Raw genomic sequence first — 72,089 nt, 5'->3', positions numbered from 1 at the left:
TAACAGAATTCATTCGATCAAGTCTCACATCGATCTAATGCCTAAAAGAGGAGCCACATAGCTATTCAAATTTTACTACACACGTAAGAAAGTCCAAGCATAATAAATCCAACTAGGCTAGACACATCTCACATTACACAGGGAAACCTATTTCGTACAAGTACTTTCATTGAATCCCTAAAGGAAACAAATAAAATTGAAACAAAACAATAGAAACTCAAAAGCTATAGAATACACTATATTTAAGGAGCTTGAACTACTTCAGCAGTACTTTTCAGCGAACGCACAGTGTTTTTCTCTCACAACAAATCAGCATAAGCCAAATTTCACCGAAATGAGGCCTTATTTGTTTCGCTAAAATTTGGCTTATGCTAATGCTTATGCTGATTTGATGTGAGAGGAAAACACTATGCATTCACTGAAAAGTATTGCTAAAGCTAGAATACAATATATTTTAGGATGGAGGGAGTAATTCACTCTCGCATGTAAAGAGTGAACTAGTAGTTTCTTATTCCAAGTCCCCATGCGAACAACTCAAATTTGCAGCAAAACCTACAGTCTTGGCTACAATACATAGCCCTTTGTTCCCATCCGTTTGCATCGCCGCAAGCACCGCTTGCACATGACAGATCACTGCACACCTGTGCTAGCAGCGACAGCAACAACTTGCCCTAGGCCCACCTCATTTTGCTGATCACCTCGGTGGCTACCTCGTGGTGGCACAGCACACACCCCTTGTTGTATAGCCACCTACTCATTAGTCCTCCACCGCCGCCTATGATTCTTCCTCTCCCTCGACCCATCTCATGTAGCGCCTCATAGTGTCATCGTTGCGGGCATTGCCATTGTGCCTATAGAGCAATATGGCAACTAGATAGGTCGCCAGATTGTGCCTGCCATCGGCGGCATGGGCAAGATCATCGAGGCATTGTCAGGGCCTGTGGGTTTCCTCAAATACCATTGGTATCCTGGTGAGGAAGCAAGCCACTAGATTGCCAAGTTGGGTCAGGCTAGAAAGGAGGGTGTAGTAGTTGCTGACATCATCCCACCCCAACCCATGGCTACACTAGTCTAGTGCCACATGCTGACCGATGGCATGGTTACAGCAGATACGGCGCATGGACGAGTAGGTTGCTCATAGGCTGTGGAGGTCATCCATGGGCCGATCTGAGGTCACAGCGAGGTGGATAGAAATCTCAATGGCCAGCTCATCAGGGAGCACCAGCAAATGCAACATGGGGTGTTGCCTCGCCAAAATGATTGTTGGGATCGATGTCGCACGATGTGGAGCGCGAGGAGGCCAACCGAGGGCTCACGCAGTGGCGTGGATGGAGCTATGGCATGTACGTGGATGGAGCTACAGTGTGTGGACGGCAGCGTGACGGAGCGTTGGAGAGGTGGTGCAGCGTGATCGACTTACATTGATTGAGGAGGAGGCAGGGGAGGCGGCCGAGTAGGGGTTCTAGTAGGAGTTTTAAATACCCTCTGTGAACTGGCATGGGAATTCTAATGATGACACGATTTAGATTATTGGGTGGGCGAACAAGACGGACAGATTATCAGAAAATGCAGAGTTTTCTAGATCTCTTTCTGATCTACACGATTCTTTCTGTTCACATTTTTTACTACACAAGTAAGAAAGTCCGCCTATTGTACATCTTATCTCATAGGACAATATATAGTGTCATTTGTACATTTGAAAGTTGTAGCAAATTGAGTGCATTTGTTCATACTGCCTCCATGCCGGTTTGTTAGGCGTACCGGATGAAATTTCAAATACTAAGGAATGGAGGAAGACTATGAAATTGCATTAATTAAAAATATCACGTCCAAGCATCTATTGGACCTGTCTCCCTAGCTTCCATGCATGTATGCATGCAGCCTTTAATTGAAATGAACCAGAGATGAGCTCGGCTGCCATCGGGAGTTAATTGCAGCATTGTTTCTAGGATACGCCTAATAATACGGACTTTTTCTAAAACCTATGGGTGCCTAATAAAGCGGCAGCATCAACCATAGCCCAAGGAGTGCAGTTGATCAAAACCTATGAAACCATGTAGCCATCTCTAGCTAGTTGCTGCCCCTTGGCTGGTACGAGCCTATGACTGCTTGGATTGGAGTGCACTATATACTTTGCTGGATGACAGAATGTTCGACCATCTAAAATGTTCACTACTCGGATACTAGTAATGATGAACCTCGTGTGGTCATGCCACAAGCCTGTTCTAGCCCAGGCATCCCTATGTGTACAAAGCCTGGCCTCACTCCCATTGTATAGCCATCTCTAGCTAGCTGATTGCCTGACTGCCACTCGACTATTGTGAGTCCTCTTCACAGCCGCATCAGGCTTTCAAGTCTCAAGTGTGTCATGGTGGTCAAAAGCTCTTCTTCTAAGATGCACTTCTTGTGTCCAGCTTTCATGCGCATTCACTTCACTCTCAGCAACCGCGCAAGGTCTATATGGGAGGAGCATCCCCCATCCCTCAAAGATTCTAAATTTTATTTGTTTCTTTAGGAATTCAATGAATGTATTCATACAAAATAGATTTCCTCGTATAACGTGAGATGTGTCCAGCCCAATCTGATTTACAATGCTCAGACTTTCTTGTGTGAGATATAAAATTTGAATAGCTATGTGGCTCCTCCGTTAGGCATTACATCGATGTGAGACTTGATCGGATGAATTTTGTTATGCACGTTTACCATAACTATAGATCAGAAAGAGAACCAGAAAGAAACCTGTAGGCCAAACCAACCAACAGCGGCTAGAAACCAACTACCAAATGACCAAAGGACCTAATCGACACCATGCTCAATAGAGTTTAACCCACCTAATTAATACAAAGTTCAACAATATAGTAAACACAAACATGCAAATAAAACTTCACAAATAAAAACCTCTATACATTTGAACACATCCGACATAAAATGCAAGGAAAGATACATAAGGAAGAGTAACAACATAAGGAAAGAGTAACAACATGTACTCCCTCCGTACTCCCAACATAAGGAAGATACATCAAATGCAATGTGAAATACATCAAATGCAACCTGAGATACATCAAATGGAACTTTATTTACTCCTCTACTCATAGTCGGTATCACTATCCTCATCCTCCTCGTTGGAATCAGCATCGTCATCATCCTTGTTAGTCGTGATGCGGTTGGCCACCTGCTCAGCATTGGCACGAACTAGGTTGTGCCAGTGCTTCTCGATGTTGTGGGCGGTGTTGATTCCCTGCGTCATGACGCTAGTGTCAAAGCCATCTATCTAGCTCTGATAGCAATAGAGGATGTACTCCACATTGTCCGCATGATTCTTGTTCTGGTAGGCAGGCTGCTCAGCATCGGCGAGTTGGTGAAAAATGAAGACATAACTGTTCACCTTTTCCTCCCAAGGCTAGTTGAGGATGCCTAGACCGGTGTTTTGTAGCACATGCCTAATCTTCAAGAAAGCCTTACTCATGATGTCAATGGCCCAATCATCTCTATCTCCAAAGGGATCCACCGGAGCTTAATCTTGATTCACCACGGGCACGGTGTCATCTTCCTTCACCATAGGCATGATGTCATCCTCCTTCACCAGGGGCATGGCATCATCCCCCTCCCATGCATGCTTTACAGAAGGCTCGCCCTTCACCATGGTGGTGGCTAAGAGTGAAGTATGTTTGGAGAAGGCAACCGCACGTTCCTGGTGATTTTAGATCTGTAGTGGGAATGGGAGGGCTCAGAGAAGGAAGGAAAATAAGCAGAGTTGTGGAAGAGATCGTGGCGGTAAATATATCACTACTACAGAGGAGCTATTGGTGTTTTTTTATTTTTTGGGAACAAAGTGGAGCCATTGGTGCTGAAATGTTACTGCATAAGCAAGAAAGTTCGACCTCTATAGGTTTGAACACGTCTAACACACTGCACAGACCTTAGCTTGCATTACAAACAAGTTAAAGTTGCTGCAAAATAATGACAACATCCATCCAAGACAATCAAACAACATTGATCCACTTAAACATGTCGTGACAGAGATATACATCATGGAACTTTATTTACTCCTCTACTAATGACTCCAACTCCAAGAACAAGGGAACATAGGGAAGATAGTAAGCTCTGCAGATGTTTTGTGGTAGGACATCCCTTTTGAAACATGCACTGTAACATGTAGGGATGACATGAACTTTTCTATTGTCCATGTTATATGCGACGATGTCATTTTCGTCCCCAACCCCAACAAAGAGAAGCAAATTCCATTTTGGGTGAACCCTTGTGTACTATTGATCAACATCCAAGTAACCAAATTCAATGTTAGTCTCCAAAAGAATGTCTAGAATGCTGACAGTATGCTTCAATGACCATTTATTAGTACCATAGTCTTCAAGGATCTAGATGTTAAGTTTGGGCATATCACAACCATGAACATTACATACACACAAGTGGCCCTAAGCTTGATGGATGGAACCTTCAAAACCACGTGGGCAAGGAATTTTCCTCCATGTCTATTGGGGTTGTAACCCCAAGGTGTCTTAAGGCACTGATTAGTTAGCAGGCAGCATGCCCTACAATGCAATAGTCAACAAAGGGCCCAAATGACCAAGGCTAAGCAGGAGCCGAGTAGAGCAGGCCAGGTGCTAAAGATGGGGTCAGCCCTAACCCCTTCCACCCGCCTTAGTCACACGATGCTCGAAAGATGCATGACCTCTCCCCATCACGACCCCCGAAAGGGATGGGGGAGGTTGAGCATAGCTAGGCACACCTTCTCTAAGAAGACCAAGCATGCCACACTGACCCTTCAAGGACCGAGTGGACAACAGTCACCTTGGTCGAGTCAGACATCCTCCCTATGCTATGTCGCACCGACATGACAACACCGTACCATGGTGGCAACAGGTATGATACCTGTAACACCCTAGTGTTAAGCATTGCATTTGGCAGTTGCATTTTATGAGAACAAGCATCATCCAAGCATTTATGAGCATGAGCATATGGAATTTCATCTTATTCTTTACATATTATCACATGTGATGTTGATTATATACATGCATATGCTTGTGATCATGTGTGACCAATGCAAGAGATGGTTGTGAGGTCACAAAAACACCTTAGACATGTCTAGGATGGTAAATGGAATAATGTTTGTATTCATGACATGGGCCAATTTTGCTTCTAAGTCCTAGTTACTCAAAATGTCATTTTTCATGATCCTACTTTGACCAAAATTGAACTATAGCATAGAGTGTTTGCATGGCAGTGCACCCTTAATAAAAGTTGTAGCTTATCTTATGTGGAACAAACTTTATTTAAGGGTCATGAGATCATTCAGTGCCTAACGTGGTCAAAAAGGGCTCATAATAATCAACAAAATGTTGTTTCTAGACTTAGAAATTTTGCTAAGTCCAAAATGCTGATTTCAGTTTCAAGTGCACCAATTTGGAGCTTTGTAACTTGCTAACCATGATGAATTAGATGTTAATCCCTAAAGCAAAGTTGTCAATCTCACATAGCTCTACAACTTTTACTAATACCATTTTCACTAATTCACCATAGATTAGGAGTTACATGGTCACAAAGTTGCTCCGTTAGACATGCACATCGGGCTTTGATGGCCGCGAACGCGCGTGATGTCAGTGGCCAACCATGCTAGGCCGTGGACGCCATGTGGTGGTCATATGATGGCGATGACTAGGCTGGTCGGGCCAGTGTGCGGACAAGAGTGTTGTGCCCCTGCTGCTTGCTCCCACTCGCTTTCACTCACCTCGCTTCGCTCTCTCTCCCTCTCGTCGCGGTGAAGCCGAGGGCCATGGCCACCGTGAGCTTCGTCGAGCTCGCACGTAGCCCTCACCACTCCATTTCCAAATTGCCCATGCCAATAGATCCACCTTGCTCCTCTCTACCACCTTGACCTAGTAGAGCCGCCGTTCGACCCAAGGTAAAGGCCTACGGTCGTTTCCGCCACTGCGACATCACCGAAGCGCCACAGCGCTCTTGGCTCGCTGTGGCTAGGTCGCTCCACTACATCTCCCATCTTCCTATCTTCTAGTTTGTAGTTGCCTTAGGTCACTGCTACTTAGGCCAGAGCTAGGGTAGATGCTACCGTACCATCACACGGGAATGCACCGCTACTCCCGCTGTGCCTGCCATGGCCGTGAGCTTGAGCTTGCTGTGGCCAGTAGCCCCTAGGTCTATCTATTCACCGCTCGAAGATGTTTATGCCTGGCCATGAACCCTAGCTCCTACTGTGAAGATGGAGACCCACCTCTCACCGCTGGTCAGCCTGAATGGAGAGCCCCACCGTGTGCGCTGAGCGTCGCCGTGCCGCCATGCACACGGTTAGGCTCCCCCACTGCTCCACCATGGCCAGATCTTGCTCTAGAATTGTGCTAGGTCACCATAGAGGTAGGGCTGTCCTCGTCAAAGCCTATTGTGGCTAGAGACGGCCGAAGCGCCACTGCATGACAATCGCTATCCGCCATGCTCACCGGTGAGCTTGCTCCACTGAGCCACCGACCCAACATGGGGTACCCCTAGGTGTGGGTTAACGAGAGCAACAGATGGTGCACTGGGTTTCACTGGAGACCTCACTGTCAGTGAGCTTTCGCCAGTCAAAGCGACGTCCTCTACTCCTGTGTTGCTGACGGGTGGGACCCATTGACCTGTGGGCCCTCGCTACAAGTCATAATGGGTGCACCTAGCAGCTAAGCTCGATTTGAAATTTGATTTTCTTTATTTATTATTCTAGATTTTGTAGCAAACTTCAAAAAATTCATATCTAGGGCTAGGAGTGTCCAAATTGAGTGATCCAAATTTTGTTTGATTCCTTATGAAGTGTAATATTTGATAAAAATATGAAACCTACTATTTGGGATATTTTTTTGGGGGCAATTAAATTGAGCCAGATAAGTGCTTTTAAATATGTTTCCATCTTGTAAAATGCATATCTTGAGCTAGGGAAGTGCACAGCTTGTCATTCCAATTTTACTAGTCTTGCGTTGACATGCTCTAGCTAGAAAAATGCCAAACCTATAGTAGTTATATTGGAATATGGTCTGCCTATTTAACTTTGATTAATTGCTATTTTCTAGTGAAAATAAATGGGGTAAAAATACATAACTTATGATCACACAAATTTTTACACAGTGTTATTGTGCTAGGATGAAAGTAAGAAAAATATGAAATCTGTTGTTTGACACTTTTCACTACGCTAAACTATTTTTGCTAAAATAAGCCTATGCAACTTGTCATTTTTGTAGAGATGGGTATACTTATCCAAATGACATGAAATTTGTACAGTAGACTTTTGGGGTCATATGTAGGCTATTGCAATTTTCTAAGAATTTATTGTGCACTTTTGATATATGTTCCTTATTTCACCTTAGTATCAAAATAAATTAATAAAGGTAGTTAAATAATTTATTTGGGCTTGACCATTATGTATTCTAAAGTGTATATGATGTGTATGAACTATTGGTACCTTTGATTGTGCCCAGATTTGATTGCTTATATGTAGTAAAATATTAATTGCTCCATTTTGCATGGGTAAAGTGATATTTGATGTGAATCTTATCAATAACAATGTTGTAGATAACTTATTTATCTTGCTTGTGTCAAATTTTCAAGGCAATAGGCTAAATGGTTTGAGAGTTATAGCTATTGGAAGTTGGTCTCCAAAAATGCTTATTCTCTAGAATTTCTAGATAGATCTAGGAAATTGCTTTCTTTAACCTTGATAGACATTGAATCATCTTGAGATGACTAAGAAAGTTGTAGGAAGTTTTATAAGCTTTCTAGAAAGTATAAGATCATAGTATTTGGTTTGGTAGAACTCCAGATATGGCCAAAATAAGTAGCTGATGTTTACAGTCTAGAAAATGACTAAGTCAAATTGTAATTGTTTGTCTTATGTGATGCTTTGTGTAGATGCTTTGGCTAATTGAGATTAGTTGTTAGCTATAGGTTCTAAGCCTCTTATTGATGATGAGTAGCTTTACCTTAGGTTACTAGAACTTGGTGAGTGTATGTTTCTTGTACTATCAAAGAGATATGCACCTACTCAGTAAACATCGACTAGAAGAAAGTTATACATCCACTTGGTCAACGAATGTTAAACTTGTCATACATCTTGTGGATAACCATGCTCATGTACATACACTTCATCAGGTCATCTCATCTCTTATGCATTCATGATACTCATTTGTGCATATGCATGCAATAGGTCCCCCGGATGGAGTGATGCTACTCGAGTTTGAACCCGAGCGTCAGGAGGAGGAGCAGGCAGCCTAGGAGCAAGTTTAGGTGGAAGGAGTAGTCAACATGGAAGACATTCCTGAGTGTCCTGATCACCAACCTTCCTCATTTCTGAAAGGAAAGCCATAGAGCATTCTAAGCCTCCTATGTTTTCTAAATATCAACTTGAGTCCTTTTATGTTGATGCATTAAGTACTAAGGGTTGATTGGAACCACTTGTTGCATATACTTTCCTTGTCCATACAAATATATCTTGAATCTGATGTAGGTCTAGGATGGAATATATGCTTAGCCATGCTTAGTCTGGTAGAAGTCGGGTGATTTCCTGTCACCTTCAAGATATAGGTACATATCTGGTCACGGTTGGCTATAATTGCTATCATTGAAATAACCATGTGTTGATGAATAAAAGGAGACCAGGTGGGATTGTGATAGAGAAGCAACAAGACATGGAGGCCTTGGTGCCTATTTATCCCCATCTGTGTCGGTTAAGGACCGATTCATTATACGTCCTCATACCATATTGAACGCATGCCTAGCACTTTGTTGGATGGATAAGCCATTCCGACCACGAAGCCGAGTAGCTCAACTCAATCTGGGGCCCAGTAAGTGAAAGTGCGCAGACTAAAGGAAGTAAGGGTGTGCGGGGAGCCAGTGGTGTGAGTCCAAGGGCAGGTCAGGCCTAAACTTTCTGGTAGACTAGTAGTATCCATGAGGGTGTGGCGCTGATCGGACCCATGACTATACCTAAGTTGTACCAAAGGTAACCTGACACAACCTCGATTAGGGAAGTATGGGTTTGTGTTAGGAATAACTCCCTAGCTAGATGGAATCGATTCGAGTCACCGTCTATCCTAGATAGTGAGAACTTGACTGAGCAGCGGTAACATATCACTAATTGATGGAACTTGATGGTTATGATGATGCTCAAATTAACACTCTGGATATGGTTACTAATGCTTGTTAGCTTAATCAAGTGATTGCTCTAGTACAGGTGCTAATCTAGAGATGCTTAATTGAATAGGTATTCAATTTGATGCTAAAGATATTAAATCTCCAAGTTATGTTACTTATGCTTTTATGCAAAATGTTGTCAAGCTAACTCCACCGATAAAGCCTTGCATACTCCTTGGTGTCGTATTATTTATGGTTTACGACAGGTAAGTCTAGTTGAGTACATTCTCATACTCAGGGTTTATTCCCTCTTCTTGCAGATGATATGATGTATCATGGGTACTATAAGAACTGCCTTCATCTTGCCATGGATGAGGACTAAACCATGGGGCATGGTACTCCAAAGTTATCCTCTCTGTTATGCTTTTGCTGGAAATGACCATGGTACTGGCATGTATTTGAACTAAGTGTGATGTTGATGTCAAACTACTTTGCTTCCACTATTTGAACTTGGTTTGTAATAACTATGTGAACTCCGATGTATGTGAGATACTTGTAAACCATTTGTGAACTATGATGTAACATGTGACTTGTTATGTTGAATCATGTATGATCTTGGCTTCTATGTTGGTTTGTTTGAGATCCTTCATGATTTCATTGGACTACTGGGTTTATATGGGCTCAAGTGTGATAGTTTGATCGCTTCGGTGATTGCTATTGTACTTGTGCTCTTATAAATTGGACGGTTCTATAACAATACCCACCATCCGAATATGGACTGACTGGACGCTTATATGATCCCACCCACTATGTGATGGGATCCATGACAATGGGCTCGACGAAAAGGCCATCTAGACTAGAAGAGTGCCCTAACCCCAACGATTAGGGCCATGGTCCTCGGCCCACAAAGCGACCAAGCGATCGACGACCTAGGGTAGCTACCTACTTTGGGTATGATGCCCTTGGGAACTAGGAGATGATGACAAAGGCCACGATGGACACCGTGTTGAACAGGATAGCTAATGAACCACCATCGAGGCTATAGTGCTACCATGGCCAGCACGGTAGCGCCACGTCACATCCTGCTACAACATGGCTAGAAGACCATGATGATAGCCATGACCAAACATGCACTAGAAGATGGCGTAGCCTGCAAGCCAAGTGAGCTAGGCCCTCCCTTAGGCTCTCGACCCTTCGATTGGGAGAACCTCCTCTTTGTACAAGCCCTAGCCCCAAACTCTATATAAGGGTAGCCAGGGCACCCATCTCGGGGGTCAATTCACAACCTCTACCATTCCATTTATTCACCATTGTAGTAGGGCTCCTAGAGCTTCTCTTCGGGTAGCCCTTCATCTAGCATAGGTCCTTCCATCTCTTCCACCTTTCTTGCACCCCCATTATAAGAACTTTAGAGCATTCAAGCAAGGAACACACACTAGATCATCTCTGAGACTAGACGTAGGGCTCTGGCCTAAACTAGTATAAATCCTTGTGTATATTGGATGCTACCATCATCTTTGTAGAGCAGCGCGGCAATCATATAAGTTTACTAATCTGGTTTATAAAACACCAATAGTTGGCCCACTAGGTTGGGGACAGTCATGCACTCTTATTTGTTCAGATGGAAGCGATGGCTCCTCGCACTGTCGATGAACTCATGGGTGGAATGGCCCATGGCGGCCACATTTGTCGCAAAACTATGAGTTCATCAGAATCAAAGGGCTAGCACCCGTGATCGCCTATGGCTACAACCCAAATATCTACCATAGAGATCTAGGACATGTAGCCCACAGCGGACACACTCTCAGAACTACCTCTAGTGGCAGCATCCTAGAGTTCACCTACCCAGAGGGGCCAATACCCTCGCTCATCGCTGGCCACAACTAGGTGTCCTATTTGGGAAACCAGAGGTGCATGGCTCGCAACAAACTCGCCCAGGGAATGACCTCAACCAGCCACATCCTTTTGGGAAACCACGTGATTAACCACACCGAACGGCTGACACCCGCATCCGCCCTCAATTGCGACCTAGACCTCCATCCCATAGGTCTAGATCCCATGGTCCATGGTGGACACACTATCAGAACTATCCCTGGGGGCTGTATCCTGGAGTGCACCAACATGAGGGTACCAGTGCCCTCTCTCATTACTGGCCATGGCCGAGACCTCCACCTAGGAAACCAGATGACCATGGCTCATGGCAATCTCACCCAAGGAATGGTCGTGGTGGCCGCATCCTTTTTGGGAACCACGAGATCGCCCAAACCGATGGGACAACTCCCGTCATCCGCCCATATCCTGTCTAGACTCGCCACATGGAAAAACTAGACCCAACAACAGAATCACACCTCGAGCAGCATCACCACCAACAAAACACAATGAACTAAGGCACGCATGAATGACTAAACAACCCACCACCATGCAGTGTCGTTGTTAGTGGTCACGTGGCTAACCAGCATTATGCCACATAAGGTCAAGCCTGGGACCAAGATCTAATGCTACATAGCGGGCAAGCCATATGACACGACTTCATCAACTGCCACCTATTGCACAGAGGCATGTGCATCCAAGGAAGCAGACTCCCTAAGCGTGTCGTGTGCCGTGACGAGTGAACCAAACCATGCTGCCTTCGAAGCCAACCCCCGCAGTAATGGGTCACAATAGCACCCTTTTAGGAGCTGCAACGACACATGGAGCCAAAGACACGGTGACAGTGACGTTGTCCCACTAGGAGGACTCAGGCACTAGTATGCACGAGCCCTCCCAGCCGACGGCTATAATGAGCCAGACATGAAGAGGCCATCCTCGGGGGATCACGGGCCCATCAAAGATGTCGAGCCGGTAAGGAATGGGCCAAGGCTTCCTGAGGGGTTGATCCTTATCAGCTATGACCGCTCAGAGCGGTGGAGAAGCGACCTCATCGGTTTGCAGCCTAGGTGAAAGCTCTAGTTTAGATTTGGTGAATTGATGAAACCCTAAGTGCTAACCTAGTTTATCAAAGTGATTATGAGTTAGGTAGCACTACTCCAAGTGGTGAAGCAAATGAAGATCATGACATGATGATGCTGATGCCATGGTGATAATCAAGTGCTTGGACTTGGAAAAGAAGAAAGTGAAAAACAAAAAGCTCAAGACAAAGTTGAAATTGATAGGAGCTTTTTGGTTTAAGTGATCGAGCACTTAGCGAGTGTGATCACATTTAGGGTTGATAGCCATACTATTAAGAGGGGTGAAACTCATATCAAAATGCATTATCAAAGTGCCACTAGATGCTCTAACTCATTGCATATGCAATTAGGATCTAGTGGAAAGCTAACACCCTTGAAAATGTTTGTGAAAATATGCCAACACACATGCACAAGGTGATACACTTGGTGGATGGCACATTTGATCAAGGGTGGTGAAGTTTCAGGTCCAAAGGAACTATTTCATATTAACCAAACTCTACCTTGGGTAGTGACCGGATTCTAACCCCGCGTTCGGTCAATGGCGTGCAGTGAAGGCCACCCTCGGTCCCTTGATTGGATGCTGAAGTCAAAGAGGGACTGGATGAATAGGGGGTGCGTCCGGTCACTTAGTGATGTATGCTGACGCAAGCAACAAAGAGAGGCTTAGTTGACTGGATGCTAGCCTAAGTCCGGTCATGAGCCACCAGACGCGTCTGGTCACGATAAAATGTCTCTGGTACCTTACTGGAAATGACCGGACTCTAGTGATGGAGTGTCCAATCACTTTAAGCAGTGCGTCCGGTCATAACTTAAGTGCACTGATGACCATTGAGATTGAGCGATCAGCATTTGAAGTCAGTAACACATGGCATAAATCTAAGGACCAAACAATGGGTCCTACATTTGGTCAACCTGACCAGTGTGTCCGGTCAGCCCTTGTTTCGCTAGATAGAGGAACCAATAGATCTATTCATGGGGGCTCTCTATTTAAGCCCCATGGCTAGCTCAAGCTCAAAAAAAACTTGTGAGCTTAGCCAAAGCCCTCCCACTCATCTCCATCATTGATTCATCATCTTTGTGAGATTGGGAGTGAATCCAAGTGCATTGCTTGAGTGTTTGCATCTAGAGGCACTTGGTGTTCATGTTTCGCTATGGCATTCACTTGTTACTCTTGGTAGTTGCCATAGCCTAGATGGCTTGGAGCAGCGAGGATCATTGAACGAAGGTTGGTGATTGTCTCTGGCTCTGATTGTGGTGATTGTGAGGGGTTCTTGACCTTTCCCTAGATGAGAGCCAAAAGGTACTCTAGTAAATTGCTCATGGCTTGTGTGATCCTCATCTTGTGTTGGTTGTGCGGCACCCTATTGAGGGTTTAGCATGTGATGCCAAGTAGCACATGAACCTCCAAGTGAGTGAATCGCCACAACAAGGACTAGCTTGCCGACAAGCAAGTGAACCTCAGTAAAAAATCATTATGTCATCATTTGATTCTGAGGTGATTGGTCTTCATTGGTATTCATTCTTGTGATTGATTGGTTCACTCCTCGACTCGATGGTATAACCATCTTGCTCTCTCTCTCTTTACATTACCACAAACTAGTTGTCAAGCTCTTTAGTGTAGCTAGTCATGAGAGCTTGTTAGTTTGGTTAGTGTGGCGCTTTAGTTAGCCTTTGAGAGCACACTAACTTAGTGTAGTGACATAGCCATTGTGTGGATAGAGACTATAGATACTTAAATTGTGGTAGGTGGCTTGCATTTTTAGTAGGCTAGCTCAACACTCGCTTCGCATCATATTTGTCTAACCGGTTTGCTAAGTGTTGTTGTAGAAATTTTAAATAGACTATTCACCCCCCTCTAGCCATTAGGACCTTTCACCATTGACCATGATAGCTCTAGCGCAATCAAGCGTTCGGGGGCTTGTAGCGCCTCGAGAAGCAACTCCGCCATGAACAAATGCTCTACAGCTCAATGTGCCCTGAGCTATGACAACTAGATCATTGATGGCTTCTGACACATCTATCAGTAACATTATCTCTAGCGCTAGCCGCTCTACCCAAACATGTCCACTTACACGTATAGGCACACCCTTAACTCCATAACACCATGACCGACCCATGGAGCGAGCTACAGAATGGTGTGCCCACACACCTCACCTTGAAAATGCTTAGGTTCCCAAGCAACCCAATCTAACTCGCGCTAGCAGCTAGACACAGCCCGCTTGTGGAGGCCATGCATGAGAACGTGTATGTGTGCTCCACGACATAGCACTGCTTGTCACCATCCCAGCGACCCCTTCCCAAGCGCCTTGCAACCGCTCCTAGTTCCATGACGAGCCGGTGACCCATGTATCAACCTCATGATCAGGCTGCCTCGGTAGACCCAATGGGCCAGCTCCTAGGTGAGGCTAGGCACCTACGCACAAGCCTGAGAGGAAATGAGAAACCCATTTATTCAAGTCTAGAGGAGCGAAGGGAAAGAGAACTAATGTTGACCTCTTGCTTTCTTCTTGCATCATGCTAGATCTAATACCACCCCCTGCCACTCTACTGCTTCAATGGACCGTGCATATTTTTAGCCCCATGGACCAGCCCCTAGGGTAAAAAACACATCCACAAGCATAGGACCACGGGGGGAGAAGCACATTCCATCTCGAATGGAAAGCGAGCAAAAAACAATAGCATGACAAGAAAATACGCCAATCACACACTATGTGCAAAGAGCCCGACCACCATCTATCATCAAACGAGGGACCTGCTTCAAGCCTCTCCACGCATACCCACTGTAGAACGGCAAATTGTTTCCCAACCTCTCAACCACAATGAGATGCCTCCCAGACCAAGCCTCCTAGACTAGCTCTAGGGCAAAGTCAGACACTCATATGGATGGGAAGCAAAAGAAAGCAGAGCGCCGCTCTGCCCAAGCAAGCGGAACGAGGAAAATTGAAGCCTACGCCCTCTGCTCATTTTTTCCTCTTCAATCAAAATGGATCGATGACCTGACCCCGATGCCTGGACCATAGCATTGGGCCACATAACATTTAGCTTTGCGGGCTTGCCCCTAGACTAGAACATGCACCCACACAAGGCTAAGGGAGAAGGAGCACATTCCAACCTAAATAAGAGTAACACAGGCAGCAACGTGATAAGATGGGATCACACACTAGTGACACTACATGCAGGAGAAACAAGCTCCACAACAACCAAGCAGCCCTTAGCACACATGACATTCGAGAAAGTCGACCCACCCAAGCCAGAAGCAAATAGTTGTTTGCGGCCAACCCCGCACGTTCAGGAGAAGAAGACCAAGCGAACAACCTTGGTAAGAACAAATCCCAAATGATGAGCTCAATGAGGACTGAGTCAACAAGAGTGACTCACCTATGGAGCATTTGCACTTGCTCGAACGACCGTGGTGGCCGCATCATCCAGTCAAATGAGACCATCGGGAACCCCTCGAGGATCCAATTAGCACAGCCTGCACAACCCACTTAGAAACTCCAAGCGCCCTGGCGCACGCTCGAACAACATAGCAAGGCCACTTCACCTGGGTCTGCGGCAACCGCTCTTCTAGAGGGAAGCCTAGTGGGGAATAATTGATATGCTGCCTCTCTCGATTGCGGCAGAGTACGCCGTGGTGTACAAACATGAACCACAATAGCCCGGCAACAACTCAACAATGAGCCTAACCGAGCAAAGCGACTCGCGAGAACCAACAACATAGAGCCTAAAAATATACCCACATGAAAGCAAGAAGGAGAAGATGTCCGCGCAACTCAAAGAGGGATGAAGCAAAGTGCGACACTACCAAGTCTAACCTACAGACACTCGGATCGCAAAAATGGGGTCACACCGGGCTGGAGCCCATGGGTCAACCCTTGGGTAGGGTTATGTGGCCGCAATGTTTGAGTGACCAGACCAACAACAGTCATGGCTAGTCGATAGCACATAGAAGAATCAAACCCTTGAGACACAAGCTAGAAGAAATGTCTTTAATAAAGAATTCTTCAAGAACCCTAGGCACACCCTAGGGTGATCATCCATCACCACGGAGGATCTCCTCCACATCCATGGTAGTGATAATGGCATCCTTAGCAGCGGTGAAGTCATTGACCCATGTCGTCTGCTCCTCCCTCTAGGCGTGCTCCGAGAACCTAGGCATCACCTGGCGAAGATTCACCCTAGTCCATAGCTACATGGCGGTAAGGGCAACATCGGCCCCTACTGGATTCCTGCTACCACTGCCTGCTCGTGATCCTCCATAAGGAGAGCCTCTTATAGATAGGCCTCCCCTGCCTCATGGTAGGAAGCTACCAGCTGCTCCTCTAGCACTAGCAACAAAACAATAAGAGGGTCAACAACCGTGGAAGCCAACAAGAAACCATCAAGAGGAAGAGCTACACTCATCCACAATCTAGGCCTAGGCGTCAGCAACCACTACCTATGTAGTAGTAGCATCCCTCTCTAAGGCCTCGAGAGCTACCTCAATGATGCCAAGGTAGCCCTCCAACCAGTTGACCTCACGGGTGAAGTCAAGGCAGCGCTCGTGGGCCCACTCCACTACATGGTGGACCTCATGAAACACAAATCGATGGAACAAAGAAGCTAATGACAATGAGGATAGTGAGTTCGACCCCACATCCAATGGGGTCACACCGCCAGCAGCACCGGCAGCCCCTCTTGACACGGCAGGGAATGCGGCCCTAGAAGCAACACAATCTACCCTGGTAAAATCCTGACCTCTAAACATCAACCTCAAACTCACCCATGCCCTTGTAGAAAGACTCAAAGACGTCGAGGCAGCCTGCTACCCAACGATGACTCCTTCCAAAAGTGCTTACCGTGACCCATACCGATGACCCTAGAGGCTAGAATCATGGACATGTGAAGGGAAGATGAGCGGGCAATAGGGTAGGCGACCCGAGATGAATACCTCACCAGTCATACCGCCCGGTAGATTTATAGCCACCATAGGTTCGTGAAGTACTCGTGAGTCTGATCACATTTATTAACCGCTTTCTCGCAGCATGAGGGAGGCAGTTAGATGAAAGGCCAAGCGATGGACACCAACATGGTAGCATATCCTGAGTAAGCCTCATATCTTTCATTATCTTTCAATTCATGTGCCCACATTTTATGGTGCACAACCATTTACAAGAGGGCCCCACCAAGATGCAACATGGCTAGGGGAGGTCGACAACCCTCAAGTTCACATGCTAAGTGACCCTCCGCATCCATGCCCTGTGTCATGCTTATAAAACCTTCTCTTGGGCCAGGCCTTAGAAGGGCTCGAGGCCACAAAAGGGATAGGGGTAGGGAGGAGATGGGCCCCCATGGCTCTAATCGGTGGTACAAAGCCACATGACCATCTCTCCCAATGTTCGAGTCATCTGCTTTGAAGTCTCCTAGGTTAACCCCCTCTAGGGGAGGCATCTTGCCCTCTGGCCGCTACAGAGGCGGCTGGGGACCAACGGAATTGATGGCCGATGATTTATGGGACATCTCACATGAGGCACAGCCAAACTCCACATCAATGGGGGAGGATATCTGGCCTCACTTGAATTACCCAAAGACCCCGACAAGGCACACCGCTCCGACCGCGTGGTTATTGTGGACATGCCTCTCCCCGTGTGGGGTGAAACCAAACCCACCTTCAACAAGGCAACACAACCTCTCGGGGTCGGCAAGGACATTAGGGAAAAACCAGAGTTGGGTCCCCATGACCCTAAAAGAAGTTAGGGCCAAGCCATGACTAACTCCTCCCTCCTAGGTCATAGGCCTAAGGCCCACTTCGGAGACTCAAAAACTGTTAGGGGTCCATGACCTCTATGGGAGAGATCAACAAAGCAAGAGGCCAAGGCAACATGCAATGCACAGCCCAAAGCGTGATCATGGCTCGGTGACACAACATAATAGAAGGTCCAAGACCTATGAGCTAGGGCATGATCACAAAAAATCCTCATGATCGAGCTCAAGAGAGGTCAGGGAAATGACTCCTTGAAAAATTCTGAAAAGAACACCCTTCCCATTCGATGACTTTGCACAAACAGCGCAACCACAAGCCCGTGCCCTAACGAGCACTTGTACTAGCGCTTTCATGATCACTTCATGATCACAAAATAGCTCGAGGGCTACTGTCAGGGTTGCAACCCCAGGGTGTCTCAAGGCACCGACTAGTTAGCAGGCCATGCAGCCTACAACACAATAGTTAGCAAGGGCCCAAATGACCGAGGCCAAGCAGAAACAAGCAGAGTAGGCTAGGTGCTAAAGATGGGGTTAGCCCTGACCCCTTAGTCACATGGCACTCGAAATAAGCATGACCTCTCCCCATGATGACCCCTAGAAGGGATGGGGGAGGTTGAGCTTAGCTAGGAACGCCTGCTTTGACAAGAGCAAGCATGCCGCACTGACCCCTCAAGGACCAAGGGGGCAACAGTCACCTTAGCCCAGTTAGACAAACTCCATGTGCCATGCCGCACTGATGAGACAACACCACACCATAGTGGCAATAGGTATGATACCCACCATCCAAATACGGACCAACTAGACGCTTGTATGATTCCACCCACTATAGGATGGGGATCCACGACAAGGGGCTCGATGAAAAGGCCATCCAGACCAGCAAAGTGCCCTAACCCTAATGATCAAGGTTGTGGTCCTTGGCCCTACAAAGCGACCAAGCGATCGACGACCTAGGGCAGCTACCTACTTTGGGTACGACGCCCCTACAAACCAAGACACGATGATGAAGGCCACGACAAAAACCATGTTGCATAGGATAGCTGATGAACCACAATCGGGGCTATAGTGCCACCACGACCAGCACAGTAGCGCCATGTCACATCCTGCCGCAACATAGCCAGAAGACCATGATGATAGCCACGATCAAACGTACACCAGAAGTGCAAGCCAAGTTAGCTAGGCCCTCCCTCAGGCTGTCGACCCTTTGGTCGGGAGAACCTCCTCTTTGTACAAGCCCTGGCCCCAAACTCTATATAAGGGTAGCCAGGGCACCCATCTCAAGGGTCAATTCAAATCATTTACCATTCCATTCATTCACCATTGTAGTAGGGCTCCTAGAGTTTATCTTTGGGCAGCCCTTCGCCTAGAACAGGTCCTTCCATCTCTTCCACCTTTCTTGCACCCCCATTGTAAGAACTTCAGAGCATTCAAGCAAGGAACATGCACTAGATGTAGGGCTCTGGCCTGAACCAGTATAAATCCTCGTGTTTATTGGATGCTACCATCGTCTTCCTAGAGTAGCATGGTAATCATAGAAGTTTACTAGTCTAGTTTACAAAACACCAACAATGTCTCTCCCTCCATATCCACAGCAAGTATCTGATAGCCCCATGAGTACCCCATAATGTGTAGAAAACTGTTAAGGTACATAGTTTCTGATGATCTCATATCTGATCTCTCAATTGTCACACAAGCATTCCTGCCCCATTTAGATTTCTTATAGATCCATGCTGTAGTTTTAGATGAGTAGATGTCCACACCCCTACATCGATCAAACTACTCCTCTTGTATATATTCAATCATATGGAAGTGTGAGGAGGCTTTTGGATCGAACCCCAATCGAGCCTCACCAATAGAATGGATGCTAGGCGGTAGTTCCTTGAACTCCTTGGTTGTTGGATTGTAGATGACATAGTAGTATGATCCATCAGCCCCTCGGCACTAGCATAGGATGTGGCTTTTACAGATATCTGAGAAAGCTACATTGGCCAAGGTGAAGGGCAAGAAGGACAAGGAGGGGTGTTCACTAGTGACTCTGGTGTAGCATCGATAGCCTTGGTCATTGTTGTAGAAGAAGCCTACCACAGTCTAGGGCAGCTTCTTATGGTTGTTGGAGTCTGAGATGAGGTTTTTCTAGAAGCGATAGACACATTTGCAGTAGAACAAGGAGCCGGCGGGGAGGCAGCGGAGGATCTCAAAAACATCATCCTCCATGAGGCTGGCCAGTGCGTTCCTCTTATTGGGGGCCTCCTCCATTTTATTTGTGTGTAGTAGGATGAGAGCGTGCTCAATAATGAGAATACTAAAGAGGAAAATAATCCAAGAAAGATCCAACAGTGAAGTCCACAACTCATGCCAAAGTGCAACTTTAACAACCATTAACAATTTCATGGTATGACCTCAAACAAATTTAGAGTATCACCACATAGATATATATAACTTAAACTAGAGTAGCAGATAATGGAGATGTAACCATTACAATTCTAGCTAAATCAAGTCTATCCAACACACTTACAGTCAGTACATGAGCTCAGAGCTTAGGAGGCAGACAAAGATTAAGAGGATGACAATTACAATAGTTTTGAAGGTAGAAGCAATGGGCCTATTTGTTTGCCTAGATAGATAGGTATAATCAAGCAAGCACTTGACAATTAATAGGCCTAATTGCACATAGGCATTTACAGTAACAAAACTGAACATATGCAGAAAACCAAGAAATCAGCAGAAAACCAACTAGTGCTACCAACTAGTTCTTTTCATCATCATATAATTGGCCTAACCAGATCTCCAACGCTAGAATGTTTCTTGTATACCTCATGTTCAAGTAAGGACCAAAATAGTGAAGCAAACAGGAAAAAGCGAGAAGGAGACCTGTGGATCGGATCTGTTGCCTTTGCCATGGCACACAACAGACACGGACGCCAGTGTCGCCGTGCTCCACCGGCAACCCCACTGCCTAGCCTCCAAAATGACACCGGAGACACCACAACACACCAGGGATCCTACGCCACCGCCACCGCTAGTCTAACGGGCATAGATTTGTTTCCACTTGAAGGGGAAATATCCAATATAGATCAAACTATAGGGCATCCACATAGAGAATATAATACTATAACAACTCCAAAGACATGTCAATACAGCCAAGCATCTAGCACAATGGTAAAGACTGTGCATTCCTTCCTCCGGGTCTCGGTTTTGACTCCTAGGCATTGAGGTTTTTTTTTAATTTATTAGACCCCGATGGCACAAAAGGTACAAGTGACACGCAAACCATTGGGTCCCACATGTTACATTGAGATGGAGAACGGTCCCATAGGTACACATGACATGTAAGCCATCGGGTCCCGCAGGTACATGTCGGACGGACAAAGGACCGAGGGGTGACTTTTATGATGAATTGCAAGCATCACAAATGACTAACTACAAGTCCCATAGGTACATGTCGGATGGAGAAGGGTCCTACAGGTACACATCGCATGGAGATATGATCGAGCAGAGACTTTTATGATGAATTACAAGCATCACGGATGAGTAACTATAGGTCCCATAGGTACACATCAGATGAAGAAAGTACCATGTGGAGATCTATGATGAAGTTGTTCATTACAGATCGAATATTGTTCATCACAGATGTGTAATTAGTTCAATGATGAAGCCATGTTCGTCATAGTTTTAAAGGAGATCGTCACAGGTGAGTCGAGCGAGTGATATGTGATGAAACCCTACACTCTTCTATGACAGTTTTTGTGATGATGCTTGATTTCATCATAGAAAGGGAGGGTTGCAGGATTGTCACCACTAATCTATGAAGAAATGGAAGTATTCATCATAAAAAGCGCTCTTCTATGACGGTTTTGGATTTGTCATTAAGATTTTTGTCATATAAGTGGATATTTTGAGTAGTGGTGTCAGCCTACCTTTTTGTGTAAGCCTTGCATGTCATTACTCTTCTTGTACTTGTTGGGTTCAACATGGACTCACCCTTGCTATAATCACAAATAAAGGGTGCTCTAACGATCAAGAGTGGGACGAGGACTTTCCTAAAGACTTGCCGAGGTATTAGGCTTGTGTCTCCTACCATCGACCCTCCTATGGCGAGGTGGATCCGTTACGTTGACATCGTCTTTTATTTGTTTTCATCGAACACTTTTAAGTTTCTACTAGAACTTTGATGAAAGACTTGTAATAATGATACTCTTGTACTTGTTTATCCTTTATTGTATGAACACTGTGTATTGGACCATTGATGATGTCATTGCATGTGTGTAATTTCAGATCCTAGCACACATATGATACGTGCCTGGTTTACTCCTTCAAAACTAGGTGTGACAGAAGTGGTATCAAAGCCATGTTGACCGTAGGATCACGCAACCTAGTTAGAAAAGGTTGTTTAAGTTGTCTCTTTTGGTTATTTTCATTCATTACTCAATCCTTTATTATCTTACTTTATCTATTTATCTTATTTTTCATTTATTACCATTATGCCTTTATTGCATTACCTTTTATTATTATCTTATCATGCATTTATTACCTCATTCTTAGTATCATTACCATCTTACATTTATTACTCTACATTTATTATCTTTCATTACAACCTAGTACAAATACCACAAAGTGCATTATATCCTCATGTTATTTATTATTATTAGTCCATCATTAATATCTCTTTTTGTCCCTATCATGCATATTTCATTATCCTTATATTGTCATTCTCCTCATATTCATCTTTATCATGATCTGTTAATCGTCTCCTGCATCTTTATGATCTTATGCATATCATTAGATGGCTCGTCAAAGGTTGTCCTGCCACCGAAACTTCATGAATTATCGCTCTGATCATGCTGTGGAGTTCCCTCTGACTAGGAACATGGATCGCTATGTGTTCTACCGTAGCCAGCGCCTAGATGATGGCACTAACCTCCGACATGGAGTTCATCAGGGAGGATAGGTGGTCTACCAAGCTCTAGTGGCTCAGTAGGAGGCTAGGAACCAAGCTAGGCACCAGGGAGGTGGAGGAGGAGATCCGAATGCAGATGGCTCTGATGATGATGAGGATGCTGAAGGACTAGGAGGACCTAGAGGAACTGGAGGGCCTAGAGGGTAGGGGAATCAATACCAGGCTCAAGATGGGTGGATCATGACGATCTGCACCCATGACTATGGAGAGTGCTTCTTCCACACCTAGCTCATGAACCTTCTACATCAGTTGTATGGCCACGGGATGTATGTCATGGAATATAGGAGTGAACACTAGAGTCACCGAGTCTACGCCCCCTACTGGAGAGTCTATGCTCACATGGGAAGGCCTAATGCCATCATGCATGCCCTTCGTGTGGTGACCATCCATGAAGCTCTTGGTGACAGATCTACTCAGATGGTGGGCATTAGCTATGCAGCTTGTCAGGCATTCTATGTGTATCATGACCATTTCTTCCATGCATCAGCCAGGATGAGCTTCACTACTACCCTTACCATCGCCATGGAGAACTGGCAGCTAGGATAGCCTCTACAGCAGGGGAGCAAAGCAACTGGATGAATCCTATAGTGTAGCTATTGGCTATAACCAACACTGTGAACTGAATGCTTCCCTGGTAGAGATCAGACAGCTACATCTATAGGCGGAGGAAGACAAAAGGAGGATAGCCTAGCTAGAGACTCAGATCATAGGTAGGGTGCCACCCCCACCTTAGTGGTCGGCCTTCTCTCCGCCCCATGAAGATCCATGTTATGGAGCAGCTTGTGGTCGCACTACGATTGAATAGGAGATACCCCATTTTACATAATAAATAAGTGCCATGTTTAGAATGGTAGTACGTCATTAGTTATGCGAGTCTATGGTAAGTCTAGTGCTAGTGTGATTTGCTCGAGATGTGTGAGAACTTGAAAACTATTATTGTGCTTTGGTGTGATTTAGATCTTTGTAATGAGTGCGATGAATTGTGGGTGATGTCCACAATGTCATCAAAACAAGATTAAGTTTAAGTTAATGAATAGTTAGTTTGGGTTATTGGTCTCTCTTATTGTGCTTTATCATATCTTCAACTGCTTTATCATACCTGCTCTACCTTATCATATATTGTGCACCACATGTTCATATCACCAGTCAAAATTATTATATTATATCTGTTACCTATCACATGTAAAGAGAATATGGAATGTCAGTTGGTTATCCATTATGAGAAAATGTTATACAGTTGCAATTTATATATACACAGAACAAACACATATTTGAATTGCACATGCTTATACTATATTGTTTTCACACACCAGATGCCTACGACAAGGAGTGGTGCTAGTACTGGTGCTGATCAGAATGCCAACAACACCAATAACTCCAGCAACACAAATAATGCTAACCCACCACCACCACCTCCACCTTTGACCATCGAACAGCTGATGGCCATGGCAGACCTAGCTCATGCAAGGAATGGCCCACATGATTGCCAACATGAACCAAAACCAGAATCAGGGGGGAAACCACGTGCCTGCCTTGCCAAGGGACAAGCGCGGGGAGTTCATGAAGGGGCGTATGCCATTCTTCTCTCACATTACTGACCCTATGTAGGTAGATGATTGGCTAAAAGTTGTGGAGAAGTAGCTTGGCATTGCTCAGTGTAATGACAGGGAGAAAGTTTTGTATGGCTTTGGCTAGTTATAGGGAGCTACTCAGGATTGGTGGGAAGCGTATTGCTTCGCACATGAGAACCCAGACACTATCACTTGGGACCATTTCAAGGAGGCCTTCAAGATGCACCATGTGCATGTGGGTCTTATCAAGCTAAAGAAGGAGTTCTTGTCTCTGAAGCAGGGCTCCATGATAGTCTGTGAATATTGCGACAAGTTCACATAATTGTCGTGGTATTGTCCTAATGAGGTTGAGAAGGATGAGGAAAACTAGGACCATTTCTTGGAAGGGCTCAATGATGGTATGTCCTACATGATGTCTAATGTCAAGTATGATAGTTTCTAGGAGATGGTGGATAGGGCGCTCATGTTAGAGAGCAAGCGCCATAAGATGGAGGATAAGAAGAGGAAGTCTAACTTCTCTTAGCCGCAAGCTAGCAACAACCGTCGCCGCTACAACAACCAGTCTGGCACCCAAGGATAGAGTAAGAATCAGTGCTACAACAATAATGTACCCCCAGATGCAGCGGTTCAACAACCAAGCACCTCGCCAACCCGCTCCCAATAATGCTCAAGGTAAAGGCAATGCTAACCCTACACCTTCTGGCAATGCTTGCTTCAAGTGTGGAGTAGTGGGACACCATGCCAATGCTTGCCCCAAGAGATAGATGCAGAATGGACAGCAGCCTTAGGAGCGTAATGGGAACCGCAATGTGAACCTGAAGGGCCAGATTACTAATGGGAAGGTGAACCATGTGAAGACCGAAATAATAGAGGAAGCTTAGGATGTTGTGCTTGGTACGTTTCTCATCTATTCCCATCCTGCTATAGTTCTGTGTGATACTGGTGCATCCCATTCTTTTATTCATAAGAAATTTGCAACCAAACATAGCATAACCACCCGTACCAAGCCAAAAACCATGCAAGTTATTTCACTTGGGGGAAAAATTATAACCAATGACTGGTGTCCATCAGTAAGCATTAGAATAAGGGGGTAGATTTTCCTGTTAGACCTATTGTGCTTGATTCTGAGGGTATTGATGTCATTCTTGGGATGAACTGGTTAGCTAAATGGAAGGCAGTTGTTTAGTGTTTTGAGAAGATAGTGTCTCTTACAACACCTGATGGGAAGAATATTGAGTTCATGGTTACCAAGTCACTGGAGGGTCAGGGGATAGTGAATCATCTGTGTAGTGGGCCGACTAAAAATATAATGGTTGTATGTGAATTTCTGGACATGTTTCCCAAGAATTTAGTAGGTATGCTACCTGAACATGAGATAGAGTTTATCATTGACTTATTGCCTGGTACTGCATGTATATCTAAAATACCTTATAGAATGGTTGTTAATGAATTAGAAGACCTTAATAAATAATTAAGGAAATTATAGTCTAAAGGGTATATCCATCCTAGTTCATCACCTTGGGGAGCTCCAGTTATCTTTCTAGAGAAGAAAGAAGGAACAGAGAGAATGTGTGTAGATTATAGGTCACTAAATGAAGTAACAAATAAAAACAAGTACCCCTTACCTAGAATTGAGGATTTGTTTGATTAGTTACAGGGAGCCTGTGTCTTTTCTAAGATAGATTTGAGGTTGGGTTATCATCATTTGAGAATTAGGCCTAGTGATATTCCGAAGACTGCATTCACCACCAGATATGGGCTATATGAGTATACAATCATGTCTTTTGGGTATGTACTTGATGAACAAAATTTTTATGGAGTATCTGGATAAGTTCATTGTGGTTTTTATTGATGATATTCTAATATATTCAAAGACCGAGGAAGAGCATGAAGAACATTTGAGGCTAGTATTGTAGAAGTTGAGGGAACATCAGCTCTATGCTAAGTTGAGTAAGTGTGATTTTTGGCTGAAGGAAGTTTCTTTCTTGATCATGTTCTATCCAATGGTGGAGTTGCTGTTAGTCCAAAAAAATGTGGCAGATGTGCTCAAGTGGAGTCTGCCTTAGTTGGTGAGATTATAAGTTTCTTAGGAATGGCTAGATACTAGAGGAGATTTATTGAAGGATTCTCTAGTATTGCTAAGTCAATGACTGCTCTGTTAGAGAAAGCTACACCGTTTAAGTGGACTGATCAGTGTCAGCCCAATTTTGAGGAATTGAAGAAGAGGTTGACAACAGCACCTGTTCTAGCTTTGCCTGATGTCACTAAGAGTTTCTTTATCTATTGTGATGTTTCCAGATAGGGTTTGAGTTGTGTGGTGATGCAAGAAGGGAAGGTTATTTCTTATGCTTCCAGGCAGTTGAAGAAGCATGAAGTGAATTATCCAACTCTTGATCTAGAGTCAGCAGTTGTGGTTCACCCATCGAAGATCTAGAGACATTATATCCTTGGTCATAAGTGTGACATTTATACTGATCATAAAAGTCTTAAGTACATATTTACTCAGAATGATCTAAATCTAAGATAGAGATGGTGGTTAGAGCTGATCAAAGATTATGAACTAGAGATACATTATCACCCTAGTAAAGCCAATGTAGTGGCAGATGCTCTTAGCAGGAAGAGTTAGTTGAACATGCTAGAAGTCACAGAGTTACAACTCGAATTGCTAGCTGAGTTTGAGTATCTCAACCTAGGTTTTGTTGCTAATACATAGGGCACTTCTATGAATATTGAACCGACACTTGAATAGAAAATTAGGAATGGTCAGAAAGAAGACGAGGGAATCAGAAAGATAATTAAATTGCTCAAGGAAGATAAAGCTCTTTGTTTTAGAGTTGATCAGGAAGGAACAATTTAGTTCATGCATAGATTGTGTGTGACTGATATACAGAAGATCAAGGATGTCATTTTGAAGGAAAGTCATGAGTCAGCTGAAAGGTCCCTAGTTTGGTTTTGGTAATTGAGTGACAACCTAGGTAGACTAATGTGTTTAAAAGTGAGATACACAAGTGATTAGTCCACAGGTACACTTGTGTGAGCAACTCATGCCATGACGGTGAAGATGGCTTGGATTTGTTACAAGGCTCACACATGTGATGAAGGAGCTCATTGCATATGAGACATGACATTGAGTCATGTGACTAAGGTGGAGAAGATCAAGACAAGCCAGCTTGATGGACTAGTTGCAAGTGTGAAGGGCATGTTGGAGGCTTTGGAGCGATGGACCTCGTGGTGGTAAAGCTTGAGCAAGACTTGACACTGATGGACGAAGGCAATGGTGAAAAGCAAGTGAGGTCAAGATCAATGAACCAACAAGGTCGCATGATGATATGAAGTGGATCATATCATTTGTTGATCAAGATTGGTGCATGTGTTGCATCAACATTGGAGGAGATGGAATGGAATGCGCAAGACAAAGGTATAAACTATAGGGCATTTCATGTCACCACTCATTGGTGTGTATAGAAGTTTATGACTAGGTTTAGGATAGATGGCCATACTATTAAGAGGGACAAACTTGTTTGCATATCGGTCATTTAGTGCCACTTGAGCGATCTAACTTTGCATAAATGATTAGTCTACAGGTACACTTGTGTGAGCAACTCATGCCATGATGGTGAAGATGGCTTGGATTTGTTGCAAGGCTCACACATGTGATAAAGGAGTTCATTGCATATGAGACATGACATTGAGTCATGTGACATAGGTGGAGAAGATCAAGGCAAGATTTGGCTTGATGGACCGGTTGCAAGCGTGAAGGGCAAGTTGGAGGCTTTGGAGCGATTGACCATGTGGTGGTGAAGCTTGAGCAAGACTTGACGTCGATGGACGAAGGCAATGGTGAAATGCAAGTGAGGTCAAGATCGATGAACCAACAAGGTCACATGATGATATGAAGTGGATCATATCATTTGTTGATCAAGGTTGGTGCATGTGTTGCATCAACATTGGAGGAGATGGAATGGAATGCGCAAGACAAAGGTATAATCTATAGGGCATTTCATTTCATTGATCATAGGTGTGTAGAGAAGTTTATGACTGGGTTTAGGATAGATGGTCGTAATATTAAGAGGGGTAAACTTGTTTGCATATCGGTCATATAGTGACACCTGAGCGATCTAACTTTGCATATGTGTTAGGATTGAGTGGCGTGGTGAATTTAGTGCTAATCCTTTGAGAAATATTTGTGAAAATGCTAACACATGTGCACAAGTTGGTGAACACTTGGTGGTGTTAGCACATTTGCAAAGGTGAAGAAGAGGAGGCGAAACTAGGCTTAGAGTGCTGCCTAGGTGGGCACTACCTCCCCTAGTCTAGTGGCACCGCCACCACTAGGGCGATGTCCACCTAGAGGCTGAGAGGAAGGAGTTGGATGGTGCCCTAGGGGGCACCGCCACCACTAGGGCAGTGCCCACTAGACCAAGGCCAAGAGCAGTAGTGTGGGTGACTCAGTCACCGCTGTGTCTAGCGTGCACCACCGTGAAGAGGGCGGTGGCACCGCCATAGGAAGGGCAGTGCACCGCACCTTTTTTCCAGAGAGCAGGGTTCTTGAGGAGTTGGTTGGGTGGTCACCGCCACCCCTAGGGCAGTGCACCGCCCCTAGCTGTCCGGTGACCAACGACAAGTTTCTAGCCATTGAAATTTAACCGTTGGGAGGGGCACCACCGTGTTCCGTGCCAGGCACCGCCGTGTCCGGTGCCCTCATAGAAACCAGCAGCTTTGCTCCAACTGCTCTACTTGGCTTGGGGCTATAAATAGAGGTGGAGCTCAGGCTTGGCTGAGGTTGAGCACCTTGGGGATGTGTTGCCATTGTGTGTCATTGGTTTGAGAGCCCTCTAACTCACTTGTGCTTGTAAGAGTGCTATCGAATTGCGAAGTGAGAAATTTCTAGTGTGTTGCATTGAGTGATTGCATTGAGTGGCACTTGGTGATCGAGTTGCAAGCCGATGGTGCTTGTTACTCTTGGAGGTTGACACCTCCTAGACTACTTGGTGGTGGTCTCTATCGAAGCATGCAAAGAAGATTGTGCAGTGCTCCAAAGAAGTGATAGTGACGGGTATTATGCTCACCCCGTGGGAGTCATGACGAGCAACTCTAGTAGAGCGAGATGCAAAGGGCGACAAGTGGTCTGGCCGTATCAAGTGATAGAGCTTGTGGTAAGTACTCCATGTGGGAGAGTGTGACTTGCGGGTCACCGCTAGCAAGAGGACTGGCAGCAACCTTGGAGCTTGTCTCAACAGGGACTAGCTTGATGGCAACCAAGTGAAGCTCAGGATAAAAATCATCGTGTCATCCTTGCCTTCATCTTGGTTTGCATTCCCCTTTACACAAGCTTGTATTTATGTTTCATATATTGTGCTAGTGTAGTTACTCTTGTAATTAGTTGGCTTATATAGCTTGATAGTTACCTTCTTGCTTTTGTAGCATAGAAGTAGCTCCATTGTGTAACTAGTTTACTTTTGTAGTAAATTAGTTGCCTTGCTTAGTTTGTATAGCTAAGTGTTTTGTGCTCTCTAATTTGGCTTGTGTAGCCTTGTTATTGAGCATTGCTAGTGAGCTTAGGAGCTTTGTGCTTTTGCATCACAAGCATGTGTAGGTGCTCCCCGGTTGCCAAAGTACTAGTGCATAGGATTGTGTGACCTTGCTCTAGAATTGATTAGGTGAGCTCTTGCTAGCACGGCACCTTGTTGCCTAATTAGGATCTTTATAAGGTGCTTGTGAACTTAGATAGAGGGGTGTAGTCTTGGCTAGACCGATAGTTTAAATTTCGCATTTGTTTCGGTTAGCTTACGCGATTAATTTTAGAAAGGACTATTCATCCCCCTCTAGTCTGCCATCTTGACCCTACACATGGTATTAGAGCAAGGTCTCATTTTTTGTCTTCACCAACCCGAGAGGATGGCGACTTATAGGCTAGATGTTGATTATCTACACATTTTTTATGGCACTCTTTGCACGGTGGAAAAATTGGATGATATGCAATTTTAAGTTTATTTGCCCTCAAATGTGGTGGATGGTAGATGTAGGCTTTTCTCATGTGTTGGATGAAGAGAATCTAACTCAAGCACAAGAGAAATGCCTAGATCTTGACATCCAAGCTACTAACATAATGTATAGATCTTTGGATGATTGCATATTTGGTGAAATCATAAACATGAAGACCGCCCATGAGATTTGGATTCATCTCAATGAGAAGTATGGGATGGTCTCCAATGATATTGAGCCCAAGGAGGAGGTGTAAGAGGATGTTGAGCATAACCACAATTTGGTGATTGCAAAAGATTGCTCCACCTCATGGTCAAGTGATGATGATGATGACTCTATCACAAGATCACTTGACAAGGATGATGATGATACCTCAAGTGTTGCAAATGATGATGCTACTCCATGCACACTTGATGGTGATGATGATGGATCATGCTTCGGCTATGAGAGTGATGTATCTACAAGCTCATCCACTACATCACATTGCTTCATGTCACAAGGTGACATCAAGGTATCTAATGCAAATGTGATTGATCTTGATTCATAGGAGGAGCTTCTAGATAGATTTGGTTGCATGATCAACGCTTTAGAAAAAGAGATGTCTAAAACCAAGAAATTGAAAAATGAAAACTCTTTTCTAAAGAAAACATGTGAACAACAAAAGCATCTACTTTATGTTACTACTTGTTCACATGAGGAGCTAAAATTGGCTCATGAGGAACTTAGTGTTGCTCGTGATAACTTGGTACAAGACCATGATTTTCTCACTAAAGAGCTTTCAAAAGAAAAATCTAAAACTAGTGAGAGCTCATCACATGGGTCAATTGATCAATCACATATTGTTGCTAACCCTTGTGATGTAGGCAAGAAGAATGTATCAACCTCTTGTGATGAATTATTAGCTATGCCAAGTTCTTCACATTTAGATGCTTGTTCTACTTCCTTGTCTTGTGAGACTAACCTTTTGAAGGAGAACAATGAGCTCAATGAACAAGTGAAGAGTTTGAGCAACAAGTTAGAGAGGTGCTACAACTCTCTAGTCACCTTTGAGCATTTGTTTAAGACTCAAAGAAACTTTGGTAACATGAGTGCCATTGGCATCAACAAGAGCAAGATCAAGGGCAAGAGATGAGGCAAGAGAAGATATGAAAGAGAAACGAAGAAGCAAGAACAAGAGAAGCTCTCTCATTTCATGTGCTTCAAATGCCATGAAGTGGGACATCTTGCAAATGGTTGCCCCAATGAACAAAAGCTCAAGTTGAAGAAGGAAGAAGAGAGGCTAAAGCATGTCAAGTGCTTCAAGTGTCGCACATGGGGTCATCTCACCTCTATGTGCCCAACCAAGCAATTGGTGAAGCAACAAGAAGAGCCTCAATCAAAGCCACAAGATGAGCAAGAAAAGACACCCCAAGAGCAAATCAAGATCAACCATGAAGATGCTGGTGACTTGATGATGAAGAAGAAGAAAACAAGAAGGGGTGGAAGAGCAAGGCATCCAATGCTTGATCAAGATGCTAAGATGATGAGCAAGACTCAAGATGAGAAGAACGTGTATGCTCACATCAAGTACTTCAAATGTGAAGATATGGGACACTTTTCCTCGAGGTGTCCTACCAAGCTTGAGAAGAAGGCTCAAGCAACTCATGAGAGGCAAGGCAATGAGAAGCAATACAAGAGCAATAAAGAGAAGGCTCTAACAAAGAGAAATTGCTACTCATGCCAGGAAAGGGGACACATGGCAAATTCATGTCCCCTAGGTAACTCTCCTAAGACAATTTCAATTGATGATGATTCTATGCTTAGGAAGGATGGCAATGGTACCTCATTGGTTGCAATTGCAAAATATCCTGCTATTCATACTAAGGCTATGCCTAAGTATGTTGCACCTAACTTGAGAGGACCCAAACAAGTTTGGGTACCATCAAAAAGTGAATGATTGTTTGTAGATACCATCAGCATTGGAGACTTGGTTCAAATGATATTCATTTTGTTGACCATATAGTTGAGCCAAATATTGCAAAGTGATGATCATTATCCTAATGCCATGACAAGTTAGTGAAGTCCAAATGTGCTACAACATACAAGTGCAAGATCAAAGTTGTGGTGACCTTTTGGATTATTTGATGGCTTGTATATATATAAGTTGAAGCTTGCTAATTAGATTATCATGAGCTAACCAAGGTATATCTCTAGTTGATCTCATTCATTTGGGTGCATATGAGTTCGTTGAATTGGATAAATATGCATATTTTGCTTGCTATGAGATGATTGAATGGATTAATTGATTAGTAATCAAATTTAGATTAATTTGAGTTAGATAAATTCATAAGATGACCTTTAGTAAGTGGACTGAATGGATATATGTCTTGTGAAAGTATTCAAACAAGTTGATTTCAAGTTTGATTCACATTTGGTGAAATATAGCTCAAGTGATTGAAACATGTCCTAAATTGCAAAATCTGAGTGAGCTGAGTTCAAGTCTAAGTTTGAGTAATCAAATCTAGTTGGATTGGCTTAAAATCTAGTATTCATACTCTAGACTTATGATGTTATGTTCTTCATAAATTCCATGAGAATTGGATAAGATATCATTCGTTTTGGAGTGGATCTTTGTCAGCTATAGTGCAGCAGTTTTCAGCGTGTAAGCAGCGGTGGAAGAATTGAAATCTGGTAGTAATCTAAAAGTCAAATGAAGCCCCAATTTTTACAGCTTCTAGATGACTTAGTGAACCACATCTCCACCAAATTTCGTGGGATTTGGGTTTGTACATTGGGAGATATCCATTTTTATTTGAAGGGTACAGAATCTGCCAGAAAAATGACAATTATTGGATTAATCAAGAGTCACTTTGATTGAAAGGTCCTCAAGTTGGAATCATATTTATGAGTGTTTGAGGTACCTAAGTTTGGATTTGGATTGATCTAGAAGTGTAACAAGCAAAGAGTACAAGGCCATTTGATTGTGAAGTGTATTTGGCACACATTTGGTACTCACATTGAAGATCAAGACCAAGTTCAAGATGAAGATGAAGTTTAAGTTCAAGTAACTATTGGAAATCATTTGGTAAAAAGAAAAGGACTTAAACAAGTAGAAAGAAAAGGACTTAAAGAAGGATTCAAGGTTACTCATCAAATTAAGTCCATCACTTGGATCAATCAATCAAATTATTTCAAGTGAGTGTCAATGATGGTTCTTTAGAGAGAGATCACTTCTCCCTATGTGTAGGGGCTTGCCGCCTATGTATTGGTAAACCAAGTGTGGTACATGAAAGGATAACATGGAAGTGGTAATCTAAAGGATATTTGAGACGCTTAGTTGAAGCAATCAAAAGGGTTAATCAAGAAAAGCAAGCAACACCCAAAAGAGAGCTAGTCATGATATTCCAAATAGTTCTCTCATGCAAGCAATAATAAATGATGAAGCAGGCCAACCACAACAAGAAAGTGCACTTGATCATAAGTGGTTCACATTTCATATGGGTGAAGAATGGACTCTATCTATCATGATTGGTCTTCACCAAGCTATAAATTGGACTTCACATTGCTATTGCAGAGCTTAATTGGAAACTAATGACTATCCTCCACTCCAAGATAGCAAAGGTATCATTGTAATGTGCATGATCATTGTATCTCTTACTAGTATGCGGTTAGTGCATATAGTACATTCTTATAGGATCATGCATGACAAATGAAATATTTAAATTCATAGCCTACCACTATTGCTTGTTTGATTAATTGATCTAGTGGTAGCATATGAGTTTGTTCATGAGCTAGTGAACCCAAGTACTTGATTTTATTTTGGATTGCTAACAAGTGACAAATACAACAATGCCAAGATAACTCTTGCAAGAGGTGTGAAGAAGCTTGTCATTAGTTCAAACCAGACTTGGAAGCTTAGGCAAATCAATTTAGTTCAAGTCAACTTAGATGCTCATGATAGTGAACAAGAGTACAAGCACAAGACAATAATGCAATGGATATCTAGTTTGTTTGTTTCAAGTGGTGTCTAAATCAACACATAAGTGATATCCTACAAGTGGTACTCATGGAGATAGCAAATGTTCTAGAAATGGTTTTTATTGACAAATCCAACTAGTGGTTCCATGCTAGAAAATTCCTCCAAGTGGTATCACATTCCTACATGTGGTATCAATCATACAAGACGGTGATTCCACAAGTTATCCTCAACCATTAGTGATCATCAAGTGAAGAATGCTTTCCTCATCTACAAGAGCTCAAGATTCTCAAGTGTTATGACCCATGTTTGACATAGGGGGAGGATTCCCACTACAATTGGTATCAAGGTCACAAGATCCTACACATGGTGTCTAAAGTGCTAAACAAGTGGTGTCCATAAAAAATATAAGATTCAAGTCTCAACCATCTATCCCTATGAGCAACCCTTTGTATTAAGAGATGCACATCTTTTATAGAAATTGATGACAAAGGAGGAGAGATTAGTACAAAGATATAATGGGAATTGAGAAGGATCAAAATTCTTGGACAAGAGAAGCACACAAGTAGGGGGAGCAAGCTCATAAACTTGGTCTGCATTTGTTTTGTGCATATTCATGTGCTTGCTTGCATTGCATAAGTTTTAAATTTGATATGCATGCTTGTGTGGTGTATGCTAGTTGTAGAACTTGCATGATGACTTGATAACTAGCATGCATAGGTTGGTAGCTAGACTCGTATTTTTTACACTTGGTAATAGAACCTTGCTTATAATGTTGATCTCACGGGGTTTCTAGTATTTTTGTTGTCTAGCTACTCATGGTACTAAGGATGGTGTTAAATAGTGCAACTCCGATTGGTATCATGCTTCAAAGGTTTATTCTATACACCTTAGCATCATTGGTAGTAATTACTCTCCCACAATTCTAATCTATGCATATGTGTGAGCTTCAAACCAAACACTCTAGCACATATGTAGGGGAGCTAATACTACCAATTCGGGTTTGTGGTACTTGTCCAAAATCATTTACACATGGTAAAATTGCTTGGGCAAGCAACATGAATCCAAAAGAGCTTAAATTCTATATCTTTGTAGAGTTATCATCAATTACAAAAAAGGGGGAGATTGAAACATCCCTAGTTTGGTTTTGGTAATTGAGTGACAACCTAGGTGGAATAATGTGTTTAAAAGTGAGATACACAGGTGATTAGTCCACAGGTACACTTGTGTGACCAACTCATGCCATGACGGTGAAGATGGCTTGGATTTGTTACAAGGCTCACATATGTGATGAAGGAGCTCATTGCATATGAGACATGACATTGAGTCATGTGACTAAGGTGGAGAAGATTAAGACAAAACTTGGATTGATGGACCGGTTGCAAGCGTGAAGGGCAAGTTGGAGGCTTTGGAGAGATGGACTGCGTGGCGGTGAAGCTTGAGCAAGACTTGGCGCCGATGGACGAAGGCAACGGTGAAAAGCAAGTGAGGTCAAGATCGATGAACCAACATCGTTGATCAAGGTTGGTGCATGTGTTGCATCAACATTGGAGGAGATGGAATGGAATGCGCAAGACATAAGTATAACCTATAGGGCATTTCATTTCACTGGTCATAGGTGTGTAGAGAAGTTTATGACCGGGTTTAGGATAGATGGCCGTACTATTAAGAGGGGCAAACTTGTTTACATATCGGTCATCTAGTGCCACTTGAGCGATCTAACTTTGCATACATGTTAGGATCAAGTAGCGTGGTGAATTGAGTGCTAATCCTTTGGGAAATGTTTGTGAAAATGCTAACACACATGCACAAGTTGGTGAACACTTGGTGGTGTAAGCACATTTGCAAAGGTGAAGAAGTTGGTGAAGAAGAGGAGGTGAAACAGGGCTCAGAGTGCTGCCTGGGTGGCACCGCCCCCTGGTCTAGTGGCACCGCCACCACTAGGGCGATGCCCACCTGGAGGTTGAGATGGAGGAGTTGGCTGGTGCCCTGGGGGGCATCACCACTGCCTATCCAATGGCACCACCACCCCTAGGGCGGTGCCCACCAGACCAAGGCCGAGAGCAGCAGCGTGGGTGACTCGGTCACCACCGTGTCTGGCATGCACTGCCATGAGGAGGGCGGTGCACCACCCCTTTTTTCCAGAGAGCAGGGTTCTTGGGCAGTTGGCCGGGCGATCACCACCACCCCTAGGGTAGTGCACCGCCCCTAACTGATCAGTGACCAATGTCTAGTTTCTAGCCATTGAAATTTGACCGTTGGGAGGGGCACCACCTTGTCCGGTGCCAGGCAATATCGTGTCCAGTGCCCTCGCGAAAACCAGCAACTTTGCTCCAACGGCTCTATTTGGCTTGGAGGCTATAAATAGAGGTGGAACTTGGGCTTGGCTGAGGTTGAGAACCTTTGGGATGTGTTGCCCTTATGTGTGCTTGGTTTGAGAGCCCTCTAACTCACTTGTGCTTGCAAGAGTGCTATCCAATTGCGAAGTGAGCAATTTCTAGTGCGTTGCATTGAGTGATTGCATCGAGTGGCACTAGGTGATCAAGTTGCAAGCCAATGGTGCTTGTTACTCTTGGAGGTTGCCACCTCCTAGATGGCTTGGTGGTGGTCTCCATCGAAGCACGCAAAGAAGATTGTGCGGTGCTCTAGAGAAGTGATTGTGAGGGGTAGTGTGCTCACCCCGTGGGAGCCACGAAGAGCAACTCTAGTAGAGTGAGACGCAAAGGGAGACAAGTGGTCTGGCCATGTCAAGTGCTAGAGCTTGTGGTAAGCACTCCACGTGGGAGAGTGTGAGTTGCAGGTCACCACTAGCAAGAGGACCGGCAGCAACCTTGGAGCTTGTCTCAATGGGGACTAGCTTGGTGGCAACCAAGTGAACCTCAGGATAAAAATCATTGTGTCATCCTTGTCTTCCCATTGGTTTGCATTACCCTTTACACAAGCTTGTATTTACGTTTCATATATTTTGCTTGTGTAGTTGCTCTTGTAATTAGTTGGCTTGTGTAGCTTGCTAGTTACCTTCTTGCTTTTGTAGCATAGAAGTAGCTCCCTTGTGTAACTAGTTTACTTTTGTAGTTAATAAGTTGCCTTGCTTAGTTTGTGTAGCTAAGTGTTTTGCGCTCTCTAATTTGGCTTGTGTAGCCTTGTCATTGAGCATTGCTAGTGAGCTTAGGAGCTTTGTGCTTTTGCATCACTAGCATGTGTAGGAGCTCCCCGGTTGCCAAAGTACCAGTGCATAGGTTTGTGTGACCTTTCTCTAGAATTGATTAGGTGAGCTCTAGCTAGCCTGACACCTTTGTTGCCTAATTAGGATTTTTATAAGGTGCTTGTGAACTTAGATAGAGGGGTGTAGTCTTGTCTAGACCGATAGTTTTAATTCTGCATTTGTTTTGGTTAGCTGAGACGATTAATTTTAGAAAGAACTATTCACCCCCCTCTAGTCTACCATCTCGACCCTACATTAGCTTATTCTATTCACCCTAGAGGCACTAAGTTGTACCAAGATCTAAAAGACAAGTATTGGTGGTATGGCATAAAGAGAGACATTGGTGAGTATGTAGCCCTGTGTGACACTTGTCAGAGAGTTAAGGCAGAATATCAGAGGCCTACTGGACTACTACAGACACTGAAGATACTTGAGTGGAAATGGGATGAGATTAGTATAGACTTTATAGTAGGCTTGCTGCGAACTCAAAGAGGTTATGACTCTATTTGGGTTGTGGTGGATCACTTGACTAAGGTTGCACATTTCATACCTGTCATGACCACCTATCATGGAGCTCAGTTGGCAAAAAAGTACATGGAACAGATAGTCTGTTTGCATGGAGTTCCAAAGAGGATAGTCTCGGACAAAGGCATGCAGTTTACTTCTAAGTTTTGGGAGAAGCTACATAAGTCATTGGGTACACAGCTCAGTTTTAGTTCCGCTTATCATCCATAATCAGATGGTCAGAGTGAGAGGGTTAATTAGACTCTAGAGGATATGTTGAGGTCATGTGCTCTGCAGTATGGTGATAGTTGGGACAGTAGTTTGCCTTATGCTAAGTTTTCCTATAACAATAGTTATCAATCTAGTCTCAAGATGTCTTCTTTTGAAGCTTTGTATGGTAGAAAGTGTAGAACTCCCTTATTCTAGAATCAGACTGGTGAGAGACAGGTCTTTGGTCTGGATGCTTTGAGAATAGCTGAAGAGCAAGTTTAGGTTATCAGATAGAATTTGAAGGTAGCTCAGTCTAGACAAAAGAGTTATACTGATGTGAGATGTAGGGAGTTGGTGTTCCACGTTGGTGACTTTGTATATCTTAAAGTATCACCAATGTGGGGCCTTAAGAGGTTCAAAGTTAAGGGGAAGTTAGCACCTTGGTACATTGGGCCTTTCAAGATGTTGGAAAGGAGAGGAGAAGTGGCTTTTTCGCTTGAGTTGCCTACTAGACTATCAAATGTGCATGATATCTCGTAGTTTAAGAAATGTTTGAGAGTGACTAAGGAATAGTTACCCTTGGAGGAATTGGGTTTGTAGAATGATCTGACCTATGAGGAAAGCCCAGCTAAGATTTTGGAGACTGCAGAGAGAATCACCAGGAGTAAGACTATCAGAATGTGTAAAGTGCAATGGAAGCACCATTCTAAAGAAGAGGCAACCTAGGAAATGGAAGATGAGTTGAAGGCAGATTCTCCGCAGTTGTTCCCTAAGCCTTCCTAATCTCGAGAATGAGATTCTTTTAAGGGGGTAGGTCTATGACACCCTAAATTTTTGCTTTTCAAAAGTAGGATTTAAACTGATTTAATTCAAATAGTTGCTTTACTTTATTAGGCAAATTATAATGATTTACAAATAAATCATAAAATGAAATATAAGGTAGAAACCATGTATTGTTGCATTCACGTTGCTGTACATTTTTCTTGCTTGCTCTATGTGTGGTTAGCCTCTTTATAAATCAAGTTTGTGAAAATCTTATTCAAGATACTCCTTTGAATAAAAGAAAACGCTTTTCTTTTCTTTTTCTTTTTCTTGGCTTTTGGCTTTTGGCCCGTAGCAGCGCAGCCAACCCAGCAGTAGGCCAGCGCAGCCCGCTCCCCCCCCCCCCCCCCCCCCCGCTCGCGCGTGTCAGCGTGGGCCGGCCAGCCCACTAACGTGGCCCAGCAGTAGCATAGCTACGCACAGTAGCTGACAAGTGGGGCCCACAGCATAGAGTCATCTCCTTCGTGGAGACAGACATGGGCTTGCCGAGCCACATCCGCGCTGCACGCAAACCGAGGTTCACTGGCCTTGCACCTATAAAGAGGATGGCACAACCATCCGTGCCGCCTCTACCATCATGAGCTTAGATTAATTCTGTGAGCTTGTTTGTCTCTGATTATTGTGTTGGTGTACCATTTCTAATTAATGCTTGTTTGCTTGCATGTATTGCTCTCTTGTGTGATGATTGATGCGTCTAGAGAACGATCCGTCCATGAAGGAAGAGGAGTAGGATCCCGAGGAGTTTGAGCAGCTCGAGCTTGGACAAGGCAAGTGCAGGCACCATTTGATCATTTTGCTCCTATACATTAAATTCATTTTACTTTCATTGTATGTGTCTAATATTGCAAACCCTAAGGACCGGACTGGACCTATATTACATTCCTTGTACTCCTGGGTATATGCTATGGGTAGTGTACTTGTGCTAGCTGCTCCACCCACATATTATACATGTTAATTAAAGTTACGATAATCAATTATTACTCTAATGATGACCAATGGTTTCTATAATGATGGAGAAGTAAAGAAGCATTGTAGCATCATGGTTAAGGTGATGAAGGGGGAATGGGTACTATAGCTTGGCCTGGTTTTTGGGGGTACCTGTGTCTGCCCTCCCTAAGGACCGGTTCATGCAGCGGCCACCTAGGGCATACAGTGCAGCTCCAACTGTAGGTAGTCAACTTACTGGGTAGAGTATGGTAATTCGGGTCTTGTTGCTACGGGGGCGTTTACCATGTGCCTAAGTCGCATCCTAGCGGGTTGTCTTCTACTTTTGGAACATGTGAAAAGTCTCATAGTGAAACCCTGCCTGCTCACCTCGATAGTGTTTTGGGGAGTCATGACCCCGAGCAAATGGGAATCATGACTTGAAGTGAAAGTGCACACCTCTACAGAGTTTAAAACTGATATATCAGCCATGCTCATAGACTCGAGCGGCCCAGACTCTCACATGATTAGAACTTGACTCAATTGGACTTTAGAGGTGATTTTATGGATTGAGGTGGCTACCTCATGATTTGGCAGGATGGCTATCCCATGTTCTTATTGGGGTTGGTACCCTAGGTTACTATTTGACGTTGCTACCTCGACAATGATAATGAATAATAATAATAATTTTAATATTATTCCATTAATTAAGGGTTGGGATGAATTACTCACATTAGTAATTGGTTGTTTAAATAAAAGTTACCAACTAAAAATGCTAATCTACAGTCAACCTTGTCAGCCTACCTTTTTGTATAAGCCTTGCATGTCATTACTTTCTACCTGTACTTGCTGAGTTCGACATGGACTCACCCTTGCTATAATCACAAATAAAGGGTGCTCTGACGATCAAGAGTGGGACGAGGACTTTCCTAAAGACTTGCTGGGGTATTAGGCTCGTGTCTCATGTCGTCGACCCTCCTGTGGCGAGGTGGATCCGCTAGGTCGACGTCATCGCTTGTTTGTTTTCATCGAACATTACTATTTAAGTTTCCGCTAGAACTTTGATGAAAGACTAGTAATAATGATACTCTTGTACTCGTTTATGCTTTATTATACGAACACTGTGATTGGACCATTGATGATGTCGTTGCATGTGTGTAATTTGAGATCCTGGCACACATGTGATGCGCGCCTGGTTTACTCCTTCAAAACCAGGTGTGATAGCCATGCTCGTTGGGAACGCAAGGATCTAATACCAAATGTTATGATCTTTTTTCGCGACCACGACTTCACGCGTTTTCAATTGAGAAGAAAGAGGATGAAAGAACAGCTTACACAACGCATCTATGTTATCTTAGGAGATCACATAGTGCAGGTACAAAACCACAAAGAAACTAGTTAGGAACCCAAATGACAGCGGAACAAAAAGAAAGGCAGTAGGGAGAGACCCCCACCACAAACCTAACCAATTGGACTTGAAAGGAAAATACACCAATGCAAGGCTACCAACGTAGAAGGTGAGGCCATGGTGGCAAAGCATCCACCAAGAAGAGACAAGACAATGGCGGCAAAGTATCCGCCCAAGCAACAATCACAGAGGCAAAGTATCTGCCCAAGCAACAATCACGGCGGCAAAGTATCCGCCCGAGCAAGAACCTCCAGCAACATGGCGGCAAAGCATCCACCAGAGACAGCGCGACAAAGTATCCGCAAGATGGGGGCCATCATGCACTCAGCAGCCATCTGCATGAGGGAGAGACTGAAGCGACATTGGCGGCAAAGTATCCACGTGAGCAACAACGATGGCAAAGCATCCGTCAAAGAAGAGCGACAATGGCAAAGTATCTGCTGTGAAGAACCACGCGACTATGGCAACACCTAATAGGCTAAACAGACCAATGCAAAGAGAAGCTTGAAGCACACTCAGGCGCCACAACACATGAAAGAGCAGCTCTGGCGAGAGTAGTGGGAGGCGTGCTACAAAAGTGCTCCAGCAATGCCTTTAGAAGGATATTGACATCCACATACGCCAGCAATGCTAGTAGAAGCACACGAACAGGTCTTTTGACCTCAGCCTGCCCCGATGAACAGAATCTTCGACGACGCCTTAGATGGCACAGGTTGCATCACCGCCACCGGTTCAAAGGAACTAGGCAGGGTTTGCACCCATAGATTGTACATGCATAGAGGTAGGACACCCGTGGCTCCCATAATGGCGGCTCCGTCAACAAACGGCCGTAGCCACCAGAACCAGCGCCAAAAGAACAGCAGTCTCCACACCACCACAGAAACTGCTAGTAGTCTGCCGGGTGTCGGTAAAACTTGTGGCAGCCAGATTAGGGAAAGGATAGCTCCCAACGCCCCACTATGGTTGCATGCGCCATGAACCAGCCGCGAGCAAGAATTGGCCACAGCCTTGCCTAGCCAACCAGAGGGCAGCAGCTAGGCAGGTCGCTAAGGAGCCCAATAACACCGCCATGGATAGGGAGAAGCCGGCCATGCCCCCAGCGACCGCTAGCTATCCTTGGCCAGCCGCAGCACGGACCCACTCGCTGGAGACCCTGACGCCACGCAGAGGTCGCAGAAGCCATGAGCCATGACGAGATCTGGCGAAGGGGAGCGTCCCCATCCACCGTAGGTAGGGCGAAGCCGGCCATGGGCCTGACCGCCGACCACCGCCACCCCGGTCCCGACCACTTGCTGCACAAGCCCTGACTGCCTAGAGAGCGCTAGGAGGCCGGCCGAAGCCTACCGCAACCGTCTAGAGCAAACCTTCAGGTCGCAAATCCAGTGAAGGGGAAGGCAGATCCAGCCCCCATGACCCTAGATCCGGCTCGCCGGCCGACGACTCGCTGGAGAGGCCGAAGGATGAGATGGTGGTGGAGGGGTGGGAAGGAGGGGATGGGGAGGAGAGGGGCTACGATAGACACCATTTTTGGAGCTGCCGTGGGCCGCCGCCGCACGCCGAAGGGCAACGACGGTGGCCGAAGGGGAGGCTGGGAGGGTGAGGCCCTTGGGCGCCGAAGAGGTTGCCCCCAAGTCGCCCCTGGGAGCACTTGAGGGAAGGGGAGTGAACCCAACACCCTCTCTCACGGCATACTCAAGAATGGAATCTAGAGGTAGATAGCAGGAATTTGGATACAATTTGGAAGGAAACGTGGTTGGCTCTGCGAGAATGATGACTGTTCAGGGACAAATAGTTTAGAGTTCTGTTACAGCCTAACTGCTCCCTTCCCTCTCTTCTGCTTATATAACAACGCCAACACAGACTCAGAGACTTATGCCCTCCGCAGTGTGTGGCCAAAGTAGTGCTTGGAAAGGAAAGAGAAGATATAGGAATCACTCTTCACACTACAGCTGACGACGCTTATTCTAAGTGATGCTAAGAAAAAGGAGAGCGGAGCAAGAAGAGGCAGCGCTGCCTATTCAATAAAAAAACATTTTGTGCTCTTTGTCTGGGCAAACGAGAAAGGAAGCATGTGATCCTAGCCTCTGGAAAGGTGTATTTTATTTTAAGTGGGTCCAGCCTGTACGAATAGCAACGGTGCCAATTCGTTTGCACACTGTAGCTTAGAAAGTCGATGCTTATTTTCTGATGATGGGTCCCATTTTTTCCTGGCATCGCATGCACCACTGCAGAAGGCCTTATAAGGCCGAGGCCCAAACTCAGGAAGGCCGAGGCCCAACTAGCATACCCGCTACAACTGATCTCCTAACAAAACTCTTGGAGATGCTCTAAGCATGGAGCTTGTCAAGAACATGTGTTGTTGTTGCTGCTTCTGTACCTGATGGAGCAATGCAGGAAGTGCAGCAGGTTCACAACGCCAAGGACAGCCATCAACCAGAAGAAATAGTCCAGGTGCCCCTTGTTCAGGTCGTCGGGGATCCACCCTGGTCCCCCATTGCGCGTCCTGACGGCCGCGACGGCGGCGAGCACGGCAGAGTTGAATTAGTTGCCTGCCGCCACGTCGAGCTGGGCAAGGGCCGTGCCCAGGCTCTTCATGCCGTCCGGTGACTGATCGTAGAAGAACTCGAGGATGCCGATGGCGGCGAACACCTCCCCCGCGCCGAGCACCGCGAACGCCGGCGCCTGCCACATGATGCTCATCGACGGCTGCGTGTCCGTCTCTGCGTGGGTGAGCGACAATCGCCTGGCCTCGACCAGCGCCGCGTAAACGATGCCGGCCTCGGACAGCGCGAGGCCGACGCCCAGGCGCTGCAGCTGTGACAGTCCCCGCTCCTTGCCCGTGGCGCGCCGGGCCAGCGGCACCAGCACTCTGTCGTAGATGGGTATGCAGAACATGACGCTGATGATGTTGAAGATGGCGAGGGACGCCGGCGGCACGGTGAACGGCCCGACATGGTTGTCCATGGTATGGCCTTCCTCGATGAAGGTCGACGACATCTGGGCGGTGACCGCGAAGAAGAGCACCATCGACACCCACACGGGGAACATCCGGAGCACCATCTTCAGCTCCTAAGCCTGGGACACCGTGCAGAGCCTCCATGGGCTTGTCGGACTTTTCTTGCCATCGCTGCAGGCTGGCTCTATAATGGCAGCCTTGTCAAGGAACCTGGACAGTTACACAATTTTACGATGTAAACTTAGAGAGTATTCTGACATATTTGGATGTACAACAAGTTGATCACCTGAATTGACTTGTATGCTGAATCTTGCAATGATTTCCTTCAGTTGGGGAAGGCACCTGATGCAGGGCAGAGCTGTCTTCAGGCAGCACCAAATGGTAGTTCCTGACAGCAGCAACAACCACCTGCGAGACTCTTGTCAGAGGGCTGGTACCTGTAAACCTTCCTACCGGCGACGAACACGGCAAGACCAGACAGCATGAGCGCAGTCGGGATCGCAAACCCGACTCCCCACCCAATGTTGTCCTGCACCCAGACTACCAGAGTCGCAGACAGCAGGGAGCCGATGTTGACGGAGAAGTAGTACCAGTTGAAGAAGGAGCCCTTGGTCACCCGCTCCACTGGGTCAGCCGCGTCAAACTGATCGGCACCAAGGGCGCTGACGCATGGCTTAATTCCAACATGGCACAATATGTCAAAAATTGCTCTCAACACAGTGGACAATGTTCGATTTACTACTTCAGTTTGACCATCAATTTGGTGATGACATGTAGAAAACAACAGCTTTGTCCCCCAATTTATTCCACAAAATGCGCCAAAAATAACTCAAAAATTTTGCATCGTGATCTGAAACAATAGTAGAAGATATACCATGCAAGCGAACGATTTCTTGAAAGAAAAGATCAGCAATATAAACAGCATCGTCGCTCTTATGATAAAAAATAAAATGTGCCATCTTAGAAAAACGATCAACCACCACAAAAATATTATCCCTCCCCCTCTTAGTCCTTGGCAAACCCAACATAAAATCCATAGATATATCAGCCCAAGAAGTAAAAAGAACCAGAAGAGGCATATACAATACATGTGGGTTCAACTGCGACTTTGCTTTTTGACATGTGGTGTATCGAGCCACGTACCGTTCTACATCTCGTCTCATCTTAGGCCAAAATAAATATGTGGATAGCACCTCCACTGTCTTCTTAGCTTTAAAATGTTCCATCAATCTGCCTCCATGTGCCTCCTGCAATAACAAAAGACGAATGGAGCCAACTGGAATACATAGGCGGTTAGCTCTAAACAAAAAACCATCATTTATCATAAACTTATTCCATGTACATCCCTCTCTACAATTTAGCAACACGTCCTTAAAATCAAGATCAAGCACATATTGTTCTTTTAATGATTCAAGCCCAAAAATCCAACAATCAAGTTAGGACAGCAATGTATATCGTCTAGACAAAGCATCAGCAATCACATTATCCTTCCCTTTCTTGTGTTTGATAATATAAGGAAAAGATTCAATAAATTCAACCCATTTAGCATGCCTATAATTCAGATTATGTTGAGAGCGAAGATACTTAAGTGACTCATGATCAGAATGAATAACAAATTCTTTAGGCCACAAATAATGACGCCACGTCTCTAAAGAACGGATAAGTGCATACAATTTCTTATCATACGTGGAATAATTCAGAACAGGACCATGCAATTTTTTACTAAAGTAAGCAATGTGTCTACCATCTTGCATCAAAACACCCCCAATGCCAACTCCACTAGGATCACATTCTAGCTCAAAAGTCTTACCAAAGTTTGAAAGTTGCAGCAATAGTGCGTGTGTGAGCTTGTCCTTCAAAGTGACAAAGGACTCCTCATGTGCCTTTCCCCAATGAAACACCACACCTTTCTTTGTTAACTCATGCAACGGGACAGTAATGGTGCTGAAATCTTTGACGAAACGGCGGTAGAATCCTACAAGACCAAGAAAACTCCTCACCTGTGTGACAGTTTGGGGAGCCGACCAGCTCTTTATGGCTTCAATTTTCATCTCGTCCACCTAAGTTCCCTATGGAGTTACAACGTAGCCAAGAAAAGAAACTCGATCCGTGCAAAAGATGCACTTGTCAAGGTTACCAAATAAACGTGCATCACGTAAAGCATTAAAAACAGTTCGTAAGTGATCCATATATTTATCAAAAGACTTGTTGTAAATCAATATATCATCAAAGTAAACTACCACAAAACGACCAATAAAAGCTCTCAAAACCTCATTCATTAAGCGCATAAAAGTTCTAGGTGCATTGATCAAACCAAAAGGTATTACTAACCACTCATACAACCCAAATTTAGTTATAAACACGATTTTCCATTCATCTCCAAGTTTCATTCTAATTTGATGGTAGCCACTTCGTAAGTCAATCTTGGTGAAAATTATAGAACCACATAACTCATTAAGCATGTCATCTAGCCTAGGAATAGGATGACGATACTGAATAGTAATATTATTTATGGCTCTACAATCAACACACATACGCCAAGTTCTATCTTTTTTAGGAACGAAAAGTACAGGAATGGCATAAGGACTAAGGCTTTCATGTACATACCCACGGTCCAAAAGGTCTTGGACTTACCGCTGAATTTCCTTAGTCTCCTCGGGATTGGTTCGATAGGTAGCACGGTTGGGCAAGGTTGCTCCTAGAATCAAATTGATTTGATGCTCTATCCCTCTCATAGGTGGCAGCCCCGAGGGTATCTCCGCTGAAAAAATATCCTCATACTCCTACAAAAGGTTAGTGATAGTAGGAAGCACCGAGCTAATAATATCATCAAGCGAATACATAGCTCGTTTGCATACCAAAGCATAGCAAATATCATCATCAGAAATTTCAGCAAAGTCATATTTTGTTGCAAGCATAACACCACCCTTCAATTTTATCCCTTTGGCTCTAGAAATAGGTGTAGACTTATCCTTTTTAGGTGGAAGAATAGAATTAGCAACTTGCTGATTTTTAGATTGAACATCATTCAAACTAGCAGCGCGTTCTCTATTAGCTTGTACAATTTGAGCAGGGGTCAAAGGTACCAAAGTAATTTTCTTTCCTTTATTCACGAAGGTGTATTTATTACTTCTATTATGGTGTGTAGCATCATTATCATGTTCCCAAGGACGACCCAATAAGAGTGAACAAGCTTGCATAGGTACCACATCACAATCAACGCATCAATTTCTTACGCAAGTCTCTATGATAAGAAGGAGGAACAAAATGATCACGCATAGCTATCTTAAGTTCTTCCCACGTACCAGGTAACGCATCCTGTGCAGCTAGCCCATTCCACCAAATAATGACAAAGTCCTTAAACTCACTAGTAGCTTGTCGAACTCTATGATGCTTAGGCACAAGGTGGGCACTAAACTTTTGTTCTACCGTCATCTCCCAATCAAGATATCCCTCAGCATCATAATAACCCAAAAAAGATGGTATTGTGAACTTAATCTTAGCATAAGCATCATCGGACACTTGATGATTATTACCTTGATGGTGACGCCACCCATACCTGTCATGTTGCGGCGAAGACGTCGTCGTAATCCTGCTTGTCGGAAGGCTGCTCAATCTATGTTCCCGGTGGCATCATGCATCGTGTCTTCTGGCAAGAGACCATCAGTGTTGCTGCCGGAGACATCATTGTTGACCACCACCAAAGTTTCCAACTCAGTAACCTTATAAGTTAGCATGGAAATTCTTTTGTCCAATCTCTCCATGATGTTGCCAATGTTGAGTTCAATGAGTGCGTCAGTGACGGCTTTCCTGATGGCCTCATTCATCCTTTTTTGGGCATTATCTACAGCAGCTTGCAGTTGCTCTTGGCTAACACACTCATTGAAATCCTTGAGACTGTTATCTCTAGTCTAATCACCACCTGCCATTGTAAACACAAAAACAGGAACAAACGGTAAAAGTTATCCCTACCAAATGACTACGTGGTTGCAGTGGTGTCACTTTTCATAGCAAGTGAAAGCGTCTTACCAAGCTCTTACAAAGTTCTTACCAACGCAAACAGTGGGCAGTGAAAGGATCAAGATGCCCAAGAGGGGGTGAATTGGGCTAATTCTAAATTTCTTTGCAATAATTAAGTCCTATGGTTAGCCCAATTAACCCCTTGTGCCTAGAAAGTATTTCTATTTATCTACCACACAAAAGTTTAGCAACCTATGTTCCAATCCTACTCTAGCGTGGCAATTCTATGAATGTAAATGACAAGAATTGAATTGCTCAAAGTAAAGAGAGGAGGAGGAACGCGGTGATATTTTGCCGAGATATCAGAGAGTCACCACTCCCCACTAGTCCTCACTGGAGCACCCGCGCAAGAGTGTAGCTCTCCCTTGATCCGCACAAGGATCAAGTGCTCTCTACAGGTTGATTCTTTGAAACTCCATCGCGGTGAACCACCCACAACCGCTCATAACTTGACTTGGGTCATCCACAAGCTCCGCCGGATGATCACCAAGCTCACAATCATCACCAAGCCATCTAGGTGATGGCGATCACCAAGAGTAACAAGCACAACTCTCACTTGACCATGACAAGCCTAATGAGAACGGTGGATGCACACTTTGCTACTCTTGATCTCACTAATGAGGACTCTCTTTGGGATTCTCAAATCTCAATCACCGCACTAAGACCTTACTCTTCTTGGTACTCTCAAAGGTGTTTCTCAGCTGTTGGAATGAGCAAAAGTACCCCCACACACGAATGGAGGAAGTATTTATAACCATGGATGAAAAACGAACCGTTATGTGCCTCTGCGGGGTGACCAGACGCTCTGGTCATGTTGACCAGATGCTCTGGTTAGTTCTTCCTGAACTCCAGTGTTTAAGATGTGACCGGACGCTGGACAGTGTCCGATCAACAATGACCGGACATGTTCAGTCATGATTTTCCCTCTCTAGAACCTTACTGGAGTCGACCGGACGCTGGAACTCAGCGTCCGGTCACTTCACCTTAGCGTACGGTCGCACCAGATGATTTCACCTTGATCAAATGAACTGACCGGACTCTGTGCTACCGTTCGGTCACACCGAAGCTAGTGTTCGGTCAGTATTTGACCCTCCATTCACTTCCAACTCTCGATCATATGTGAATGAAGTTTGCTCCAATGGATCTAAGGGCTTTTTAGGAGCTACCTAGTGCTAGGTTTAGCAAGTGTGCACCACACCTAACCCACTAGACTCACCTAGGTCAAACTACCTGCCCATACCCCCCTTAAAAGTATGGCCAAAGGAAAACAAAGTCCTAAACTACTCTAAGTGTCTCTTTAACTCCAATCGACACTTAGAACTAGTTCATCCCTAACCTTGTTGTCCATCCTTTGAAAACCAAAACAATTTCCATCATAGGGGCATGACCATAATGATAGCCCAATCGATCTCCATTACCATGACCTAACTTAATTGCCTCTACAAAACACACCTTAGTCATAGTAATCACGTATTGTCATTAATCACGGAAACCCAACTAGGGGCCCAGATGCTTTTAATCTCCCCCTTTTTGGTGATTGATGACAATACCACCTTGAGTATGTGAAAGAGTTGAGGTTTTTAACAGGCTTGGTTCATATAAGTTTTTGACAATAAGAACAAAGGAGTTAGGCAAGCTTATATGACCCAAGCCAACATGATGTACTCAAAAGATATGAAATAAGCATGAGTACAAGTAATAAAGCTCATTTGCATCGGAGTAAAACATGGAAGCAAAGCAAATGAGCATAACACAAGTGATATGACATATAAAAGATTCAAAGTAGAGAGCACGCATGTCAAATATCACGATCACGTAGATATCACTGTCACATAAATATAGTTTAATGCATGAAAGTAAACACACACAAATGCATAATAGTGTATCACACATAAAAACCAAATATAATAGAATACTAAGCTCCCCCTAGATAAGTAGTCACTCCCCCTAAGTCTAACATACTCGATCCCTCTCCCCCTTTAGTGTCAAACACCAAAACCTAAGGGTCGGTTGGCGGGGCAGTAGCGGACGAGTTGGGCGTTGAGGTACGAGGAGCGAGCTAGAACTATGTGCCATCATCATCTAACCCTGAGCTCTAAGCTGTCTAACCTTGTGTAGCTGGAAGCGATGCTAAAGCGGTCTAGGTCAGATCAGGGACTAGAGCAGCCATAGACTGTGCAGGTATCACTAAAGCAAGCGGCTCTGATGATGCAATAGAAGATGGGAGCGTCTCTATAGTCCCAGTAATAGGTTCAACTATAGAAGGACCTAGGACATGTAAATATGGCAGAGAAGGTTGCCCTATCAACTCACTAAAAGTCACTCTAAGGTTCCTAGAGACTGAGGTATCTGGCACTAGAAGCGAGGAAGTCTAAGCCAGTGTGAAGCCCGTCTGAAGAGGTGTGAACTGTAGGGCTAGCACTAGCGAGGCAAACCACTAGAACACCTGCTCTGTAGGTGAAGCAAACTGTGCTGTTGGTTGTCCCTGACTCTGAAGCCCACTAGGCTATAAAGCTAGAGTCATAAAAGTAGTGGTAGGCTGACCAAGCTAGGGTGAAGGCTGTGGTAGTGGAGCCCCAATAGCTGTCACAACATGCTGCATAAACCCAAGTAGCTACTGCTGCATGAGAAGCTACTGCTGATGCATGGCCTGCTGCTGTTGCTGTATAGCCTGCTGCTGCTGTTGGATTGCCTGTTGCTGTTGCTAGAACTCATCCTGCCTAGTCTAGAACTGTGTGAAAGTAGCGGCGGTCTCCTGTGCCTAGCGAGCCTGATCCTGCCTCATCTGCTCAAGGATAGCAAGTAGAGCGGGGTCTGTCTACGGTGTAGGTGAAGCTAAACTAGAACTATCGGCCTCATGGTCATGTCGACATGGAGGCATCTGAGGAATAGGTTGTTAGTCATCATCTGAGCTGTCACTGGGGTCGCTCGCAACAATCCCCTCCTACTGAGCATCAAGCTGCTCCTCCTATATAGCTGCTATGCTCCTGATGGTCTCATCCTGTTGAGCTACAGTCTCTGGCACCTCTGGACGTCGGCTAGGCTGGATGGGTGTCTTCACTGCACTATGACGGATCATCTGAGTCATGTTGTATGCAGAGAACTCTGTAGTAGCACCACTATACTCTGCCAGCATCTCTAGTGGCCTCACAGTAACTGCCCTATGGATCAGGAATGTAACCTAGTGAGCATATGGTAGCTGCCTATGACCCCTGAACCCCTCTGCAATAGTATCCTCCACCTCTGATAGAAGGACATCCCAAATGTCAAACACTCGCTGCTACATTAGAGAGTTCAGGAACCATAACTGTATGCGAGTCAAGCCCTCATGATACCCCATCCTCGGAAGCAGTGTTCTCCTCATAATAGCATCCAGCACTCTAGCTTGACCCCTCGCCGAATGGCTCTGTAAAACAATGGCGGACTAGATCTGTAGGGGGCACAAGACCTTCATGAGGGCGTCTAGGAGGCGTTGTCTGTCCATAGGAAACCTCATGTAGCCGAATGGGCTACTCCTGAAGCCTGAGTATCTCTCTGACCCTAGTGCTCGTTAGCCTATAACCTCTGCCTCTAAATGCAAAGTGTATAAATCTTTGTTGCGGGTCAATCCAGAGTGTAGCATAGAACTGATGGACCCAAGATGGAACATGTAAGTCTGTCTGTCCAAGTAAATCTGTCAGGCCTGGCAGGTAAGCTAGGTAAGGGCGAATATGCTCTCTAGTTGCTGCTACAATGGTCTCAATGTTGCACACCCTCTGAGATCTGAATACTGCCCCACTGTTAAGATATGCATTATAAAAGTCTTCCTATAGAGGTGTGTAGAAACCCTTTGAAGCACGCTCATCCCGCCTCGGTGGAAACCACTGCTCAAAGTCCACAAATCTAAGTTGTTGCACCTACTTGGCCGTGACGGCCCTCAAATCCAAGTGAGTCACTAGAGGCGGACCCTGTAGTCTAGGCGATGACATGAACCCCTCTGCTGTGTCTCTGACCTTAGTGTGACTAGAGCACGGGTATGACCAGAGCGGCGAAGCTGTGGCTAAGGTGCCTGCTCTGTCTCCTCGGTCTGCTCTCCCTCCTAAGTCTGCTCTACTGGTTGTGGCTGCTACAGAGGCTCCCCCTGAGACTGACTCTCATTAATAGCGATACATTGTCCTCCAACCATGAGAGTCCCAGCTAGACCACCATGACAGTGCTCAATCTGCTCAAGTGCAGCCCTCGTAGATGGAGAGAGCTGATCTGCAATGACAACACCACTCCGAGCACCTCTTCTCTCTATGCGCTCTATGGCCTCTACAACTATGGCTGCTCTCATTGTATCTACATCAGGATACTTGCGCTTCCTCGATGCTAGCTTCTTTGTCACCTTGCCTTTTGCATCTATAGGTTGGTGAGGTGGGGGCCTCAGATCCTCATCACTGGGACCACCTCCGACATTCTTGACACGAGTCATCTGATGGATCTGAAAAGAATAACTATCACTGATGAAGATCAACAACCAACTGTCACTTCTAAGGCTTGGCCTCGATCCGTACTCGTGAGCTTGACCTCGAGTTAACTGACAACTGCTAATGGGACCACAATGGCACTGACTCGCTGCACGATAGAATAGATAGGATATACAAATAAATACAATATATCTAGAGATACGAAACCCTAAGAAAGCAAGCAATGGATACGAAATTGGAAACGAGGGCTTGCTACCTGATGAATCGGTGAACCATAAAGCAGAGGAATGACACGTGGGGAACCACTGGGAATCCTAGGGTTAAGGTACGCTGGTCGGCGTGGATGGGCTGTGGAGATCCAAAGTGGGCATTGGAGATGCTTGTGAAGGCAATAGGGATTTCGGTGAGGCACTAGTGGCAGCGCTGGCAATGCTGGCGGTGCTTAGGGCACAAGCTCGGTGGTGACTAGCATGGTGGCGGCGCTGGAGCAGAGCATGGTGGTGTAGGATTGCTGCGGGTGGCACCGGGTAGTGCTAGGGCATAGGTGCGACGGCGGCGCTGGAGCTATGCGAGCATGCTGTTCGGTGGCGCTGACGTGGGGAGGTGCAGGCATGAGCAGCGCTGGCATGGGAGCAGGGTGCTGGAGATGATGCGGTGGCTAGGGCGCGGCGTGGTGGCTCGGGATGGCAAAGACGGCATGGATGTGGCCTTAGGTCATGGTGATTGGATTATATGGGTGGCCCCCAATGAGACAGAAAGGGAAACATAGAAGAAGTCCTAAAACCACATGTTTTCTACTGACCGGACGCTCTGGTGGTAGCAACCAGATGCTGGGTGGCAGCATCCGGTCGATTCCAGAGAGGTCCAAAACCCCTTGAATCATGACCGACGCGTCAGGTGAACCCTGACTGGATGCAACCAGAGTCCGGTGCAAGCAATCTCCTTCGTCTTCGATCGACCAGACGCTGGATCACCATCTGACCGGACGCTGGGAAAGCACTATTCTAGCATCCGGTCACTCCTTCTCGGCAGTAGTTCACCTCCTATGAACTGACCAGACGCTGGACATTAGAGTCCGGTGCAGCGTCCGGTCACCCATTTTCTAGCAAATCTTCAAAGTCCTTCGTGCTGCCTGTTCCCAATCAAGTCCCAACTTCAGTGAGATCCCAATAAACAACAATTGGGACTGATGTGAGTGACCTCTCTCAAACCCTCAAAATTTCAAAATATTTTTCCTTAGGCTATAATTCTTTTTAAGAAAATAGGCAATAAGAGGGCAATTTAAGATAAACGACAAAGCAACATTCATGCATATGCAATGCAATACTTGAAAGTAAATCTAGTTGCTTGTCAAGTTTAATCCAAGGTTAAGCTTCTTCACATGCTTTTCAGCGATTATCTTAACCATGTTAGACAAGCCCTATATGCATTACCATAAAAAGTAAACATGTTGTATATTACAATGCAATGCAAGAGACAACACAAGCTCATTTTTTTAGTGAAGTTACTAAAATCAAGAACATTGAGCTCATTTCGCAATCGACAAAAAGTCGCCTCATCTAACGGTTTAGTGAAGATATCCGCCAATTGATCCTCGATCCTTACACCTTCTAATGAAATATCATTCTTTGCAACATGATCTCTAAGAAAGTGATGGCGGATATCAATGTGCTTGGTGCGTGAGTGTTGAACTAGATTATTTGTAAGTTTTACCGCACTTTCATTGTCGCACAAAAGAGGCACTTTTTCTAGAACTACACCATAGTCTAGCAAAGTTTGTTTCATATAAAGAATTTGTGCACAACAAGCACCCGTGGCAATGTATTCCACTTCGGTGGTGGACAAGGCCACACTATTTTGTTTCTTGGAGGACCAACACACAAGTGATCTACCAAGCAAATGGCACCCTCTAGATGTGTTTTTTCTATCCACTTTGCAACCGGCATAATCTGAATCAAAATAATTCAAATATAGCTCCTTTGGGATACCAAAGGTCAATGTTTGGTGTGTGCTTAAGATACCTAAGGATTCTTTTAATGACAATTAAATGAGTTTCCTTAGGATTAGCTTGAAATCTAGCACACATACACACACTAAACATGATGTCGGCCTAGATGTGGTTAAATATAACAAGCTACCAACCATAGAGCGGTAGAGAGTTTGATCAACTGTGTTACCTCCCTCATCTAAGTCGAGATGTCCATTAGTTGGCATTGGTGTCTTGATTGGCTTACATTCATCCATCTTGAATCTCTTGAGAAGATCATTTGTATATTTCTCTTGAGAGATGAAAATTACTTCTCTCATTTTCTTGACTTGAAAACCAAGAAAGAATGTAAGCTCTCCAATCATTGACATCTCAAACTCCTTTGATATCAATTCACCAAACTCTTTGTAAGAATCTTCATTTGATGATCCAAAGATGATATCATCAACATACACTTGACAAATGAAGATATGCCCATCAAGCTTCTTGGTGAATAGTGTGGTGTCGACCTTCCCAATGGTAAAGCCCTTCTCAATGAGGAAGTCCTGAAGACGCTCATACCAAGCTCTTGGGGCTTGCTTAAGCCCATATAACACCTTGGACAACCTATAAACATAATTAGGATATCTAGGGTCTTCAAACCCAGGAGGTTGATCAACATAGACTAGTTCATTAATAAAGTCATTTAAATATGCACTTTTCACATCCATTTGATATAGTTTCATGTCATGATGTGATGCATATGCAAGGAGGATACGAATGGCTTCTAGTCTTGCAACCGGTGCAAAGGTCTCTCCAAAATCCAAACCTTCAACTTGAAAGAACCTTGATCATCTTGCTTATTGCGAAACACCCACTTTGTTCCAATGACTCTAGCACCTTTTGGTCGCTCTTCAAGAGTCCAAACTTTATTGTGGGTGAAGTTGTTCAACTCTTCAAGCATGGCATTTATTCAATCCAGATCTTAAAGAGCTTCTTCTACCTTAGTAGGCTCAAAACAAGAAACAAAAGTGCGATGTGCAATAAATGAAGCAAGTTTTTGTGAGCGAGTCATTACACCCTTTGATGGACTCCCCATGATGAGATCTTGTCGATGATCTTGTAGTAGAGGTGTGTTTCTTCTATTGACCACTTGAGGAGGAGGTTGTGGAGCATCAACATCTTGTGCTTGTACCACCATTTGATCATGGGAGACATGAGTGTCTTTATTTTCTACTCTCCCATCTTTATCACCATCTTGTGGCACATTTGATGAAGAAGGTGAATCAATTACTTGTACATCATCTTCATCATCTTTAGGCTTGATGTCCCCAACTAGAATGTTCTTCAAAGCCTCCTTCAATGGTTCATCACCTACATCATCAAGATTCTCAAGTGCTCCTTGGAATCAACGTACAAAGACCAGCTGCTCCCTCCAAGCCTTGGCTATCTGCTTCGGGGTCTCTATAGCCTTGGGACTCATGCCCACTGAGCCCCCCACAATGGTTTAGCCTCTGCATCGGTAGAGCCTCAGCTCTCTACGTTGTCAACATACAGTGGCCGGCACACCATCTGTAGTATGTGCCATGCCCTATGCCAAGCCACAGGAGCTCCCACATCGCATAGGATCAGACGTGACCGGCACATCACTCTAGTGCACCGGGGACAAGGCCGCTCCATCGACCATACCACCACAGTGACATGCTACAGGGCTCGAACATGCTGCATCTGCTCACGAACGCCATGTAGCAAATCCATGTACCGCCCCCGTGCCTCCCTTCGACTATAAAAGGGAGTGACCGGGGCCGCTTCTAGGGGACACACGGAGACATCCATGGACACACACGTGCAAGCTACGCACAACGCTCTATAACACGCATGCTTCCACGTTGCAAGAGATCAACATCTCAAGCAACCCACGCCACTCCAAGCAAAGACCTGGGACTAGCTTCCTCTCTCGCTCAGCTTGTAAGCCTCTACTGCAAGCACCTCGGTGTAAAGAATATAAGATCGCTCTCTCAGACTGGACGTAGGGTGCCTATTGCCTGCACCAGTATAAACCTTGTGTCACTTTGCATCACCATCCAGGATTAGGAACACGCAGTACACTTTCACTAGTCGGTTGAGGATCCGTCAGACCCAAAACACCGACACCTTTGCCACTAGTCTTGCCTTGTTCCACACAACAACGTCTTAATCATCTTGCTTATTTCGGAACACCCACTTTGTTCCAATGACTCTTGCACCTTTTGGCCGCTCTTCAAGAGTCCAAACTTCATTGCGGGTGAAGTTGTTCAACTCTTCATGCATTGCATTTATCCAATCCGAATGTTGAAGAGCTTCTTCTACCTTAGTAGGCTCAAAGCAAGAAACAAAAGAGTGATGGGCAATAAATAAAGCAAGTTTTTGTGATCGAGTCATTACACCCTTTGATGGACTCTCTATGATGAGATCTTGTAGATGATCTTAAAGTAGAGGTGTATTTCTTCTATTGACTACTTGAGGGGGAGGTTGTGGAGCATCAACATCTTGTGCTTGTACCACCATTTGTTCATGGGAGACATGAGTGTCTTCATTTTCTACTCTCCCATCTTTTTCACCATCTTGTGGCACACTTGATGAAGAGGGTGAATCAATCACTTGTACATCATCTTCATCATCTTTAGGCTTGATGTCTCCATCTAGAATGTTCTTCATAGCCTCCCTCAATGGTTCATCACCTACATCATCAAAATTCTCATGTGCTCCTTGGGAGCCGTTAGATTCATCAAATTCCACATCATATGTTTCTTCAACCAAGCCGGTGGCATGATTAAATACTCTATATGCTTTGGACTTTGATGAGTAACCAACAAGAAAACTAGTATCACAACGTCTTTGAAACTTCCCTAGGTGTTGCCACTTCATGTAGATGTAGCATTTGCAACCAAACACCCTAAAGAAGGAGACGTCCGGCTTCTTCCTATTGAGCAACTTATAAGGTGTCTTGCCAAGGAACTTTTGAAGGAATATGCGGTTGGATGCATAGCATGTGGTGTTGATAGCTTCCACCCATAGAGCTTCGGGGGTGTTGTACTCATCTAGCATTGTTCTTGCAAGAGTGATCAATGTCCGGCTCTTTCTCTCAACTACACCATTTTGTTGAGTATATGTTGCGGAGGCCTCATGCTTGATCCCAACTTCATCACAATAGGCTTCTATGTTTGTGTTGTCAAATTCTTTGCCGTTGTCACTTCTAATCTTCTTGAGCTTCACTTCAAATTCATTTTGTGCTCTCTTGGCAAGCTTCTTGAAGCAAGATGCAACTTCAGATTTGTCATGAAGGAAGAATACCCATGTGTATCTTGAATAGTCATCAACAATCACAAGACAATAAAGATTTTCTCCCAAACACTTGTATGTTGTTGGTCCAAATAAGTCCATGTGAAGGAGTTCTAGCACTCTTGTGGTTGACATGAAAGCTTTTGTTGGATGAGTATTTGCAACTAGCTTGCCGGCTTGAAATACACTACAAAGCTTGTCCTTCTCAAACTTCACATCCTTCGACCCTCTCACCAAATCATTCTTCATTAGCTTCTTGAGTGAGCTCATCCCAATATGAGCAAGTCTTCTATCCCATAGCCACCCAAGTGTTGTTTTGGTGAATAGGCATGTTTTCAAGTTAGCATCTTCATAGGTGAAATCCACTAAGTATAGGTTGTTGTATCTAAATCCTTTGAATATCACTTGATCATCGTCCTTCTTAGATACAACAACTTCCTTCTCGGTGAACAAGCATTGGAAGCCAAGATCACACAATTGTCCAACAAATAGCAAGTTGAAGCTCAATGAAGCAACATAGAGTACATTTGAGATAGAATAATCATTTGATATTGCCACTTTGCCCAATCCTTTAACCTTGCCCTTAGAATTATCTCTAAATGTGATTCTTTCTTGTCCATCTACTTCTTCATCTAGTGAGGTGAACATACGAGGATCACGGGTCATATATTGTGTGCAACCACTATCAATAACCCAATGACTTCCACCGGTCTTGTAGTTCACCTACACACAAGAGATCAAGCTTTAGGAACCCAAACTTGTTGAGGGCCCTTCACCTTCTCAACAAGTGACTTTGCAACCCAATTTTTCTTAGGCCTATTCTTGTTTGGAGGTCCTAAGAACATGACTTTCATCTTTCCACTAGAATCCTTTCTAAGCATGTAATGAGCATTGAAGGCAAAAGGTCTAGCATGCTTGGGCAAGGGTTGTGGTGGTGGAGTTTGGCACTCATGGGCAAAGTGCCTTCTTGTCCACACTCAAAACACTTCTTTGGCTTTGGCTTTTGTTGTTGTTGAGCTTGAGCCTTCTTTTCTTTGTTTGCCATGTACCCAATGCCACATCTATCCATCTTCATAACGGTGTTCATTAGTAGCTCACTTTGAAGATGCTTGCCTCTCGCGAACTTGCTCAATCCAATCTTGAGATGCTCTTTCTCCAACTTGAGCTTCTTGTTCTCTTCCTTTAGCTTCTCATTATCAAGAATCAAGTCACCATCATGATCACTAGTTTCAAGCACTATGGTGTTGGTGGTCTTGAGCTCTTCAAGATCTTTCTTGAGCTTTTCATTGTCATTCTTGAGCTTGACAAACTCATCATAATCATCGGCCTCAACCACTTGCTTGCCCTTGCTACTAGAACTTTGCTCAATGCTCTTAATGATCAAATCATCACATGATGTAGCTATATCAATTTTAACAACATTGTTAGTAGCTTATTGTGGCTAGTAGATCATTGGATAGAAATTCTTGAGCAATGATAAGATTATCATGATTAATCTTAAGAGTAGTATATTCTTCTTTTAGCTTATTGTGTCTAGTGATGAGCTCTTTGTGCATCCCCTCAAGTTTATCATGTTTATCTTTAAGCTCTTTCTTAGAAGATTTGAGCTCCTTGAGTTTGGATGATATAGCATCATTTGCCTCTCTAAGCTCAACACTAGCCTTTTTTGCTATATCACATTTTGCTAAAAGTGAATCATTCTTAGCCTCTAGTTTTTCATTCTTAGCTCTACTCTTTCTAATGATCTTAGTGTATTGATTTAGCAATTTAACAAGATCATCATAAGAAGGTGATTCATATTCATATTCATCATCATCACTATCGCTATCATCATTGCTAGCATGTTCATCACCCCTACTATAATCATTTGATACCTTGTAATCACCCTTGGCCATAAGGCATAGGTGTGTAGGGGATGATGGGGTGATGGTGGTGAAGATGATGAAGAGTCAATAACAATGGCGAACACCTTCTCGTTGTCACTACCATCATCGGATGAGCCACTAGATGAATCAATGTCCGTGAGCCAATCACCGACGATGTATGCCTTTTCACTTTTCTTCTTCTTGTGGAAGTCCTTCTTCTTGCCATCTCTCTTCTTGTATGGCTTGTTTTTCTTCTTCTCATCTTCTTCTTCATTAATTCAGTCATCTTTCTTGCCCTTGTACTTGTTCTTGTACTTGTCTTTCTTGGGCTTTGTGCATTGATGTGCTAGATGACCAAGTTCTCCATAATTGTAGCAATCCATCTCAGAGATTGGCTTCCTTCTAGAGCTTGTGAAGAACTTATTCTTGCCATCGAACTTGATGTCACTCTTGTTGAGCTTCTTTAGCATCTTGGTGGTTCTTTTCACCATGAGAGCATGGCTTGCATCATCAACTTCATCATCACTTGAGCTCTCATACTCAAGCCTTGCTTTGTCCTTCTCTTGGCTAGCTTTGAATGCTAAGTCTTTTTCTTTCTTCTTAGTAGAGGATGAGCCATCTTGATGAAGCATGGTCACAATATGCCCATATTTGTCAATGGGGAGGACACTCAAGATTTTTCTTACAACATCAGATGGTTGCATTTGAGTGAGTCCAAGCCCATTAACTTCCTCTATAAGAACATTCAAGCATGAATACATTTCATTAGCACATTCTTTGGGAAGTGTCTCAAAAGAGTTAAGCTTTTTCATGACAAGATGATAGCGTTCCTCACGCTCACTCTTTGTTCCCTCATGGAGCGCACAAACGTCCAACCATAGTGCATGGGCGTCTTTGTGGTTCCTCACCCGGTTGAACATATCTTTGCAAAGGCCTCTAAAGATGGTGTTTTGAGCTTTTGCATTCTATTTTTCATAATTCACCTCATCACCTTATAGGTGTGTAGCATCCCAAGTTTTTGGGAAGCCTTGTGAGGCGGCTCTAAGTATTCCAACTTCTAGAGCTTCTAAATACGCCTCCATGTAGATTTTCCAATATAAAAAATCATCCCCCTCAAAGATAGGAGGAGGTCCATCCCCGTGAGACATCTTTCTCTAGGCGATTAAGCCTAAATACATGAGCATGAGGCTTCGATACCAATTGCAAGGATCAAGATGCCCAAGAGGGGGGTGAATTGGGCTAATTCTAAATTTCTTTGCAATAATTAAGTCCTATGGTTAGCCTAATTAACCCCTTGTGCCTAGAAAGTGTTTCTATTTATCTACCGCACAAAAGTTTAGCAACCTATGTTCCAATCTTACTCTAGCATGACAATTCTATGAATGTAAATGACAAGAATTGAATTGCTCAAAGTAAATACTCAAAGTAAAGAGAGAAGGAGGAACATGGTGATGTTTTATCGAGGTATCGGAGAGTCGCCACTCCCCACTAGTCCTTGTTGGAGCACCCGCGCAAGGGTGTAGCTCCCCCTTGATCCACGCAAGGATCAAGTGCTCTCTACGGGTTGATTCTTTCACACTCCGTCGTGGTGAATCACCCACAACCGCTCACAACTTGAGTTGGGTCATCCATAAGCTCCGTCGGGTGATCACTAAGCTCCCAATCACCACCAAGCCATCTAGGTGATGGCAATCACCAAGAGTAACAAGCACGAACTCTCACTTGACCACGACAAGCCTAATGAGAAGGGTGGATGCACACTTTGCTACTCTTGATATTACTAATGAGGACTCTCTTTAGGATTCTCAAATCTCAATCACCTCACTAGGATCTTGCTCTTCTTGGCACTCTCAAAGGTGTTTCTCAGTTGTTGGAATGAGCAAAAGTACCCCCACACACGAATGGAGGAAGTATTTATAACCCTAGCTGAAAAATGAACCGTTATGTGCCTCTATAGGGTGACCGGACGCTCCAATCAGTTCTCCCCGAACTCTAGTATTTAAGATGTGACCGAACACTAGACAGCTTCCGATCAACACTGACTAGACATGTCCAGTCATGATTTTCCCTCTCTGGAACCTTACTGGAGTCGACTGGACGCTGGTACTCAGTGTCTGGTCACTTCACCTCTCAGCATCCATCACACCAGACGATTTCACCTTGATCAAATGAACTGACCAGACTCTGCGCCAGCATCCGGTCACACCAAAGCTAGCGTCCGATCTAGATGCTTTCAGGCGGTACAACCGGTGGTTGGTTCGTGATACCTGTGAGGCAATGGTACCGAGATTGTAAGACCCTTTTTCTGTACTGATCTGAAGAGTTTGTGGAGCTTGGAAGGCACATAAAGAATAATATGTATATTTGGCACACAAGTCAGTAACAGAATGTAAAGCTGAATTATAGTCCAAAGTATTTTTTCTCGTTGCTAGTCTAAAATGTTCCAAGTACCAGGTGTGTGACAAACAAGTATGGTGGATAGCAAGGTGACAGGTGTGTGAAAAACAAGTATGGTGGATGGCAACAGCAACACAAACAAGAAACCAGACAGCACACGCTAACATAGCTCACTTTGGCCTTCTCTATGCGCTCCTCTAGATATTGTTCCTCTTTTGTCCCTCTCTTTTTTCTATTTTTAGGTTGTCGTTGTTTTTTTGGGAAATTTCAACTTTTTCTTTTTATTTTTTTGATATTTTCTCTTCACTTAGGAGCACAAAAGAAGTAACCATAGAAAATATGAGCTTAAACAAGTGAAAGGCGTGGCCTATGGAAATTTTAGAAGACGTGCTCAAAATCGACAAAAAGCTTGTGACCACGAAAAGAGGATCTTGTGACCAGTTTTTGACAAAATAAAAATTGTCCGACCCTAATGGAGCGAGGGATGGATGGATCCAAAAAAATTCTGATCGATTTTGATATATAGAACATCAAAATCTGAGTTCGTATGTGAAAATTAGACCAGTTTTAAGAACGGACTCCAAATTAGAGGACAAAACGGGAACAATGCGCGCAAAATTGGTCACGGCAGTAAGGATTTGAAGAAAACAATGGGGGAAACACATGAACTAGACTCTAACATGACCTAACTAGCAAAAAGACCTTAACCAGGACATAAACTCAACATGACAGACTCTGAAACTAAAATATGCAAACGCTATGGCGCGAAAGGTTCTAGGATAGGAAAAAAAATATGGCACTAGACTATGGGACGAATACGAAACACTCAAAACTGGGGGATAAATGTAAACCTGACGGTATACCTTAGCTCTGATTACCACTTAATGGGAACGGGGATCCCAATCTTCTGTTAGGTAGTGATAACTATCATTGTGGCGGAGAATGACACACCGATCCAGGCTTTAGATCGAACCCTACAATCTTAGCACCACAACTCCTCTGGTTATCAACCGAGTGTAACACCTCGGGTGTTTAAATACTAAAACCGGCCATGTCATCATGTGCATTGCAAAGCATTTGGCATTTAGTGAAACTTTTGATATACATACACTAAAACAAGTTTACCTTTATGTGGTATGTGTTGAATTGTATTGTTTGAATCAAGTTTGAAATTGGTTTGAATTTGAATTTTCAAGAAAACCCTGTTTTCAGTATTTAAATTCTACCCTGAAAACCAATTCAAAATCTAAGCATATTTTGGGGTTGAGCCTAAAAGCAAAAGTGTAGTGCTTGTCAAGTTATACAAAGTTTGTTTTTGGAGTTTTCAAAGTTGTTATGAAAAATTTGAAGTAATTTGAAAAGGTGTAATTTGTTAAATGTCCCCTATTTGAATTCAAAAGTACATTTCAAAATGTATACCGAATTAGGGGGTGGTTATAAAAGCAAAGTTGTAGAACTTTGGATTTTGAGCAACTTTTATTTTTGGAAATTTTTGAGTTGTTATACAAATTTGGGAGTAATTTGAATTTTAAAATGGATGGCAATTCTGTAATTTGGAGGAACAGTACCACGACCATTGCCCCACCACCGGCGTTGTTTCTCTAGTCTTCCAGACGCGCCTGTGACCACCCTTGGCTTCATACTAGCATAGTGAAGGTCACTGCGTGTCATCTCCTCACTCTCTTGGCCACGCTATAAAGCTCCAACATCATCATCGACTTTCCTTTCTCTGCTCTGTTTTCCCCGTCACCTTGCTCATCTCCGGCGAGCCCTCATCGTCGAACCAGCGCCTCCTCCATCATAGCAAAGCGCCTAGTAGTTTTGCCTACTCCTTGCGCATCCATCCAGCTAGCTTAGGTCGTCTGATTTCGTCGGGAAACCATGGTGCGAACTCTTCTTCCTCGCGGCTGGCAACCTCTCCGTCACAGGCGCCTCTCCATGGCCAGCATCCTCCGGTGAGCCGTTGCCCTTGATTAGTGTACCTATGGCTCCATCTCGATGCCATGGTGCTTAATCCATTGTTGCTTGCTTGTTTTGCCCACTATAGTCGTCAGAACACCACCGTCGACGAAGTCTGCTCCACCGTGGTCGCTGTTACCGTCGAACCGCGTCACCGTAGCTTCTCTGGTCTCGTTCTTTGCTCCAACGTGATCGTGGTGAGCTACTGAACCTTCCCGTGCCTTTTGTTTGATCTCTACCAGACTTGTTTTGCCGATGTAGCACTGCTGTGTCACCACGTCCGCCATGGCCAGCGTCAGCCTCGAATCGTGCCGTGATTGAGTTAGCTAGTGTCTACAATCGATGCGCCATGTTGTTGTGAGTGTTTTGGTACTTTGGCCATCGCCGTTGGACTAACCGTCGGCGACTTAGCGTCGGTCAGCGCCGTCGTCATCGCGGTCAGAGCTGGAGGTTAGGGATGACAAGTGGGTCCCGTATGTCAGCGACTGTGTAGTTCAAAATGAATTTCTGTTTTTCAGATTTGAATGAATAGTATCTATTTTTGTTATTTTTGTGTAGATTTATTTAGAGCTCCAAAAATTATGAAAATTTTTGTGTGACCTCTCTGTGATGAATATCATTTAGGAAAAATATGAAATATTGATTTACAGTACTTTTTGAATGTGATGAAAATTTCTCAATTAATTAATAAATGGATTTCCATTGTTTTTCTAGGCTCAATTAATTATCCAAAAATTATGAGATTTGTTTTGCCACTTACTTATCATGTGATGAATCTTTACTAAAATTTTGAGCTCAATTGGAATAAGTTGATTTATTTCATAATTTTGAATTAAATAATTAATTCATAAAAGCAAAAAGTAACCTTTAATGATTTAGGTTTTGTTTGAAATTTTGGATTGAGTGATGACCTTGGGTCATTAGTTGATAATGATCCTTGGCAAATGATGTATGGTTACGAAAAAGATTTCGTTAAGCTTGACTTGCAACTGTACCGCGAAGGAAAGTTGTATCCGAATTGTTAATTTTGCATCCATCATCGAGCATCATGTTTCGTATCCCGCATCATGTTAAACATGGCATTGTTACTATGTGTAGTGAACAAAGGTGAACACGTGGTAGTTAATCAAGTTGCGGAGGAGGTTAATCCGCCTGTTGAGGTCGGATCGGATACTTGTGGAACGTCGTAGGAACCTAACTTTTCCATCAACGAAGGCAAGCCCCGGATGCATTTAACCCTACCTTGTGTTTTACAAATGTTATCGCTTTTGCTTTTCTATACTGCATTAAGTGATTAGGAGTCAAGTGAAAACCTAATTGGTGTATTACCAACCTTGTTTTTCCATATCTACCTTGATTATCTGTTTTATTCGTAAATGACTAGTTATGCTTAGTCATGCTTAGTCGAGTGATTACCTGTCACCTGTGAGTTTTAAATGGATCTTTGGTTACTTATGTTATCATGAGATGTGAACATGGAAGTAATAAATATAGATCGGGCAAACTCGGTGTATGAGAGCCACAAGACATAGAGGTCTTGTGAGCAGCTTCTTTCCGCCTGTGTCGATTAAGGTCCGTCCGTTGTTGAATTGCATAAGATGAGACTTTGTAGTACTAACCACATACTCCGGTAAGCCTTAACTTGACGATTCTATTATGAGAATGGCTAATCACGCACTTAGAGTGGAGAGATGGCGAGAATAGCATATACCCACATGGCAATGGGCCGGATTGGTGGAGTACTATATTCTCGAGTGGCATAGACCCGTTCTTGTTTTAGGAGACCCAAGGGTAGGTTGATATATGTAAGTCAGGGACCTGCATATGTCGTGTGGTCTAGAATCCCCAGCTGGATTTTAATCGGTTCGAATCATCGTTGCTCCTCGGTTATGGAGACTCAACTCACTGTTCATCATCGTAGTTTAATAACTAGAACTTGAGAAAGGTTTGAGAAAGAGATTGATATGAAGTTCATGATCTCATTACGGATCATGGCAGATTCATATGTGGTACTTATAAAGTTTTACATGTTAAAGTAAAGAATTTTGTTAAAGAGCTTTTACGCAAAAGAACTTTGATTATTGCTAAAGCCATACCTTGAATCCCTGAGCCTGCATTCCTGAGTCTTCTCAGTTTTTATTTCAGTTAAGTCTTGTTGAGTACTTTTGTACTCAGGGTTCATTGACCCTTGTTGCAGGTGAGCCTCATGAGCAGGTCTGTTTTGGACCTTACTGCATGACCGTTGTTCAGGTCGATGACGATAAGTAAATGTGTGATCCTTGGGCAGGATGTTTATTTTGTGTGTTATGTTTATGTTAATTATGCCACTCCACTACTACTATGGTTTGTAATAATTATTGAACTTGGTTTGTAAGGTTTGATACAACTGGTTTGTAAACTATGTTATCGTAACACTTCCGCTAACTTACTCTGATGTATATATTTGAATAAATATTGTAATACTGCAATGACTCTGTAATGTGATCCTGCTCGGAAATCGTGGATGATTCGGGGTTCCCCGAGGACACCCGACAGACTTTTTAAGTTACCAAGAACATATGCATAGCTGTTAATGGTCGTTGGATAGTGATAGGTGCATGTGGGTCCTATAACTTAGGAGGTTCTGCCACAGAATGGTATCAGAGTGATCATTACAAAGTCTTTGTTGTATTGTTTTACAAAAACTTCAAAATAATTTGGGACAAATAGATATAACTTGTTAATTTGGTCCAAATTGCTTCCGACTTATCTTATTTCATTCTCACCATTCCTTAATTGATTAAAAAGGCTTTGTGTGGTGGAGTAGTAATCTTATTATGCCCTATATATAAATAACTATGGTTATGTACCTTATAGCTTTGATGTTTTTGTTCGTAAGAACGATTCATGCATCATGATTAATTCACTTATTACTTTCTTCACCCTGAGTCTGGGTTGGGTAGTGAGTCTGGGTTGAGTTATGTAATCCATCCTGGCTGCTCTTTAGATTTTGATCAGATTGTCTTAATTGGATTAATCTTGCTTCCTACAGTATGGCTCGCACCAAGGTAACGCCCCATAAGTCCGCTAGACCTAAAGGAGTTCCTCATCATCAACTTGCCCCTAGAAATGATGGTGCTAGCAGTAGCAGCTCTAGGCCTGATCCCCAGGTAGAGATACAGAGGCTTTCAACCGAGTTAGCATAGGCTACTAGGGATAGAGCCTTGGATACCATCCGGTTGGGCAAGTTAAAGGAGCAATTGAAGTGTAGCACCACCGCTCATAAGAACTGCAAATGTATGTTAGTTCGTATGGTGGAGGGGAGAAATGAGGCTTGGCATAGGGAAGATGTAGCTAGAGCTAGAACGCATGAGCTAGAATTTTATGTAGAAGATTTAGAAGAACATAATACTACTTTGCATGAAGAAGTCCATAGGCTGAGCAACCTCCTGGATCCAAATCATGAACCTCAAGCTAATGCAATGGACCCAGGTGTTGTCATTGCTGATGATGATGAACTTGAAGAGGAAGAAGAAGAAGAAGATCCTAAAGAATTAGTGATGGTTGATGAAAGTGATGATGAAGACGGAAATGTTTCTGGCATGGATACCGATCATGAAGTTTGACATGGTCGAGGAAAAGAGTAGTATTGTAAAATAGGAGATCTGGTTAAGTTTAGTAGTCTTGTGTAGGTATGGGCTTGTGCTTAAATAAGTGAACCCAGTGTAATGTATTGAAGTAAGCTTGTTTATTTCAATAAAAGCTTGTGAGTAAAGTTTGGTTTGTTATGAACAAATGCCTTGTACTCGTGCTTCGGATATTGCTGGTTCTTCGCATGAAGATGATGGTGTTCCTGAGCCACCACCAGTTCCACCGACTTTAGCTGATGCTATAACAGCACTAGTCCATGTGACCGTAGAGAATGCTCGACTGCTTCGAGAGATAGCTCAGAGTAATCAGAATATAGTGCATAATCAGAATATGGTGCAAGGAAACCGTGGCCGCAATCATAACAAGCAAGAGGCTACGTATGTTGATTTTATAGATACAAGACCCCCAGTGTTCACTAAGGCAGATGAACCATTGGAGGCTGACGATTAGCTTCGGACCATGGAGCAGAAATTTGACCTTATTCCATGCACGGAGATGCAGAAACCTATGTTTGTTGCCCAACAACTTGGAGGTGCAGCAGGTGCCTGGTGGGCAAATCTAGTGGCTATGCAGCCAGCTGGCATTCCAATAACTTGGGTTGAGTTCCGTACTGCCTTCGGAGCTCATTATATTCCAAAAGGGGTGATGGCCATGAAGCTGGATGAGTTCCTTGCTTTGAGGCAAGGGGATCAAACGGTTATGCAATATGTGGGTAGATTCAATCACCTGTCACAGTATGCATCTGAACATGTCAATACAAATGCCAAGAAAAAGAAATGGTTCATGAGAGGTCTGAATACTAAATTACAGGCAATGATGACTGCATGTGCCAATGTTACTTATCATGAGGCAGTGAATATTGCAATTGCTTCTGAGGAAAAGTATAGGCAGCATAAGGAGATTAAGAAAAAGAAGAGTGTGCCGACTAGATCCTTTGGTGGAAATCAAAAGAGGCAAAAGATAATCTATCATCCAGTCAACCATTATCATCCTCCTTATCGTCCGCTGTAATTCCAAGCTGGGCAATAGTTAAATGTCCGTCCTGCTATAACTTACCCAAGTGCACCACAGACCAATGCTCCTGGTGGCAATGCTCCAATGTCCCAAAGTCACAATTATCCGTGTTACAATTGTGGAAGGACCAGTCATTTCTCCAGGGAATGTCCGTATCCCAGGCAGGCTAATCAAAATTATCAGAAGGTCCCTGCTAATCAACAACAGGGTCAAGCACAGAATAAGAACCACAATCAGAATGCTCAGAAGGGCAAAGATGAAAGGAAGATAGGACGGGTGTTCTATATTCAAGCTGGAGAAATTCTAGAAGGGAAGCTAGTGATGATGGGTATGTTTCCTGTCTCCAATCACCCTGCTATTATGCTTTTTTATTCTGGTGCATCTCATTCATTCATCAATAGAACCTTTATTGTAAAGCATGCAATTCCAATTGGGGAAACAAAGGAAAGTTTCTTTATACAATCGCCCGGGGGACGTCTGTGTACAAAGGAAATGGTATACCAGGTACCCATAAACCTAGGTGGGCATATTTTTCCCACTACCATGATTATTCTCAAGGATCAAGATATAGATGTGATCTTGGGAATGAATTGGATGTATTATCATAAGGCTGTTATAGATGTTTTGAATAGGACATTAAGGGTGAGTTTGCCTGATAGTAGTTCTCAGCTTCTTATCCAGCTTCCTACCTTAAGGAGATCAGTGGAAAGAGTTTGTGCAACTTTTGTGAAGGAGATTAGGGATATCCCGGTAGTTTGTGAATTCCCTGATGTTTTTCCTGAGGATTTACCCAGTTTACCACTAGATAGGGATGTTCAGTTTAACATAGAGTTAAAGCCTAGAACAGCTCCGATCTCTCAGAGAGCTTATAGGATGCCTCCAAAGGAATTAGCCAAGTTGAAGACTCAGCTGCAAGAGTTGATTGAGAAAGGATTTATTCAACCTAGTTCATCACCTTGGGGATGCCCTGTAATTTTTGTGAAGAAGAAAGATGAAACCCTGAGGTTATGTGTTGACTATCGTCCGTTGAATGAAGTGACCATTAAGAATAAGTATCCCTTACCTTGGATAGACTTGTTTTTTTATCAATTGGCGAGAGCCAAAGTTTTCTTCAAGATTGATTTAAGGTCAGGCTATCACCAAATTAAGATTAAGCCTGAAGATATTCCCAAAATGGCATTTACCACAAGATATGGATTATATGAATACTTGGTAATGTCTTTTGGTTTGACAAATGCCCCAGCTCATTTTATGTATCTGATGAATTCAGTGTTCATGCCTAAGCTAGACAAGTTTGTGGTGGTGTTTATTGATGATATCCTAGTTTATTCCAAGAACAAGAAGGAACACACAGAACATCTCTGAATTGTCCTGACTCACTTAAGAGAACATCAACTATATGACAAGTTCAGTAAGTGTGACTTCTGGCTTAAGGAAGTACAGTTTCTTGGACATGTCTTATCAGCTGAAGGAGTTGCTATTGACTCGAGCAAAGTGAAGGATGTGCTTGATTGGAAACCGCCAACCACAGTTCATCAAGTTTGGAGTTTTCTGGGATTGGTGGGGTATTACCGTTGGTTTATTCCAGATTTCTCTAAAGTATCAAAGTCCATAACTAAATTGTTGAAGAACCAAGTCAAGTTTATCTAGTCATCTAATTGTGAAGAGGCTTTCCAGACCTTGAAGAGACTGTTGACCACTGCACCAATTTTAGCCCAACCTGATATCGAGAAGCCGTTTGATGTTTATTGTGATGCTTCAGGTATTGGTATTGGATGTGTGTTGATGCAAGAAGGCTGAGTTATTGCCTATGCTTCCAGACAACTCAAGCAACATGAAGAACACTATCTGACTCATGATCTAGAGTTAGCAATAGTTGTCCATGCTCTGAAGATTTGGCGGCATTACCTACTTGGTAATACATGCCATATTTACACAGATCACAAGAGTTTAAAGTATATCTTTACTCAATTAGATTTGAACATGCGACAGAGAAGATGGTTAGAATTGATTAAAGATTATGACTTGAAAGTACATTACCATCCTAGTAAAGCAAATGTAGTTGCAGATGCCCTCAGTCGAAAGAGTCAGTGCAATTGTCTAACATTAAGAACAATGGGTTTGACTTTATGCCAAGAGATGGAAAAGTTGAGTATAGAGGTAATTCAACAAGGAAGTTTAACCAATATAACTATTGAAGCCACTATTCGAGATCATATCATTGCTGCTCAGAAAGAAAACAAGGGTATAGCTCATATCAAAGAAAGAATCAAGAATGGGAAAACGGAATGCTTCAGCATAGATGATGAAGGTGTGCTATGGTTCAAGAATCGTTTAGTGGTGCCAAAAGTTCTGGAGTTGCGACAGTCAATTCTTGAGGAGGCACATACTACTAGATTATCTATTCATCTAGGAAGTAATAAGATGTACCATGACTTGAAACAAAGGTTTTGGTGGACCAAAATGAAGATAGAAATTGCCCGGTATATAGCAAAGTGTGACACTTGTTAAAAGGTGAAAGCTATACATTTGAGGAATGCTAGAGAGTTACAGCCATTACCTATTCTAGCTTGGAAGTGGGAGGATATTAGTATGGACTTTATTGTTGATCTACCCAAGACATCAAAAGGTTTTGACTCAATATGAGTCATTGTAGATCGACTGACCAAGTCAGCACATTTTCTTCCAGTCAAGAGTATATATCCTACTATCCAATATGCCAAGATGTATCTAGCAAGAATCATGAGTCTACATGGAGTACCAAAGACCATAGTATCAGATCAGGGTACACAGTTTGTCTCTAGCTTTTGGAAACATTTGCATACTTCGTTAGGTACCAAACTACTGTATAGTACAGCTTATCATCCACAAACCGATGGTCAGACTGAAAGGGTCAATCAAGTACTTGAAGATATGTTAAGGTGTTGTGTCCTTAACTATTCCAAGAAGTGGGATGAATGTCTGCCTTTGGCTGAATTCTCATACAATAATAGTTATCGGGAGAGTATTAGAATGGCTCCATTTGAAGCACTTTATGGTCGTAGATGCAGAACATCGCTGAGTTGGTCTGAGCCCAGAGAGAGAAGATTCTTTGGAGTTGACCTTGTGAAAGAAACAGAAGACAAGGTTAGGCAAATACAAAGTAATTTGAAGATA

At 43.9% G+C, this 72,089-nt stretch overlaps 1 pseudogene; it reads right to left on the bottom strand.

Annotated features, from left to right (window-relative positions):
- Nucleotides 1–43,619: 43,619 nt before the first annotated feature.
- LOC136461641 (protein NRT1/ PTR FAMILY 8.3-like) lies at nt 43,620–53,409 on the bottom strand (annotated as a pseudogene).
- Between the last annotated feature and the right edge of the window lie 18,680 nt (nt 53,410–72,089).

The sequence above is a fragment of the Miscanthus floridulus genome, chromosome 1, assembly GCF_019320115.1.
Source record: "Miscanthus floridulus cultivar M001 chromosome 1, ASM1932011v1, whole genome shotgun sequence".
In the NCBI taxonomy this organism is placed as follows: domain Eukaryota; kingdom Viridiplantae; phylum Streptophyta; class Magnoliopsida; order Poales; family Poaceae; genus Miscanthus; species Miscanthus floridulus.
Note: the sequence above shows the minus strand (reverse complement) of the source record. Positions and strands in the feature narration are given on the sequence as shown.